Source organism: Cupressus sempervirens, chromosome 10 (genome assembly GCF_028749045.1).
Source record: "Cupressus sempervirens isolate cs-2001-9-10 chromosome 10, ASM2874904v1, whole genome shotgun sequence".
Lineage (NCBI taxonomy): Eukaryota > Viridiplantae > Streptophyta > Pinopsida > Cupressales > Cupressaceae > Cupressus > Cupressus sempervirens.
In genome coordinates, this window is record NC_143127.1 from 371,819,276 (window position 1) to 371,891,364 (window position 72,089).

General features: G+C 34.8%; 1 protein-coding gene across 1 annotated transcript; it reads right to left on the reverse strand.

The window, feature by feature from the left end:
• Positions 1–2,198: 2,198 nt before the first annotated feature.
• Positions 2,199–41,666, reverse strand: LOC149534211 (uncharacterized). Its single transcript, XM_089807520.1, has 4 exons — positions 41,435–41,666; positions 25,808–25,911; positions 2,779–2,932; positions 2,199–2,570 (listed from the first exon to the last, which is right to left on the reverse strand). Exons 1-4 carry the CDS (start codon positions 41,451–41,453, stop codon positions 2,533–2,535), a joined length of 315 nt encoding a protein of 104 aa, XP_089663646.1. The 5' UTR covers positions 41,454–41,666; the 3' UTR covers positions 2,199–2,532.
• Between the last annotated feature and the right edge of the window lie 30,423 nt (positions 41,667–72,089).

Below are 72,089 nucleotides of genomic sequence, written 5' to 3' on the forward strand. Positions count from 1 at the left end.
GGTGCTCGGGATTGTCCAGTGAGAGCGACTATTGGGAGGAGAGAAAACGACAAAGAAAACATGGAAGAAATCTTTCTCTTCACACTCTTCACCAATTTCCAGCTTTCGAAGGCTATATTAAACAACTAGGAATATTTGAAGACTGATATGAAGCTAAGGACTAACCTTGACATTTCATCTCTATTCTTGGCATGGGTACTACAACTTGGTAGCTTTGAGGAGGCTTTGAAGGCAATGAGGTTTTATGTGAAGGCGAAGTGAGCTGGAGGTCTGGTTCCAATAATTGGCGTTGACTTTTGCATATATATATATATACGCCACAATTTATCAGAGTGAAGCTACAAAACATCAACAATTGGGAGAGCAGAGCTCAGGGTGGGCTTACCAACAAGGAGGGCCCATAGAGAATGGTGGACGGTAAATGGAGGAAGCATGGGAAAGTTAGCATGGTCTGTTATTGTATATGCAAGAAGTGGAAGATGAGCTCAAGCACATGGAGACAGAGAGGAAGAACAAGAAGAAAGAAATGAAGCACAAATTCGGCAGCCCCGCTGGAATGTTCATTCGTAATAAATTCAGGGAGGAAACGCTGAAGAAATGGGTAGATTGAGACGTCCCTGCAGCTGAATATTTTTGTTTGTCAGAAATGCTGAAGAAATGAGTAGGTTGAGATGTCCCTGTAGCTGAATTTTTGGTTTGTCGGCTAGCTAATGATGTATAAGCCCGATTTTGTTTATGAAATGGGTTGTAATGTTGGTCTAGACATAGCAGATAGCAACTGTAGCCAGTCCACAGTTTGGTTTGTAACGATCGGACAGATAATCTTAGTTGAAAATGTAGGTGCTGCAAGTTACATATGTATAGATGGTACTAGGAAGTACCAGTCAAGTGGCAATTTATGTGTCAAGTGGCAATTTATGTAAATTTTCTCACTATTAGTAAACAATATATATATATAATTCAGCGATAAAAAAAACCAGTGGGCATGCCTCCGTTGAAGTGATCCATCTTCCCAACCAAGCTAGATTATTTGCGCTCTTAATAAAACCAAATTGATAGGAGAGGAGTAAAAAGAGAGGATTTAATTATCAAGACTTAGAAGTCCAAGTAACAGATCATTTTGTACGGTGTAAAAAACCATACAGAGAGAGTTGAAAGTCCGGCCTGCTTCCAATTTCCCCTACATAGATTCAACTGTTTCATAGATTAAAATTTCTGTCTTTATTTCAGTTGATAACATTCCTCGAGTCCAAACAATGCATACAGCGTACCCCTATTAACCGGTTTACATTTGCTAGCAAATGAAAAATAAGAAACAACTTGGCAGCATTTCGATTTAAATCAATTTTAACAGAGTTACAATTATTAGTCTCAAACAACAATTTAATCGTTCATGACCCATTATAGCCTCCAAATGATTAAAAATCTCGCAGTGTTTTAAATTTTCCCTACACATGCTCTACCCTAACATGACCAAATTCCATTGATTTTCATACATGCTATGGCGCCTGTTAGTTCCACATTCCTGATCTCGAAACATGTATACAACATGTCTGTTAGGGTATTAACCAAACAATATTAGCTAGTGGAACCATCACAAGGATCTTAGTTTGCATGTCCACTCAAACAAATTTCAACAAAATCTAGTAAAGATTCCATTTTTTTACCCAACAAATGATCTTAATCAGTTATAATAGCAGTCTAATATAGGTGCTGCCCTGATAAAGATGCAAGAACACCAGATGCCATCACTATTCATGCGCACTTATAAGAATTTTCATTCTCCAGTGTTTTTACGTAACAGTTCTTAAGCTTTTATAATATTTACTGGACTCCAAGTCAACATTTAGTTCACAAATTTCACAGGAATCTTCTTGTTCTTATTTTAAATCAATTTCAACAAACATCTACAAATATCCCATCTTTCAAATCTAAAACACTGATTTTAATCAGTCATGAACCATGATAGCATCCACAATAATAAATCCTGTGGTGATTCCAATTTTTCTTATAGAGGCTCTATCATCACATCGGTGTAAATTCCATTTCATTCTGTGAATACCAGTTCCAACATACCTTAAGTCCAATTAATGTATACAGTGCAAGCCTCTTATCCAATCATTATTTACAAGTTTATGAGAATTAACCAGAAGCATAAGCATCAGAAAGATCTTATTGTTCACTTCCACTCAAACCGATTTCACCAAATATCTTAAAATATTCCACCTCTTAAAACCAATGATATAATTCGTTATAATAGCAGGCTCAATTAGGTGCTATCCTGGTAAAGATGCAAGAACAGTAACACCAGATGACATCAATATTTCATGCCCAATCTTGGATAGAATTTCATTTTCCAGTGTCTACTTCTAGCAGTTTTTAAGCTTCTATAATATTTACTCACTCGCATTTAAGTTGAGAAATTATCACTGCTTAACAAGCATTACATGGTTTATGTCTTTAAATCACCATACAATAGAATCTCTTTATAGTACTAGAAGAGTTGTCAATCCTGTTACTCAATCCTAACACTTAACCTCCGCAGCAGGAGCCACATGCAGGAACAGAATCTGTTGAAAACATAATTTACACTATTAGATGCCAAAACAACATAAAAATAACAGAATAAAACATTAAGATGTCTAAATTTTCAATAGACGAAAATCAGGAAATATAATATATTCATGGTAGACATATATAATATATATTTTCCTCCTCCGAAGAAAAGCATCCTCTTGCACAGAACTCAAAACAAATGTACTAATTCAAAAAACTCACTGTGATCGATTCCTCGCACATTATCCAAACCACGTGGTGGTCTGCGAGGTCCATTTCCATAGGGACCACCACCTGAACCACCACCACCAGGACCACCATCCCAGCCACCCCCACGCGATCCGGATTTTTTCTTATATTGTTGTGTTGCATCCATCTGGACAAGAAATAGATGTATATAATCAAAAATATTAAATGACAGAAGTAGGAAAATTCATTAGCAAGTATCGTTCTAAGATAATATGAGGTACATTATGATACAAATCTGTGTAGGCAAGTTAAGTTGAATAGGCATGCATAAAGTAAGACCATATTCATCTAGTGGAATGGAAGAATGTGACTTTATTTTAACCATATTTTTCCCCCACAGATACGTAAAATAGTAATACTATAGTTAAATGAACAGTTTTGTGTAGAACTGAATATCTTTAGACTACAAGTATTTCAAATTTGTAATAATTTTTTTACTTGCTTTTGTTGAAGTAACTAAGATCGTTTCTGCAAATAGATTGTTTCCGCAAATGTATAATCATGACCATTGTTATTGATGATTTTCAAATGCAGATTTATATGAGAGGAGACGTCCCTAAGTTAATCATCATTTAGTTAATAAATAACTATATGTGTAACTCACCTTTAGGCATATATATAATATTAATATATTAACCATATATGTAATATATTATTATATTATTACTATATAATAATATATAATGCATATTACATATAATATATATTATATTACATATATAATATATATTATATTAATATATATAAGATATTTATCTTAAAGATAATTTACCATCATCAAGGTATCTCATGATAAAATCAATCCGACAGAAACTAAAACAAAGTCATGTCCCTACTTGATCACCATCAGTGTATAAGAAAATACAATTAGTTTGTTTCTCAATCAACAATTGTGTGGTGGTAAAACAATTACATTCAGGAGCTTCATAACATAATAGTCTCTTCTGATTATAAGAGCCCAATTAGTTAAGTCATATATATGTATATATATATATATATTCTTACCAATAAAATGAGACATAAAACAATGTGCATATAAATCATGAGTACAAATACTCAATGTAATGATATATCACTTCGACTAATGCGATACTTCAACAGCTTTGCATTTATTATCCAGGAAGTGAAATTTCTGTAACTATGTAAATAATAAATATCATTAAATCCTATACCATCCATGATATAGCAGTCACTAAACAGTAAACTTGTTTTGGGATTTTTTCATCCAATACCATCCATGATATAGCAGTCACTAAACTGTAAGCTTGTTTTGGGATTTTTTCCCTGAAATGAAAACAAAAATCATTTAAATGCAAATTAACCTTTCAAATTATAAGGGAGATACAAATATTATTTATTGACGCTTTGGATACAAGGGAGATGAAATATAGAATGTAATTACCTAAAAGAATAAAAGAGAGGTAAAACAAAAATAAAAATAAAACATTTTATTAACCTGCAGAAAATGTTTCAGAAGTCACACAGATTGTCGAGCGAAAATATTAAATAACAAGTGAGTACTCTCGAGAACTAAACAAGAATTGATTTACATTGTTTTAAAAAGGCTATAAACATTGGAGGCCATCCCTTAAAGTATTATATAATATTATAAATAACTTAAAATTTATGTAAGGCCTAGAAATGACATGGAGATCACAATTTAATATTTACATTGTTTATACCGTATACCCACAATTGTACTGATCAAGACTTTGTACTGAGCGATTGCTCTATTGAACATCTTAAACATGATATATTCTGAATAGAATTTTTCCTCCTGCAGTGTGCCATGGCTAAGAGGGTCTAGACCCCACTAAGATCTTTCTGGGTGTAATGACCCTACTCATATCTGATCCCAAAATGCTGATAAAGGTTCAAGAAAACACTTTGCATACAAGGGTCATATGACTGATATAAAATTTCAGTTTTCTTTTAGAGCTCTTTCCTTCACTTAGCATCAATAAAAATGCTTGCAAGAAAACTCTGAATTGACTAAACAATGACCTAACATGAATGTGCAACTTATTTTGACAATATTCAATGCATATATGTGACTGAAACTATTTGCAATATGCAGCTACAGCAACTAGTAATTTTGACAAACACTTGGTATGCAGAATTATACATTATTTATGCCAAAAAAGAGAACCTACAACCAATTGACATTTTGTCGAACAATTGGCATGCAAACTAATAAGCTGATCATGAATGATAAATACATATTCAGTTACAACTATATCAGACTAGCAACTTATGTTTCCTTTATTGCACATAAAATGTTGACTACAATGCTAGTATGAAATGGCCAAGACTCTTGGCTTACATCCGCAAGAATAATGCTTAAATCTGTTACAACTTTCACCTATATCCTTACCTTCTAATATGCATCTAAATGATCAGAGCAATGTATGTAATATCCAAAGGAACCTGATTGTAGATGGCTGTAATAATTTTCTCCAATGCTGCCTTTTTGCTTTGCTTTTTCTGATCTGCTTTTTCACTTGCTTTTTTTGGATCTGTTTTTTTGGACTACTTTTTCGAATCTGCTTTTTCAGACTGTTTTTTCGGATCTGCTTTCAAAAAACTCAAACTCTCAAGTAGTCTGAGTATACAAATTAAGCTCAACTTCAAATGGCTAATTACCACTTCCAAAGTGCAACCCTTTAGAAGATCTTTCACTTCCTCAGTTATGCGATCTACTGGGAGATATCGTTCCCAAAGACCAATAGACTATCTGAAACCCTTGGCTTCACAATAGACCATGTGATTGTATTCACAATCTGATGTCAAGAGAAATGATAAAAACTGGATGATGATAATGAAGCCCAGGATGCCTATTTATTCTTTTTCTCCACTTTCTTCAGAAACTTCTAGAACATAATTTTTATTTTATTTATTAAGCGACTTTATAAGATATTTTTCAAGCCACTTTATTAAATTAATTAAATATGAAGTTACCTTTTTAATATTTATTTATTTGATAACTTTATAAATAATTAACTTAATACCACTTATTTATTTAATTAAAATAATTAATTAGTCATCCTCATAAAATATTCATTATTTTGGACAACTTAATTAATTAAATTAATTAAATCAAATTACCGCCAAAACGGGGACATTATAGTCCGCCCCTCTTGAAATTGCTTGACCTCAAGCAATTCACCACTTGGATCCCACAAGAAGAACTACATAATGTCCCTGTCATCGCCAAACAACTCCTACAACATTTGCTCAATCCATTTGTCATTCTGTTGTACCAACTCAATACCACCAACGCATTCCACTGGCCTAAGCGAAATGTACAACCCAACTCTACAACAATGGTGAACATTCTCGAATAAAATTGTACCCAGTATGGAGAAACCACATACTATACAACTCTTGTAGTCAACACAACTCTACAGATCACCGGCCACTGTCTCATAACCATAACTCCCATGCATCACTGAGGGCGAATAGTCATCACATGATAGATAGCAAGAACTAGAACCCAAACCAAATCTAACGGCCATCAAGTCTTCAACACTTGGATCCAATGCAAACTAATGAACATACCCTGCAGTGTAATGCTGATTAAAAGAACCAGCCTCAGTCAACAGCTCGCCATACATAGGTGATGCAACCCACTACAACTGATCACTAACCAAGCCGGAACTAACTACTACTTCCGAAGATATTGCCAAGCGAGTAGTGTCACTAGCAGGAACCATGCCAACTGCCGGCTCAACAACATCACACATGATCTCTAATACAACATCACTAGTCTCCTTGCCATTCGTAGTAGAGACCACCACCAAGTCAAACATACCTCCATGCTCAGCTGCAGCGCCCAACTCAACTGAACCTGCCTCCAGTGGAAACAAACCAAACATGCCAATACTGGTATCGAGGACAGATATATCCTCATCTCCACTGCCTCTATCAACCTTGACCATGGACATCCTCGGATCACTAGACACACCGGTCTATGACTGTACAAAATCTGGTAAAGACTGAAGTCGCTCTAACTTCATGGTCACCTCAGCCAAATGAAATTGTGACTCCTCGAAAGCCAACTATGTACTCTCTAGGAACTCAAAAGTCACCTCGCGCTACTGAGTAGGCTCACTCACCTCATCTTCCTTGACCAATAATGCGTCATATGTTGTATTGCCCCACTCCGTAAGATAATCTCTGTCGGCTACCAACTGCATATAATTCTGTCTCAGAATCCGAATAGCCTCCCATAAAGAGTGGATCTCTATCAAGGAAAGATAACTGCCTCCCTGCTCATCACTAGTAGGAGAACCCCATCCGTAAACTGCTAACAACTGACGAGTAGCATCGAAATGCTCGCAAGCGATAGCAGTGTCTCGCTCACTAACTCTCAGCTAACTAGACACGTGATTGTGCTGGCTAGTCGAACTCCTATACTCTACCCTTGGTACATTGTCCAAAGGAGTAACCTCAGAATAGCTATCATCTATAATACTGCCATCCAAATTCTATAGACCAACTACTGAACTCGTATCATCAAACGGAGTGACTGAAGCATCAACATAAACCTCTGTATCAAAGGAACTCGCTGAAGAGGCTAAGTCCTCAACACTGTTAACAACATCCTCCTTGGTGTCATCTGTAATAATCAAATCCTGGAACTCTTCTGTAAACTCTGTCATATCTGAGGGATCATCAACCCATTCCAACAAGAATGGTCGACTAGATATATGAACAATGCCCAGCACAGGTGTGTAAAAACTAATTCCAGCGTCAGACAAGCTGCTGGCATGGATGAGAACTACACCTGGTAAACTACTAATCAAGTCCATGATAGTGCAACAAATACTACTACCAAATAATGATAGATATCTCCGGTCAAAACAATCCCAAGTACTGAGATAAGGATTCCAACATCTAATCCACAAATGGAAATCAACTGGCAACTCAAGTAAACTCCTCACCTGAGTAATGTGAACAATACCGACTTCATGCACTTGTCTACTGTACCCACTACAATCTCTGAATCCGGAGTGTGAATGCTAGACATACTCATATCATCATCAACATGTGACCCGACTGTAAAAGAAAACTGAGTCCTTGCCATCTGCGCTAACTCCTGAACTGAACTCACCTCGAGATGAAGCTCGTCCACATCTCTCAGAATCCTGGAGAGCCAACTGAGCATACATCAAGGAATTTCGGGTATCCTCTGGCTCATGAGAAAATCAGTCGACCTCCTCTTCCTTCTTCTTCAATGCATCTGAATAGATCCCCACAAGATTAAGGAGATGATCGTGATCTAAAAGTAGGTGTATGTAACTTACCTTCATTGCTTTCATGCCTTGATCTGCGGTAAGTCGTCACAAGAACCTGCCGTGACTCCTTTCTGTCTCTCCTGCAGTTGAATCATCCAAATGTGATTCTCAATTAGTCTGCACATCCTGTCATGATGAGATAAAGCCGCGACAATATCATTTTTCTTCGTCTTCAACTGGCTTGCCAAAACACGTGAAGAACTACTAGCCTATATCTCATGCGAAGAAGCATCCAACTGTGCCTTATACTCATTTTCTGCAAAGTCCTGAATGCTCACTTTTTGATCAACCGTACTATCCTCAATCATGACAATATCCTCAACTGTTGTAACTTCATCCAACCCAACTGTACTGGAATCACTATCTGTGTCAATCACGCAATCCGGTGTGCCTGTGATATCACCTTCTGATGCAACTGACTCAACCTACACAACATCTGTAACCACTTCTACCTGTGAAGATGATGCAGATAAACCATTACCTGAAGATGTGCTAATGTCTCCCTGTATCGAATCAGCATGTCTGTTAAACTCATACAAGTTTCTACCTATCATAAGAAAAGTACTTTGATCCTTAGGCCTATCAATCAGGCTCTTTAACCACGTACATGCCACATTCCTCTTTTTTGTCCAAACCCACCATAAATCTTCTGCCAAAAGTTTAGAAATTTCATTCTCCTCCTCAAACAAGATTGTGAACATGATGGAGTGCATCGATGCCAATAACCTCCTAGGATGAAACTCGTCCATAATATTCCAAAATGTATTAAACATCCTGCGCATGTCACCAATACAAACTATTGACAGCATAATGTTTTCAAATCTACACCTTGCAAATACTTCAAGTAATCTTGCCCTTTTTGTGAAATAAGGGTCTTGGATGTTGTCCAACTTTTCGAAGCTTTTTAACATGGCGTGAAGTATCTCTCTCATAATCTGATCGTCATACGAATCAAGGCTAGCTATTATCCTCATGATTTCACTAATGCAAGAGAGAGCTGCAAGTCTTATCACCTCATCATGATGTCTCAATAAGTGGGGCTTAACCAACGAACCAAATGCTAGATCTAAAGCTGTTTGCATAGCATCGGATTTTGACTGATCAATCTTGCCTAAATAATTTTCCAACTCCTCCAAAGTTTTTAGAAGGTCCTCTGATCGCTGAAATGGGCAATCTAATTTCTTCTTTGCATTGTGCATTCTTTCTTCAAAATCTTTGTCTCTCGTTAACACCATACTAATAATTGAATTCATTCTGAAATAACCCAATCATGCTAGCAGGAAACCACTCTGATACCATTGTAATGACCTTGCTCAAATCTAATCCCAAAATGTTGATAAAGGTTCAAGAAAACACTTTGCATACAAGGGTCATATGACTGATATAAAATTTCAGTTTGCTTTTAGGGCTCTTCCTTTCACTTAGCATCAATAAGAATGCTTGCAAGAAAACTCTGAATTGATTAAACAATGACCTTAAATGAATGTGCAACTTATTTTGACAATATTCAATGCACATATGTGACTGAAACTATTTGCAATATGCAGCTACAGCAACTAGTAATTTTGACAAACACTTGGTATGCAGAATTATACATTATTTATGCCAAAAAAAAAAACCTACAGCCAATTGACATTTTGTCAAACAATTGGCATGCAAACTAATAAGCTGATCATAAATGATAAACACATTCAGTTACAACTATATCAGACCAACGACTTATGTTGCCTTTATTGCACATAAAATGTTAACTACAATGCTAGTATGAAATGGCCAAGACTCTTGGCTTACATCCGCAAGAATAAAGCTTAAATCTGTTACAACTTTCACTTACAGCCTTACCTTCTAATATGCATCTAAATGATCAGAGCAATGCATGTAATATCCAAAGGAACCTGATTGTAGATGGCTATAATAATTTTCTCCAATGCTGCCTTTCTGCTTTGCTTTTTCTGATCGGCTTTTTCACTTGCTTTTTTTGGACTTACTTTTTCGCTTTGCTTGTTCGAACTGTTTTTTTGAATCTTCTTTTTCGGACTGCTTTTTCGGATCTGCTTTTTCGGACTGCTTTTTTGGATCTGCTTTCAAAAAACTCAAACCCTCAAGTAGTCTGAGTATACAAATTAAGCGCAACTTGAAATGGCTGAATACCACTTCCAAAGTGCAACCCTTCAGAAGATCTTTCACTTCCTCAGTTATGCGATCTACTGGGAGGTATCGTTCCCAAAGACCAATAGACTATCGGAAACCCTTGGCTTCAAAATAGACCATGTGATTGTATTCACAATCTGATGTCAAGAGAAATGATAAAAACTGGATGATGAAAATGATACCCAAAATGCCTATTTATTCTTTTTCTCCACTTTCTCCAAAAACTTCTAGAACATTATTTTTATTTTATTTATTAAGTGACTGTATAAGATATTTTTTAAGTCACTTTATTAAATTAATTAAATATAAAGTTACCTTTTTAATATTTATTTATTTGATAACTTTATAAATAATTAACTTAATACCACTTATTTATTTAATTAAAATAATGAATTAGTCATCCTCATTAAAATATTCATTATTTTGGACAAATTAATTAATTTAATTAATTAAATCAAATTACCGCCAAAACGGGGACATTACACTCGGGTAAGAGTGATCGTTTCTAGAGTTGTCTCGCGCAAGTATTTATTTAATATTTGATTTGAAATTGAAGTTTTCAAAGTTGACGACAATAACTTCAGTTGTTATTTTTACTATTGAAATTCATTATTTCACATTAAACAGTAATATATTTTAAGTGTATTCCTGAAAATATTATATCAGGCTGGATATATTACTCAATTTTAACCTCAAAAAATAGTGCATTATACAACCACTCTCTCAAGAAAGAAATCTAGAAATGACTTCCTACAAAAAGGCCTGCATTGTACTTAAAAGGTTAAATATATAACAAATTAATACGCAATGGAAACCGACCTGATGTAAACACATTTAATGGCCAGTGAACAGTGACTAACTAACAACCACCAGGCTGTTCTTTCTAACATAAATTACTCAAAGGTGACTTTGATGTTAAATTTTTTGTACATGCTATATTTTCTTCCATATGGAAGGCCTGGACACAGATCAGGGCTTTACTGTCTCAAAGGGAGGCTATAGGATACTCCATCTATTTGGTGCAGGATAGATCAATTTGGTGGCAAGTGGGGATTAATAATAAGCCGCTTGATCTGACCCAACATTGTCTGCGAAGGCATGGTTATCCTTTGGGTATATCTCCATCAGTGATCTTCTGGCGAATAATTGGCTTGGTTCTCAGGACGAGCTATGTTCAAAATATGATATCCCTCTCTCACAAGAAGACTTATGCTCTAATTTGCAAGGCTGTTGGGTCTTTTTTCCCTGGGAAAATGTTCGCCACTAAGCAGTTCTTGGAGCAGTTAAAATGAAAGGATGGAACCCCTTTAAATAAGTGTGAAACAATTCTATCATATGCTCAGAGATGAATCTAAGATACTGACGTGGATTAATGAGTCCTGGGAAATCAATTGGCCAGAGTCTAAATGGATATTTGCCCCGAGTCATGTGAACCTAAAAAGTTGTCTTTGTTGATTGATCCTGCTTAAGAAAATTGCAGTTGGAAATGTCTTGTCTTCGTTGGATCTTGACCCCATCCCTTGTTCTCTTCGTTCTGTCACCGAGTCTGTGAGCCAATTTAAATGTTGCTTTGCTAAGAAGGTTTAGTCAATGTTTCTTGGCTACCCAGTTGAGTGGAATTTTTCTTCAGGCCTGTCATGGATTGAGAAGCTTCCTGGTTATGTGGAGTGTCTTGATGATCAAATTAACTCTTTTTGGTCTGTTCTATTTGGTGAAGTCCTTTGGTTTTTGTGGTCTAAGAGGAACAAAGAAGTTTTCCAAGGTAAAAGGAGAAGGCTTACTGAGTTTTAACTGTAAAATCACATATTCTCGTATTATGATGCAGGTTTCTGCTGTGTCAAAATTCCCAAAAAGAAGGTTTATGATCTTGGCATAACAGGGGGTGCTGCTAATTTGTAAGTCAGATATAAGGTCTGCCCATTTCTTTAACACATACAAAGACATGTTGGATCAGGAGGACCTTAATGAACTAAAACAGATTTTGCAGGATAACAATATCTCTGAGAAAGACATCAAGGAAAAAAACAGGCAACCAAAACAGATGGATGCACCAAAGTGGGATAATGTAGCAGAGTCGGATATTGACCACCCAGGGGACATCTGATACAGATCGGGCAGAAGGAAGCAATAATATTATGGGGTCATGGGATGCATGATAACCTGAGATCTCTCTTTGGTTTTTTGATGGTGTTTATTTTATAATGTTTATAATGTTGGTATTGAAACCAATGCCATCGTAGAGGCTCTTTTTGATGATACAGTCAGTTGATTAGCTTTGATAGTTTTTTGACGGTCTCTGATACTCTGATCATACGCTGTTGTTTGTAAACTACATCTAATAGAAACAATTCTGCTTAAGTTCTCAAAATTCAAATTAAATCGAACTGTGGTATATTGATGTTCATAAATAGGCTGATCCCATCACTGTGCTGCATATATTTGGTAAATACAACATTCTACCAGCATACACGTAACAGCAAAGGAATTAATAGTGACTGTATGATACAAGTCTTATAAAATCTGTGTGACGTATATTCAAAACTAAGATGGAGTTGTGACTCCAAAAATCACTCCTGCCTGAGACAAAAAGTTCCAATCTAGTTTCATGAGGGAGATTGTGCAAATAGCTCCCTCAGAGGACAGAAGAGATCCATAATGCAGGTTACAAGTCATGACAGTGCAGTTTTCATATTATAGCTATAAGCCACTAACCTTTCTGACTTGGTTGCCATGGAGGTGAGCATTTTTAATTTTGAAAAAAAAAACAAAAATAAATCTATTCAAAAGTTAAAACCAACACATTTGATGTTTTATAATCAAGCATTTGGTAAAACATCATAACAGAAATCCATCCATTGATTTAGTTCCCATGCTTCCATGATGAAAATAGCTATGCTCCAGCTAAGTGAGAAGAGAAACATCCCAATAAATAAATATGCTTGTGACTTATCTGATCTAGCATAGGAAGGCTTTGAAGAGAAGACAATCTATAGGAGAAACTTAGAAAGCATGTTGGACATCCTGAGGCATCAAGATTTGATAGCGGAGACGAAACAGCAAGGCAATCCAAGTAATCCATTAATGCCCAATTGTTCCAGCAACTCTTCTTGTCTCCTGGCAAAAAAAACGACTTTCCTTGCATCTCTCAAAACTTTAAAGCTTGTGGCATACATACCTTATCAATTCACTCTAGCCACTTTCCTTGCATCTTGCAGTGCTTTTATTACACATTCTTTATCAATTGACAGTCTATCTCCAGCAACATGGCATTAATCTTTCTATTTGTTATACTGAAATGACAAGTTTGGCAGCCAGAATACACTAATAGTTCAAAGTCAAAAATGCTTCACAAGACATATTTGCATTCCACTGGATCATCAACTATGTTTTACAGCAACATCAACTTGCCTAGAGGCTAAGCTTGTAATTGTTGAAGGTTGTAGCTGCGATAGAGATCTTTATCTCTGATTTTGCTATATATTAAAATTGAGATAACACCTCTGCATTGTGTTTACAGCTGGTTAGAATATTTATGATAATATTTGAGATAGTATCATATGAAAAGACACTTGTCTTGGAAATTAAAAGACCCTCGGTTGTGATATGGAGTCTCTCAATTATATATATATATATATTATTGTCTTGTGTAATACAAATGGCATCAAGTGGAAAGCATTATACTTGAACATTTAATATATTAATAAAAGAGATTTTTTTGGTGTGGCTGGGCTTTCTACTTTAAGGGTTTTCCCAGAATATAATTATAAATGTCTTGTGTCTTTTGTACCTATTTTTTTCTATTTTTTATCTTATTGTTGTTAATCATTATTTCTAGGCAAAACATTAACAATAATGGACTTCCAGAATCCTATATTAAAAGAAACATTTGCCAAAGCTATCCCTAATCAATTTTGACCAATAAAGCTCTTATGCTATTATTGAAAGGTCGGTGGTGGACTAATGTGTAGATATGTGCTTGGGATGTATTGTCATTTGTGTGTCTGAGACAATGTTGCAGTTATGTTCAGGGAGTTTGTTGGCCCAACGTTTCTAGTATGTTGATGATCAATGATTGCAGACATGCGGATCGTGTTGGTGGATTGTCTATAGCTGATTCAATTCAACTTTCAGAGGTTCACATAAAGATTTGAGTGAGTTATGGGTTTCTGTGTTGAGAATACTTTTTCCGTTGTTCAGTGTTGCCAATGTGACAATATTTTGATCCGCATTGCAATATTTTTCTGTGGGTCTAGTGGGCTTGTTTGATACATTGATGTGTATTCAACTCAATTGGTTCATGATTTGGAGGCCTACAAGTTATTTTTCACGGTTGACAATCATTACTATTAGTATTCCTGAAGTTCAGTATAATGATGCTAATGATTTCTGAATTTGGCATGATGTGAATCTGTTGCTCTAGTAATTCATGATTCTTGTGGATGTTTCCAGATTGTGTTCTACTTGTGTTGCTGGTTTGCATTGATTTTGTGCTCACATTTGACGGTTTTAGATTGGTATATTGGTGTTTCTCATGTTTTTGGACAACCTGATGGTATAGCGCGTACAAATGATCAAAGCATAATTCTTGGATGTATTTCATGTTTGAAACATGTGATTTTGATCAAAGCAATGTCATTCTTGCCTCAAATTTAATATAGCAATAAGTATGGTTGTGTTTTGAATTAGGTAGTGAGAGTTAAGCCAACCTCGTTGGTTCTTCCAAGGTTGATGAATTGTATAAATAAGTGTAATGATTTTGTATTCATGTGTAGATGAGTGGTTGAGCAATAGATGTACGAATAAAAAGTTGTAATTGTACTTCAATGGAACAGATCCAGGCATGTTGAGGATGTTATCCAGTGTTACCTAGGGACGCGTCCCCAGTGTATTTTCAGCCATCCCCATCCCGGAAACATCTCGAAGACTTGGGGACACCTAGGGAACTTTGACTTTGACATCTAGAATAAATTAGACTTTGACTCTCAAAGTAACATAAATTTGGCATATGAATTCTGCTGATTCTTATATTTTTAGGATCTATTATGCATAAGTATATACTTTATCCCTGTTTTCATATAAATATTCTAAATTTCTCTATATATTTTAATTTTCCCTATTGTTATATAGCCATCCCCATTTGCCATCCCCCCTCCATCCCCAAAATCAGCAAAAAAAAATGCCGTCCTAGAAACCCGCTGCGCTGTCTCCTGCCGTCCCCGTCACAGAAACTCGGGGCACATAGATGTTATCATATAGTTCATGATTTGTGGATGTAGTCCAAATTTCTGTAAGCCAGTGAGTCTTCCCTCAGTTGTAAGCCTTGTTTTACTTTTAAGTAGTGAGCTCTAGGCAATGTGCCTGAATTGTAATTCTCCTAACAAGCTATAATACATTTTAAAAAGTATATCTTGTGGGTTCATCCCCACCATGGGTTTTCCCCTAACAAGATTTCCGTGATATGTGTTTTTAATGTGGTAGACATGTTTGAATGTTTAATTATCAGATCTGTGGTTTAAGGTTTACGTTGGAAAGTTTTTGGTAAAACTGATTCACCCTCATCTGTTTCCCTGTTTCTATCAGTTGTTAAAGGCTAAAATAAGACAAGAAACTCAAATGGTGCTTTGCAACATTATCAAGACTCAACAGAAAATGGTTGTTGTTACAGAAGCACTCATGTTCTTAATATGTGGTGGTCTAAGGTTTACGTTGGAAAGTTGCTGGGACAACCGATTCAGCCTCATTTGTATCCCTGTTTCTATCAGTTGGTAGAGGGTAAAATAAGACAAGAAACTCAAATAGCGCTTTGCAACATTATCAAGACTCAGCAGCAAATGATTGTTGTTACAGAAGCACTCATGTGTTCTTAATATGTGGTGGACCTATGTTTAAATGTTTAATTATCAGATATGTGGTTTACGGGTTAAGTTGGAAAGTTTTTGGTACAACTGATTCACCCGCATCTGTTGCCCTATTTCTATCAGTTGGTAGAGGTTGAAATAAGACAAGAAACTCAAATGGGCTTTTAGATCATAGACATAGAGCTTTGCAACATTATCAAGACTCAGCAGCAAATGATTGTTGTAACTTGTTACAGAATCGCACTCACTGAAACCAATAGCTTAGTTTAACAAAAGGTCCATAGATCACAAGTCCCCTATTTCACCCATGGCTATAATCTTTAAAAACAGATGCCATTCAGACTTTCATCCTAATTTTAAAGCCATTTAAAAGAATCTCCTGTTGCTTTATAGAGTCCTATGCTTGCACATTAGTTAGCCCTGTCTTGCTTGTCTTGGCCTAAGGGCTAGATTTTATTTCAAGTGTTATTGTATGTGTCCATATGCATGTTTCCATTTGATAAAAGGCACTATCCCCTGAATCATATAACATGCATTGAGTTATGAGTGGTCGGCTTGTAGTTACTGTTGACACGAAAGCTTGCACCCTTTCTCGAGGTATGACCCTCAAACGACCTCGTGTAACATGGAAACAACCTCCAAGGTAAAAACAAAAATATTTCATTAATGGAAGGCAATATTGCAGAGCATAACGCTACTGCAAAATACAAACAGGGAAGAACCCCTAAAAAGTATTTACAACTACCTTTTATAGAGTTCAGGCATAACTCTGATATTACATTGAAAATCATGATTGGATGCACATTCCCATACTGGAAGATTTGATCTTTTACGTGCAAATCTAGTTCTGAATGACAAAAATGGCGGCATTTTGCTTGTCCGAGCTAGAAAATGACATCGGGTCTTTGACCAATGAAATTGCAATAACGGTACAATGCGGGAGTTCAATGCAGTTGACTCAATGACATATGCTCTGCAATAATGCCTTCCATTTATGAAATATTTCTGTTCTTACCTCTTCTTGCCATTCATTAATTTGTGCATGTTATTGCCTTGTTTTCAATGTTTCTTTTCATCTTCTCAGATCTATGTGTTGTGTCAAGTCTACTAGCAGTTGTTGTATAGTGAAATCCCTTTCCTTTCAGCACTTCAACTAGTTCTAAACCTACATATGGTTTCTTAGAAGGTCGAATAGAGTTAAGATTAGTGCAGTTGGGTGTTTCATTGATGTGTAGTGCATCTACGTGCAGAGTTGCAACCATTCAATTTAGGTGCATCACCCCTTTTAGATTAGGTTAGGTAGTTTGCTTTCTTGCATCTCCTTCTCCCTTTTCCTTTCAAGAGTAGTTAGGTGCATCCTAATTGTAAGAAGCTGGCCTTCTCCAGAGATTAGACCTTAAAGCGCAAGTTCCACGCTTGGAGGTCGTTTCCATGTTACACGAGGTTGCTTGAGGGTCATACCTCGAGCAAGGGTGCAAACTTTCATGTCAACAGTTACCTTAACCCTTAAGTCATACGATCATTATTATATTCCTATTAGATAAGCAAGTTACCTTAAGTATTAAATTTAGTTACCTAAGTCAGCCTATGTGACAACCAAGGCATAACAAAGAACCAAATGGATTAAGAAATCTTGTCAACAAGAACGGAAAAGAACCTTTGCTAAGTGATATCAAGAGAATATTTTAAGAAATATTTTCTAGCCAAGGTTGAAGAGATTCCAAATATATAGAGCCATACAACAACAATCGGGAAGAAAATAATGCTTCTAAAAGCCAAGATGCTTGTGTGTTTGACTCAATTCTCAAGATGAATCATCACTCAAATTTCTCTCCTTAGGGGCACTTCACACCACATACAATATACAAAATTTTAAAGGCAAAAAAATCCTACTGATTGGCTTTGGCAAATGGAGCAATTCTTTGATCTTTATCATGTTCCTTGCAAACAAAAGGTTGCAATAAAATTCTTATACCTAGAATTGCTCACTGGCCATATGAAGAGAAGAAAAGGAATAGATGGTCACATGGGTCTACTTTCTAGAAACAATTCAGTAAAGATTATGGTTGCAATCTTCTGAATAGCTAATTCAAACAATTTTCCACGATAAAGCAAACACATAAAATCTAGTATTATGTTCATCAATCCCAAACCTTTTTCGAGGGCCAGAAACTGTTAAAAGATAAATTTGAAAATAATATACCTATGCATAAAGGACCCCATCATATATGACGTATGCACGTTTTGTCCATGTTCTGTGTCATAAGCATTAATTATGGCAAGGTATATTGAAGAATATTATGTGGCCAGTAGAAGGCAAGAATGGGTTAAAAAATGATAAAGAAAACTTTCCTACACAATTACTTCTTCAGCCGACTATGTTGAATCCTTAACAAATTAAAGAGAATCCCAATAGGCTAACTCAGTAACAGATTTATGAAAAGAGAACAAAAGTTAGAGAACAAAAGTTTACTTTAACTTGTTAATGTTTTGAACCAGAATATGAACACAATAAGCATACCAATCATACGAACAAATGACACCATTATTTACTCTAGGAAAAGCCTCATACTCAAGGGAAAAACCTAGCCACACCTAAAAAATAGATCCTTCATCTAGTTCTAAAAAATGATACAATAATCTCCTGCTTATGAAGAAAACTATAACCAGTCATAAGCATTATGATCAATTCAGAATAAGAAAAAAACCATGCATGTATCTCACAGAAACATCTACCACTTAAAACTTCAAAAATTTTCTTGTATATTTCAATGATCTCATATATAATAACAAAAGATAGCTATTTTAATATAAAGGCCTGCAACTTTCAAACATTCAAAACTGAGACCTCAACCACTAGACATCACACATCCCATTAACAACAGTCATCTCTGATCAGTTCTATATATTCAATAACCTCCAGTCGTGCTATTTTAAACTCACACATAATTAATTCTAAACCAGTTTTGATTGCTTGTGAATACCAAAAGAGCCGACATGGAAGTTGTAAAGGCCTACGTGGAATACCAAACAGCCACCGTTACAAGCACTGACCAAATTATAAGTCCATGACGATGATGTAACAGTAAAACTCATGTATACAAACCATGTGCAGACAATGCCAAGTATGCAGGCAAATAATGTTGCCAACACATACATTTGTGATGCCAAGTCACCATATTGGCAGTAGTGGAGAGGAATATAAAGCACAAATGATGAGGAGAGAACATGAACACAACTAATAGCTCTATCAATAAAAGACAAGTCAAAAAATGACTCTGCTGCAACTAACATAACATTAACGCTCCCTAGGAATATAAAGCACAAATGATGAGGAGAGAACCTGAACACAAGTAATAGCTCTATCAATAAAAGACAAGTCACAAGATGACTCTGCTGCAACTACCATAACATTAACGCTCCCTCTTAGCAAAGCATATATTATTCATATGTCTTGTCATCTCTCAACATGACAAACATAAGAAGTTATAACATAAGTGTCAGTAACAAAATCTCGTCACAAATTTTCTCAACATAAAATTGTCATCTCAGCATGACATTCACGTGACTACTCTCAAAGGGTGAAAAAAACAGAAATCTAAGTCATGGATTCTCTCAAATAACATCCACCATGGCTACTCCCAAAGAGTGGATCCGCCATACCTACTTGTAGAAGGTGTCACAAGGGCGTTCACCTCAAATTTCTCTCATAGAGACGAATGCATTAACAAGGGATTGCACCTCAAACTTCTCCATCTCAGAGAAGAACTCATTAACAAGGAATTGCAGCTCGAACTTCTCCCTCTCAAAGAAGGATTCATTAACTAGGAATTACAGCTCATACTTCTCCCTCGTAGAGACGAACTCATTAACAAGGGATTGCATCTTGAACTTCTCCCACGCAGAAAAGAACGCATTAACGATAGATTGCACCTTGAACTTCTCCCTCATAGAGAGAAGTACTCATTAAAGCACACATAAAATATCATCTGAATTTTGAGACCCCCTCTCAACAAAATTAGCATTCTCATAGCTTTGATTATCACAATACCAAGAAAATGGCTCCAATGTTTGTCCTACAATGAACTTTTGCAGCGACACTGCTATACTAGCTTGTTGATACTCCACAATGGACTTAGCATTCTACATCTGCATTCAAGCTCTATCTAAATCTGATTTCTGCAGCTGAATAGTCACCCTCTGAATGTCATTTATTCCTCTCCAAAGAAACTAATTTCAATGACAATCTATTTTCACCAATTCAGTCACATGGCTGCAAGCAACATTCCCATGTTCATTTCTATAGTTTGTATGACTTTGCATGTAACCAAACCTCTCATCATCCTATTGCTTCTCGATCCGTTCTGCAACCAAGGATTAATAATAATTCATAGAATCAACCTATCATGAAGATAGATATATAGATTAATGCTAAAAGCATACACTATTCCCAGTGTTATAACAAAAAGTCATGATCAATATTTAAAGATATAATAATAGAATACTTATCTTCCTCAAGAAGGATCTCAGCACACACATAGGTATGGGTCAATACACAGCTTTCTCTTATAACAATATTGAAAAATTATCACAGACCAGCATTCATACGATGATCATAGTGCTGCATGCATACTATCTGGCACAATGAATGTCAACGAACATATCCATGAATAGAATATCTCAAGGCTTAAGAGTTTCAGTTCTAAATCTTTTCTTTAACCCTGCTTTGATACCATGTTAATCTTCTCAACCAGAATCATATGAATACAATAAGCAAAAAACCAGAAAATCATACAAACAAATGACACCATTATTTACACTAGGAAAATCGTCCTACTCAAGGGAAAAACCAAGCCACATCCGAAAAATAGATTCTTTATAATAGTTCTCAAAAATGATACAATAATCTCCTGCTTATGAAGAAGATTCTAACCAGTCAGACGATAAGCTTTATGATCAATTCAAAATAAGACAAAAAACCATGCATATATCTCACAGATATATCTACCACTTTAAACTTACGAAATTCTCTTGTAAGTATTGTACAATACTACAATGATCTCATATTATAACAAAATGAAAATATCACTATTGTAATACAAAGGCCTGCAACTTAATTTTTCTCTAATATTTGAAACTAAGAGCTCAATTACCAGGCACTGCATGTCCCATTAATACCAGCCATCTCTGATCAGTTCTATTTATTTAATAATCTCCAGTTGCATTATTTTGACCTCATGCAGAATTAACTCTAAACCGGTTTTTGATTTCTCGTGAATACAAAAAAAAAGCCCATATGGAAGCTGTGGAGGCTTGCATGGAATAACAAACATCCACCATTACAAGCATCAACCAAGTTATGAGTCCATGAAAATGATGCAAGAAAAAAAACTCATGAATACAAACCATGAACAAACGATGCCAAGTACGCAAGGAAATAATGTTGCCAACACATACATCTGCAAGGCCAAGTCACCATACTGCTAGTAGTGCAGAGTAATATAAGGCATAAATAATAAGAAGAGAATATAAACACAACTAATGGGTCAAAGAGAACATAAATAACATGGTATCAAAGCAGGGTTAAAATTGATAAGTAGGAGATAATTTCCACAGCAAGTCAAATTGTGATATTGCTATCAAGATTTAACTGTGTGAATTTGAGTCAAACTCATTGACCCATGTTTCATGAGTGGTGATTCAACATGAATCCATCTCTCATGAGAATGAATGGAACACTTAGCACTCATTGGATATAGGTGATGCTCATAGGGGTGAAGCGTCAGGACTTCCCGGGAGGTCACCCATCCCAGTACTACTCCAGCCTGAGCATGCTTAACTACGGAATTTCAAAATTCACCCATGTGAGCATCACCTAGATCCAATGAGTGCTAAGTGTTCCATTTATTCTCATGAGAGATGGATACATGTTGAATCACTACTCATGAAACATGGGTCAATGAGTTTGACTCAAAATCACACAGTTAAATCCTGATAGCAATATCATAGGGTTAAAGTTATTTTCTCTCTAGCATCCTAATGATGGATCATGTAGTATGATCTGAAACGTTGATAATAAAAAACTTTACAGAATCAAATCCAGAAATTGAAAGTGCATTGGCATGGATTGTGGAAATCTAACAGATCTCACAACTAATGGGTCCATCAATAAAAGACAAGTTGCATGATGACTATGTTGGAATCCACGATGAGAGCGGGAAGCTGAAACACTTACAGGTACAGAAAGTATCTCCTGCAGCTACCATGACATTAACATAACTGCAACAAAAAAATAATCAAGGCCATAAATATACTGAAAAGAATGTGTTCCCTATTGAGGGGCCAAGTGAAGGAATAACCAATAGTAAAAGGTGAGTGATAGCGAGTCGGATGAGGAATTGGACGATACTCAACCTATCATTGTTTATCATACACTTTTTGGAGTAAGTGCCCCACAAACTCTCAAGTTGGCAGACTCCTAGAAGAAAGAATTTCAAAGGCCCTCACAACTTCATTAATGGAAGCTAGCTACTAGTCTAAATTGTTTTATATTTCCCATTCCACACTTTCAAGTCTAAATTGTGAACGGGAATATTAATTAGAGACTTCAAATTTCCACAATCCATTGGAATCACAATGACCAGCCTCTGGTTTAGATTGTGTTTGTATTCTTTAGCATCAACATTCTGGATCATACTTTGTGATCCATTATCAGAATGAAAGAGAGCAAAAGATGCTAAAAATGTGAGTTGCAGATAGGCACCAACTCAAGAGATAAAGGAAGCATAATGAATAGCTTCTGGTTTAGATTGTGTTTGTATTTTTTAGCATAAATGTTTTGGATCATACTTTGTGATCCACCATCAAGATGTAAGAGAGCAAGAGATGCAAAAAATGTGAGTTGCAGATAGGGACCAACTCGAGATAAAGGGAAAGGGGGAAGGGGGAAGCACACAAAACGAAAAAATACAATACAATAACCAAAGTCAAAATAGGAATAAAAATAAAAAGAACAAATAAGAAAAAGTAAAAAGGACAAAAAAGCTAGATAAATATAAAACACAAGACAACTGAGCAGCAACACTAAAAAACTAACTAGAAAAACACAATGAATAAAAATGAAAATTTTATATATATATATATATATATATATATATATATATAAAGATTACATATATATACTAACATACATATGAATAAAAACACATATACCAAAAAAAAGGGAGAATAAAAATGAGAGCATGAAAAACAGAACCAATAGACTTACACAGATACCTAAATAGTATGTATGTATGTAAGCAAATAAATGAATAAAACAAAGAGCACATATATGAATATGTGAGAGGGTTAATATATGAATAGGGGTTTTGTCAATCATTTAAAAAATGTTGTTCATTACAATTGACCATGGAAGAGTATCAATTTGATTGCTTAGTGTTTGCTAATCTCTTGGGTGAAACAATTATAGTGTTAAAAGTAGAGTGGCTTAGTACAATAGAAGTGTTGAGATGAACTTCCAACAATTATTAAAGGGGTTTCACTCAAAAGGCAAGATAGTTTAACTAATAGCTTTGTGTACAAAGTCCCCTTATATGATAAGCTCTCATCAAGTACAAAGAGTGCTTGACAAATGGGTTGGTGGATTAGCCTCCCAATCATTTTCATATCAATCTATCACTCAAAAGCTCCTACCCAACTAGATTTACAAACAATTATCAATGCTCACTTAGTAAGTATGAAGATATACCTAAGGGAACACGTCCTAAAACAGAGCAAGATCATGCCATTTAGCCAATATTGGGGGAACAACCACCCAACATCAATTCCTATAACAAGCTATAGGTACCAGTATATACAAAATAAGTTTGAAAATTGGTTTAAGAGATGCTAATGGCAAGTATCATCAGACATAGCCCTAGTGCTTGGACCTTATCTCGTGGTGATAGTGCATAGGAAGGATGACACTTGGCGCATGTCCAAAATATAGAGCCCTCAACAAATACACTATAAAATATAAGTTCCCAAATCCAATCACAAATAATTAACTAAACGAATCAAATGAAGCTATAATGCTTATATTAGGTTATCAACTTATCACCAAATTAGAATCAAGAAAGAATCATCTTTGATTCTCCAAACAAGTACATCAAAGTTGAGGACAAAGACAATCATTACGCAGGTTAAAGATTCCACAAGGATAGAAAAAAGAAAAAAAACAATGGCACAAAAGAGGAGGAGACAGAAAAAAAGTGAGAGAACAAGATGAAGAATAAAAACAAGAATAAAAAGATGAAGATTTAAAGAAAAAGAATCCATAGTTAATCAACATTGAGGACAATTTATTTATTTTTTCAAAAGCGAGGGCCATGTTATGCAATTAAACCTACAATGTGTGTAAAGTTACGAGTGGCCAGTTTGTGACTACATGATCATTATTATATTCTTACTCAGATAATTAAGTAGTCTAATGTGTTATATTTAGGTATCTAAGTTGGCCTCAGTGGCATCAAAGGCACAATAAGTAGGGTACACATAGGAAGTAAAGGTTATTCACTATCATTGAAATGAGTATTATGTTCCTATAGATGCACCCCTCAAAGTGGCATATACTTGTCAAGTATTTGTAGTGTTTACTATCATATTCTTCCATCATGCAAGTTGTTATATTCCAAAAGGGCTGGACCATACAAAACTAAACTTATCTTTATAAATGCACATAAACCAATTTGATAACCTGCAAGCAAACACCTTCCCACCAATACAGTTTTACCATAGGCCAAAGAACTTCAATGAGAAAAAGAATTATCTGAAGGGAGCCCCAAGTATTGTTACAATCTTGCAGCTTACACTGTTAAATATGCAATGACGTGAATTCAATGTTTGCATTGATTGTACACTTGAAATTTACATCACAATAAACTCAAATTTTATTTGGTCCATTATAACATCAAAATGCACACAAATCAATCAAACAAGGGATACATATATTTGAAGTGCACAAAATGCATGTAGCCTGCATTATCCTTTACAGCTTTGCATGACAAATCAGTCTAGTTCAACTAGGCAGTTGAAAAGCACACTTGGAACTGTAAGCAACAATAATAGATTACTTTTTTAATCTTTTTTTTTACGGGAGCAAACTATTTATCAACTTTTAGTTTTCACAGCTTAATATGGGATTAAAAAAATGAGGCAGCAAACTTGTTGACCATGGAAATATATAACTAGGAAAAATTAAGATCATTTCATGAAGCCTCACATTGATTACATGAACAAATGTCTTCATATTTAATATCAGCAAACCCTTGTAATAAAGTTCCTGCCGTTAATTTTCTATTGATTTCAGGAACAACTCATTTATTCTTTTCCCTAACCATGTTCCACTGCTCAGAAAATGCAGAATGAGGTTAACGTCTAGATTCAGAAACCAATTCTAGTTTCTCATTCAACAAGATTTAGAATCTCAAAGGATTCAATGCATCTAGTTTCTTCAACTTTCTAGTCTATTTTTTTCAATTTCAACACCGTTTGTCACTTAAAGTAGAAATACCTAGAGTCATGCAAAGGTTTAGATTGTGATCTACTATCCTCATTCCTTTTCATTGGCTACATTTATAATGTTGTACATTGCTCATAGGAAAGCAAAGAGACATGTAATATTAAGAAGATAAAGAAAATAAATTTCTGGACACATACTGAGAACATTGTTGTAATGAAATTCCCGATGAGATTAAGTATTGACCAAAAGAGCCTAATTAAGTAACTCAACCTCCATACAGGACGCTTTTCTTTCACCATCCCTGAGAACAATCAAACATACAGCATTAGTTCAATCATCAATGCACTGAAAAATATATTACAAGAAAAACTGCTGGAATTTGAAATGTACTCATAACTCATAACTATGTAAGTTTGTCAGAAAAGGTATACAGTAGAACAGTAACAAAGAGAACACAGCTCAGAATCATGCACATCTCTGAGCTTCCTTAAGTTCAAATGAAATCAATCTATTATAATCAAATGCTAAACCAAAATCCCTCATCTCAATAAGCACATAAAAAGACAGAATCATTTTAGAGATTGCTGTCACGGGACTTAGATTGCATAAGAGTGATATTTGAGTTGGACCTGGACAACGCTTCAATAGGAACTAATAAAGAGTTGATTAGAAAAAAATAACTTCAACAAGGTAGGAAATTTGAAACTTCAATGACACATTCTATTGGATCAACAGAGTCGACTACAAACAAAAAACTAAAGACTTATTACCAAAGAAACTCGGAACACATCCTCTGCCCTTTTTAACACGTCCCCATTTCTAAGAGGGGACAGTTGAAAATTTGTTGGAAATTGTAGTATCCCTTTCCAGATTTTTACTGAAAGCCCTTAATATAGAACTTACAAATTTAAATCAGAACAGAAAACCAATATTTGATATAATTTCCAGAACTTTAATCGATTTGTGAACAGCAGATATGCATACAAGAAAACTCAGATAAGTTTATTTGATTCCTCCTCAATATTCAAAAGTACATATATAAACCAGCAGTTAACACAAATAGCCACCAAATACGTTACTGTATTATAGAACAACAATACAATAAAACGCGACAATCCAGAAAATCCAATCTTATAAAAAACAATAACAGTCAGATTGGCAAATGTAGATAAAACCTATAAGAAGGCTAGGTTTGCGTCCAACCTCCAAATGTTTCTTCAAGGGTTTGCGTCCTCAAAGAAATAACCAATCACTATTTCCAGCGCCCAGATTAATATTTGTTTTAAATATTATAATCTTCATGCCTCCCCATGTGGAGCCTATTGTACCTTTATCACTTTTCCCAATGTGATGCACGCCCTTTTAGGTAATGTGGGATAAAGCACCTTTTTTGTCCTTTAGTCACTTAAGTGAACATAGTACCTTTTTAAATAAAATGACAAGTTAAATGAACTTTAAAAGTCCCTTAGTCAGTAAACGTTATAATCATCAGGCATCAAAATAACTGACCAAATGAACTCGGATAAGCACGTGCAGTAGCTCGTTGGAAAGCTCTCGATGAGACGCTTCCAAACCAACACTAGGATACCAAGAATTCTGAGCTCTATTTACTTACTAAAAATAGTAAGCATCCGGACAACCTTCCAAAACTACTCTAATGGGTTTGAAACTAGAAATGTCTAGGCCAAATCTTGAACTAAACCCCATAAAGAACCTTTTTGCCCCCGAAACCTAGGCAAAGTGAGCCGGCAACACAAAATTATAATGTCCCAGAAAAAGGGGACATTACAAAGCCTCCCCTCTCAAAGATTGCTTGCCCTCAAGCAATCTGCTCATAGCTACAGAAACCAAATGCCAGGATCCCATACTCGCCTCAAGAAAGAGGTTCTACTCCTCAGCCAATGTACCCTGGCATGCATCTTCCCAAACTCAGAATGATGAAACAAAAAAAAAGAGATCAATGTGCCAAATAACTAAATGTTAGGATCCCAAGTCTCACCATAAAGGGACACCAATTGCCATGTGTTGCTGCCCTGTGTGTCAATTCCCTCAGACAGAATGAATGCCTCACTCCATGAGTGACCCTGCAAGTCTCTACTGTCAAGTGAAGATGGGAGCTCAACAATATACCAATATCCACCCCAAGATGATAGCAACCAAACTCTCCACCTAGCTCCCTAGAAAAAGGCAATATATAGGGATGCTCCACTTGGATCCCAAATAAGAAGTCATATGTTGTCTAAGATACCACTGACCAACTCCTATAATACCTATACCACTATACCACTGTACCATTCCTGTGATATCTGTATTGATGACAATGACAGATCCAGCCAATCTGACTCCACCACCATATCACCCTGGTGAAAAAGGAGTAATCCTAATCTCTGAAACTCTGATGTGTCAAAAAGCTGAAACACACAAATCATAATCCTATGACTGTGTAACAACATAGCATAATCCACTAGATGTAAGATACTATTAACACTTGAATCATCGATCACCCAACCAACATGATCCTGGGTAAAGGAAAGAATGGTTGGTGAATCACCAACATCATGAATGCTAACACTATCTTCAATATACTGCTGAATAAAAAATATAGACACCTCATGTGTAATGTATGTTCTCCCCACTCATCTGCAAATAACTCCTTGACCCTTGAAGGCCAAATAGAATTAGCGAATATACTACTAGCATTCATAGGCAAATCACTGATAGCTAAAAGATACCAACAAATAAAATCACCAATCAAGCAGGCCGTGTCCATCTCATAAGAGTTGAGTGATAAATCTCTGAGTAAGCTGAAAATTCCCTCAAAGTATGCAAAGGATAAATTTGAACTTCCTACTCCACCATAAGTACCATCGCTTGTGTCAAAGTCTTCATAAAAGGAAGGTTCACCATTAATTGGAATCTCTGAATTATCCTCACTTGTTGTATCATTAACCATGTGCTCATGTGAAAATTTACAGCTGCTGTCATAAAAATCAAAATTTCCAGACTCGTCAACTTGCTGGTCCATAGAGTTTTTCTCATCATAGAAAGTCTCAAACAGGGAACACGCGATTGAATTACATTGTTTGCCTTCACATCTACCCACTTTATGAATTCTTTCAATGATTTGTGTGATTTCTTGTGCCTTTGAACCACGGTTATCTTCTTCATGCATGGCTGCTCCACTCGTTTGATTTTCAGCTTTGTGGATGGAGTGATGTGTTAAGCTCAATTGAAGGCATAGCTCATCTACCTCACTCTCCTTGTCCTTTCCAAATTTTATTGCTAGATCTCTATCCATTAATAGTTGCAAGTAATCATATTTTATCATTTTCAAAATTTCAAAAATAATATGCAAAAGAGGACTTGTGACACCACATACATTCCCATGTCTCTCTTCTATCACAATCTTCTGCATGAGATCTTCAATCAATTTGGAAGAATCATCCATCCTTGCCAACACTTGGACAAGTGTGTCCTCTTTGACCAAAAGCATATCCAATAAGTCAAGGAGTGATAATGGTTTTTGACCATCTCCTTCGAACACAAGTGGGCTATTCTCCATAGAATTTTCTAATTTTTCATCACTTAGGGGGACAACATTTTCATATATGTCCTCTAACTCAACATGTACTAGGTCATCTATCCTGCCAACATTGCAGTTCATTTGCTCCTCCTCAATATTTGACATAATAGTATCACCATAAAATTCATCCAAGTTAATTTCCATATCACCAAATAAGATGCTGGTGTTCTCAATGTCTAAATAAGATGGGGAGTTGCCAACGTTGCCAGTTTGGTCAACTCTTCTACATGGGCCATCAACATGCTCCTCGGAAGGACTAGTGTGAACAACTCCATAAGATACTTCTATCTCCCAATTACCTATTAGCATACTTGTGCCATTATTAGTATTTTGCATATTATCCTGCAAAGGTTGCTCTTCCTTTTTAGTACTACTATCAAGTTAATTAATGTCTTCCTTATGCAAATTTGTGTACTTGTCCTCTGCAAGGAGATCTCAAGCCAAATCATAGCATTTGTTTCTTATCATATCCGTCTTGTTTTGCAGCTCTAGTTGAACGTCCACATAATCAATGAAAGGGAATTCTTTTTGAAGCTTTGACGGAAATTTGTTATAATCATCGTACAATCTCCTTACTTCAGTTTTACATTCATAAGGATCTTTGATTTGCCCATCACGAGTGTACCCTGAATTCTTATTTTTCAGAGGTCTGTTGTGGCCATGTTTTGTGTCTTCAACAACTTCCTGTCTTTCTATACTTGTACTGAAAAACTGATCAAGATCTGCTTTCTCAGCTATTTCTATCATTAGGCTCAATTTTGCATCGTTAGTTGGAGATCCACTTGAAAGATTCTCTATAATCTGTTGGTTCACACTAACTCTCTGAGTTACACCATTGCATATGCATTCTGCCAACACAATGATTATGCACTGTTGTGTATTAAATAGCTACTGAACTAGCACCTGCGAATAACTTGCATTGAGATATGACCCATGAAATCTCAGTACCTTCAGTAGGTACGCAAACTGTGATGTTGTGGGTAAGCTGGGGCGAGTTTTACCATTGATAAAACCTTCAAATCATCATCAGTCCCTGTACTCCGACCACCTACTGCCTTGCTACGTCCTTCTATTGCTGTTCCGGCTGAATGAGGAAGCCTTCTCGACCCGTGAAGTGAAATAAGACCACTGCCCTGTTTACTGCATATGCAGTGGAGACCATGCACCTTCCTTTGCAAGTGATACGATGAGAGAGAAATGAAGATTTGTTGTTTGCTGCAAGCTAAAAGCCATCTACTCACGTGACCAAGGTTTTTGTACTGTAATGTTCTCTACTTGAAATAATCAAAATATATATATTATGACTGGCAGAAATTTTGACAAACAATTGTCACACAACCACCCCTTTTCAAATGTTTAATACTGTATTCATACAATAATGCCCCAATGAATGATGTGACTATATCAACCCAAGACATCGTACATTTCCAGGAAAATGTCTCAACATATAATATCAAATAATATTTGTGAAATAATCACTTGAAATCCCCTACTAATATTTGTGGCGGATACATAAAACAATTAAATGTGTGGTCACGGACCAGGCACTTCCACCTTGTTCACGTTTGTTTCCTTCATCAAATCAAGGACAGATTCTTCCAATTTTTTTGTCTAATCCATGAATCATTGAGCCCATGTTTGTAGCATCATCCAACCGTTTCCTTAAACTTTTTCGCAGATCCTCAAACTCAGATTTCAGCTGCTCTACTTCCAAGTTTAGAGTATTCTTCAAATCCCCAAGCTCCTCTCTGCAAGTCTTCACTTGAGTGTCAAGTTTACCACGCCATTCTTGCAAATCCTTTTTCAAGTTGTGAATTCGACCAAGCAAATCTCCCTTGAATCACAAAGATTCTACAACTCCAAAAATGCGTAGGAAAGGAGTAATTACAAACCCATATTGATGGTGTGCCTTTAAGAATTCGACTTGCAGAAGAATTACCTTACTTCACTCCTCCAGATGGCTTACACAGTCAGCCGGCTCTCATTCTAATCTACTCTTCCCTTACGTGACGTTGGAGAATACTGGCCCACACTAGAAATAAGACTCCTCTCACTGTGGTGGCCTAGAACTGATGTCGTGGGTGCCTACTTCATTTGTCGACCATATGCATAACCATACCCTGTGGACAATTGTGATGCCCATGAACTAATTGTGACTATCCACGTTGTTGCCTTCCTCAACGTTACTAATGCAACTAACCACTAGCAGTGATTTTGGAGTGCACACTACCTGTATGAGAATTTTCTCCTGCCACGAATGTCTAATACTTATAACGTATTGCCACAGTTTAAGAAAACAACTCGTTACCAAATGCCAAAGTCTAGAAAGAAGGATAGACTTACCGAATCGTATTTTGCCTTACTGAGTTTATTATCTCAGCTATTGTTTTACTATTTCATGGCATCTGAAGTGCTACACCCATTTTCTGAATAGTTTCCTAACCCTATTCGTATGCCAATCTGATAAATCTTCAATCACCTATTTGAGTTTCCAATTGGAACATAAAAATCATATGACTGGGGCTACATCTAGCTACAGATCTTCTCAAGGGTTTTTGTCCCTGAGTTTACTTAGTCACATTCAAGCAACCGGAGTTTCTAAATATTTGAGTTCATAGAATCTTGTGTCAATTCCTTCTGCAATTTAATTGATGATATAATTTCACAAGCTGGCAGGATGCATGCTCTGATACCACTGTAGTATCCCTTTCCAAATTTTTACTAAAAACCCTTAATATAAAACTTACAAATTTAAATCAGAACAGAAAACCAATATTTGATATAATTTCCAGAACTTTAATCGATTTGTAACTAGCAAATATGCATACAAGAAAGCTCAGATAAGTTTATTTGATTCCTCCTCAATATTCAAAAGTGCATATATAAACTAGCAGTTAACACAAATAGCTATCAAATACGTTACTGTATTATACAACAGCAATAATAGTCAGATTTGCAAATGTAGATAAAACCTATAAGAAGGCTAGGTTTGCGTCCAACCTCCAAATGTTTCTTCAAGGCTTTGCGTCTTCAAAGAGATAACTAGTCACTGTTTCCAACTCCCAGATTAATATTTGTTTTAAATATTATAATCTTCATGCCTCCCCATGTGGAGCCTGTTGTACCTTTATCACTTTTCTCCATGTGATGCATGCCCTTTTAGGCAATGTGAGATAAAGCACCTTTTTTGTCCTTTAGTCACTTAAGTGAACATAGTACCTTTTTAAATAAAGTGACAAGTTAAATGAACTTTAAAAGTCCCTTAGTCAGTAAACCATATAATCATCAGGCATCAAAATAACTGACCAAATGAACTCGGATAAGCACGTGCAATAGCTCATTGGAAAGCTCTCAGTGAGATGCTTCCAAACCAACACTGAGATACCAAGAATTCTGAGCTCTGTTTACTTACTAAAAAAAGTAAGCATTCGGACAACTTGCCAAAACTGCTCTAATGGGTCTAAAACTAGAAATGTCTAGGCCAAATCTCGAACTGAACCCCATAAAAAAACTTTTTCACCCCTGAAACCTAGGCGAAGTGAGCCGACAACACAAAATTATAATGTCCCAAAAAAAGGGGGCATTACAGAAACACCCTAGAAACTTGGGAACAGCAGCGATATTCAAAGGAGATGTCCCCCAATCCTAGGAATGGTTAGGAACATTTGTGATATCCCCTTGTTGGAGATTGTAGCTGTGATAGAGATCTTTATCTTTGGGTGTTATTACCGTTATGTCACCTTCAGCTGAAGAGAACATTTATGATAATAATTGTAGTATTGATTATAGAGACATGTTTCATACGTCATGCATATAGGCATGCATTTGGAATATGAAGTCATGTTTTGGGAAATTGAAGGGACCTTCAGTTGTAATGTGAAGAGTCTCTATATTTGTTATATATATCGCATCAACCGAAAAGCATTGTACACTTGAACATTTGATTATCAATAAAGTGAATTTTATTGTGTGGCTGGGTTTTTCTTTTCATTTTAGAAGGGTTTTCCCAAGGTAACTTATGGTATACTTTGTATCTGTTATGTTTTCTTTTATTGCTGTTTATCTCTGTTTTCTGGGTTAAATCCTAACATGGTATCAGAGCGAGGTTTGATAACATCAATAAGGAAATTGCTTAATACAAAATGTGATTGTTATGGTAGCTGTGAGAGAATATTTCATGTCTCTTTTGATAGTGTTTCTTTCCATGTTTGGAAACTGTCAAGGAAGGAGGTTTTTTTAATTTCTTTTATTGTGTATGCATGTGCGATCATTCTCTTGCAACGATCTTTAACAGAAAAAGGGTTTTATGATTTGTGGAACTGGTTTGAAAGCTGATATCCTTTAGAAAGGATCCTTGTAGGGACGTTGTACCATGGTCTCATGGTAACTGCTGCTCTTATTTACTGGGCTCTCAAATTACCTCATATCAGAGAAGTATGCATTTGTCAGCTCTGTTTTTTTTAATTTTTGCATAAAAATACTCAGTCATTGTCTATTTTTTAAAAGAGTTTTTTTGGATTCTGGTGCTGAATCGGTCTCATGCGTTATTGTTATTTTCCCCGGTTATATTTTTTGGATGGTTGTGGGATCATGTGATAATGAAGGTGTTACCATCTTGCCACTGCTTTAAAAAATTTAAGAAGGCTGCTGCTCTGGCAGTATTTATGAAGGAGGAGGACACACATCATTTGTTGTATTCTGCTTGTTATATGAGCATGAAGTATGTACCCGTTATTGTGAAGAATCTTTATGTTGAGAACCTTTTCATGCCTCGATGTTCATGGTGATTGTTTTCCTCCACAGTGGGCGTTTCTTTTATTTACAGCTCCTGCAAAGTTTCGTTTGTTCATTGGAGCACTCATGTTCAATGGAGCACCCATGTTCAATGTAACATGCAATGAATTTGTATAGGGAGTTGGGGAGCATTCTTCAGTCAAAATATTCAACTGCATAATTCTCATATGAGCAAACTGTGATATTCAGCGCCATCATATCTCACACGGAGGTGAAGAATGAAACTCAATTTGCTGGCATCATAAGGCATCTGCAGTTATTATCTGTGGAACGCGATGAGTTATTATCTGTTAGACAAGTGAAGGCATCGATTCATATTAAAGATTGCCGTGTGAAGCATCATTTTTCTATTGCTGCTATATGTGTCATGGCTGATGAGTCAGCCTCATCAAATATTGTATCTCCTCCTTTTTTGTAATGGTAGTCATATGAAACGACACTTATTGGTCACCGTCGATATCCATGAGCAGGGTGTAAGATGGTTCATCTTGTTGTTGTGATCATTTTCTGAGATTACTGGTTTTTCTACTCCTTGTAGCTGTTGAGACGGTGAAGACTACGTGACCCCATCATTGTAACTGTTCTCTCTTTGTAGCGTTGGCATGTGTAGAGTCTATACGGGGAAAGAAAGCGAATGAAGAAGAGGGAAGAAGGAATTTTCTATTGCAGTGATTTGCTGGAGACAATCGTTTTCTTTTGGAGCTTGAGGAATGTCTACCCTTCCTGCCAACAGTCTCAACACCAAAAGTTTTGGCCTTGGGACTTCCCTGTTTGTGTTAGAAGCAATCAAAGTTGTTGAAGTTGTTGCAGTGGACACGACCCAACAGGTCATGTGCTAGAATCAACGTCACTGGGAGGCCATGCTTAACATGATGCTGGTGCTGAAAAGATGTACACAGGCATAATGAGTCGGACTTCTTATGGTTGACCGTAGATATTGCAGACTGCTGCCGTTCTATCTGGGCATTACCGCAGGCTAGTCTGAGTTATTTAATGCATAGCAGCATTGTTTTATTCTCCTACAGCACCATTACTGGAGGTTATTGATGAGCCATGACTATACTAGAACCCATGAAGGCTAGAGTTCCTTCACAACATTGAAGGGAAAACCAAGTGAGGAGTCTTCCCCATGAGTAAGCTGGAGAATAGGCCGAGGATTAACTGCTGCACATCCTTGCCACAGTTACAGGAATCAATGATAGTAACAGGCTCACAGTATCGAGTAAGTTGTGAGGAAGTCAATCATTTCCAGGACCATTACCAGCTACAGTAGATTCTAAATAAAGGAATCATCTCTTGTTGGGCTCAGCTCACAAAAGAGAAGTATTTTATTTTGAATAGTATATGGTTATTGATCTCTATTATTGATCTCTAGTATGTTGCTGTTATATATTTAGAGGGAGATGTTCAGCATCAGAGGGAGGATACTATCACGATCATTTTACGGTCATCAAATTCGCTCCTGCTGAGAGGGAATTTTTATGGAATCCTCACCTTTCTTATATATGCTGCTAATGTTTTGATTTTGAGAATCTTGTTGGAAACAGTTGGAAACAAGTTTCAGCTATGATTTCCTTTATTATAGATTTTGAGACACTTGTTGTAAGAGTTTCATGCTGTGATTTCATGAGTTCTTATTCATGTGAAATGTTGTAAGGTCAACCTGATAACTCTTTCACTTATGAGAGATTCATAGTGAGCATCATGTAGAGAGAGTCCATGATGTCATCACGTTGAGAGATTCCGTGAGGGGAGTTGGAAGTCATGTTGAGAGAGTCCATGACTATAGCACATTGAGATAATCTGAGATAAAATGCTAGTTGAAAACCATACTAACTTTTCACATTGAGTGATTCCGTGATTGGAGTTGTTTGTCATGTTAAAAGAGTCCATGACAACATCATGTTGAGAGAGTCCTTGATGTATGAACATTGAGCGAGTCTGTGATGAAAGTTGATTGTGATTCTTGCAGATTTATCATATTGAGAGATTCCATGACAGCATCACATTGTGGGAGTCTGCAATGAAAGTTGAATGTGATTTTTGCAGGTTTTTCATGTTGAGTGATTCCATAACTATTAGTTATGAATAAATATTTTCATCTATCATGTTGAGTGATTCCATGATAATGAGTATTTCTTAAAGGTCTATCATGATGAGTGATTCCATGATTATTAACAATGAGAAAATTGTTCTCTTATTGTCGTTCCATGACAGCATCACATTGAAAGAGTGTGATGAAAGATGGTTGTGCTTCTTGCAAGGTTTTCATGTTGAGTGATTCTATGAATTTTATAGGATTATGTGATTACATTAGATTTTATCATTGACATTTTGGTTGCAGAGTTATCACTGTTCAGCTAAAGATCTCTCTCTCACTAAGAGAGAATGTTGGAGACTATAGTTGCGATAGAGATCTTTATCTCTGGGCATTAATACCGTTATGGTCACCTTCTGCTGAAGAGGACATTTATGATAATAATTGTAATATTAATTATAAAGACATGTGTCACACGTCATGCCTAGAGGCATGCATTTGGAATGTGAAGTCATGTTCTGGGAAATTGAAGGGAACTTCAGTTGTTAATGAGAAGAGTCTCTATATATGTTATATATATCGCATCAAAGGAAAAGTATTATACACTTGAACATTTTAAAATTTATTATCAATAAAGTGATATATTGTTGTGTGGCTGGGTTCTTCCCTTCATTTTAGAAGGGTTTTCCCACGGTAACTAATGGTGTATTTTGTATCTGTTATGTTTACCTTTATTTCTGTTTATCTCTGTTTTCTGGGCTAAATCCCGACACCCCTACTCATCCTGGGGAAGGCCAGCCATCTCCCTTTCCCAACACATCTTTAAAAAAAACCCAAATGATCCAAATAAAAGATTATTTCTTCTGGACCGTTTTGATCTCAGAAATAGTGCATAAGATGTTTGATAAATTTTATACATGTTAAACTAGATATGTTGGTTGTTACTAAAACAAGTCTTCTGGAAAACCTGGGGTAGGTGCTGCACCAGATCTAAGCAGCAAGCACACCTTAATCTCACAAACACCCAGAACTTGGTAATGCATATGAAGGAGATTATATGTCTGCAACGCTGGATTTTTAACTGATAAGAGGGACAAACATGTCTGAATCACTTCCAAAAGCACTTAGACATCTGAAAGAATCAACTACAACTTGCTAATAAATTACACAAACACTCAGAACTTGGAAGTGTTTAAAAATTTGGTTGCAGATCTGCAACATTTGACTTTTCACTGAAATGTAGGGTAAATGGGTCTGAATCATAGACAAAAGCACTCAGAAGTATGAACAGCTTGGCAATTTGAAGCAAACAGAAGTGACTCTCACAATACAAACTGTTATTTATTTGCAAACACACTTGAACATAAAATGCAATTCAGAAATGCTTCAAACAACATCAAAACTTTGCAAAGAATAATGGAAATTTCCGCACAACAATCCACTTTCAAATGATATGACATCAAAGCATAACCGAAATTACTTTGATCTGGCAGCCATACAAGCTGATGAAAAACATTACAAATCTGTTATATAACCATAGTCACCAAGAGACTGGGAGGGTTGTACTTGGAGACTAGTACCAATATTGGTACAGCTAGTTTTCAAAAAAGTAGACAAAGGTGCTTGGAGATGCCATTGTTTTAAATATATATTTCCAGAAAACATAATGACATGGATCTTCGTAAATGAGAATAATAAGTTGGTCGTAAAAGATCAGTATATGGTAAAGGCAATTTCTCTTTAGACCATTAAAATGACAGGAAATCAATTATACAGCTGTTTATGGAACTCTTGAAAATTCTACACTATCAATAGATCCAACCAGTATAACTTTGCATGGAATTTTGTATGGTCCAAAATATTGAATATCAACACAAAACATTATTTGAACCTTGTGATATTACTATTAGGATTCAACTATGTAGTTTTTTGAGTCAAACTCATTGACCCATGTTTCACAAGTAAAGGTTCACATGAACCTATCTCTCATAAGGATGAATTAACACTTAGCACTTATTGCATCTAGGTGAGCTCGTGAAAGTGAAGCACCAGGACTTCTCGGGAGTTCACCCATCCCAGTAATGAATGGAAGATCTGACCAATATAACTTTGCATGGAATTTTGTATGATCCAAAATATCAAATATCAACACAAAGCATTATTTGAACCTTGTAATGTTGCTATCAGGATTTAACTATGTAGTTTTTTTAGTCAAACGCATTCACCCATGTTTCACTTGTAGTGGTTCACATGAACCCGCCTCTCACGTGTATGAATGGAACACTTAGCAGCCATTGCATTAGGTGATGCTCACAAAGGTGAAGTTCCGGGACTTTCCAAGAGGTCACCCATCCCAATAAAGACAAACCTATATTTGGACCTATTTTATTTATTTAACTTTCCTCTCTTTTTTGCATTTTAACACATTTTCCCTTTTTTGACAAAAGACGTTGATTTCTCGCTGTGTGATGCCAACCAAAAGAGTAGCATGTTGGGAAGTTTCCAAAGATGTCTCTAAAACTGGAGATATGTGTTTGTCTCCAAGACACATCTTAGGGATGTTGAAGACAGCTCTCCAAGCAACCATTTGTAAAACTGATCTACAACAACCTTACATAAACCTCAAGCAGGAATGCAAACTGTGAGTGTGCAACTCTGAGCCTATGGGCTTCACTAAAACACCTGCAGTTCTGAATATAATGACAAAAAACAACATGCACTAGAAAGCTGAAACAGGCACCTTCTTTCCTCCATTCTACACCTTCAAATCTGGAAACTCCCTCCTCTGGAAATATGAAAGAACCCACATATTAATACCACACCCAACCTGATCTCCCTCTATATTCCCACATTTGAATTAGCATAAAACATTCTATTTATGCTATTACAAGTCCTCTTACCATTTGCCAAAAAATCAATTGCCCATTTGTGTCACAAACATTGCCCTGAAACCTTGGGTGCCTGACTTGACATAAATGCTATCATATATTACAGCTCCCAGAATTTATCATTTTGGCTTAATTGGTTCCACATGAAGAGCAAGTGGGCCCTACAAAATTCAATGCCCAAGTTGCCCAGTTTAAAGATTTTGGACATTTTATATGCCAACAAATGCATCCAAATTTGGAAAGAGTTTTAACAAGAGGTGCTGAGCAAAAATATTTATTTAAGTATTTGGCCTTTATTACAAAAATATTCAATCTACATCATTTATTCACCTTAAATACTGAAATTAGAAATAAAACCGATTTTTGGTTTATGGGTATAGCTTGTATACCATGGATGCTCCTGCATCATAATCAATTTCAAAAACACTCAAAACCTAGTAGCGCATAAAGAAGCGGGTGGAGGTCATGACAGTAATAGAATACTATCAAGATATCTTCCAATCAGAAAGAATTGATAAACTAGTTGCAAACAAGTATTGGAATCATCTATGTCAAGTCTGGAAACCACTGTGCAAAGCTCAAACTTTGCAGGTCTGATATTCAACTGTTTGCAGGTCAAACCATTTATAAAATTTATCAAACACCATTCCAAATAATCAAGGACTACCTACCAACATTACCCAGCAAAAACATACACCACAAGCACCACCAAACAGCAACAAAAGGGACTAAAAATGCAGGGAATCATACCCAGCAGATCACGCCAGGTCTACAAGAGGTACTACTTGTATTGGGCTGCACTTTTCAGGCTGGAAACCACTCATACTCCTCAAACTCACATGCTTGGCCTCGAAATGAATATCAATGGGAGCAGCTAGCATAGACTAATCAAAACAATCAATATTGGTGGTCAAACTAGGGCATCAACTTAACATAAATGTTATGCTAAGGTTCTATCGTATATGTGTACATGCTTTATCCATGTTTTCAACTTTTCAAATGAATGTCACATATATGTGCATGCTTTATCAATGGTTTCATATAAATTTTTACATCTTCCCTAGATATTTTAAATAGACATCCCCTATGATGTCGCCAAGTCCTCCCCAACATTGGCATAGTCAACTCTTTGCCGTCCTAGAAAACTCCAAGGCCCAGGCTTACACGATGCATGTGGTTTGTAGACTATTGCAGGCATCCCCATGGAATTAGTCTCGCCTCAGCTCCCCCTGCCCAAACCCCAACTTGGCAGGAAGTAAGACCAAGGTATGGCACGTTGGACACTGGGCTGGAACACAGGGATACCCCAGCGCAACAAAAAACAGTTTGTGGGATTTGGATCAAACTCCTTAATAGTACCATCTAATGTCCTTGAATCTCATCATATCACATCATATGTTTTGAGATATACGTGGTGTATATCTGGTAACATAGCCAATTCTTTATTTTCAGGCAATCACAATTCAACACTAATGACATACAAAAGTATTAAACATTCCAGGTCATTTGATCGTTTTTAGAGGTGTCTAAGACGGCATATATCAATTGCAATCAATTTCCCTGCCATCCCCTCTACAGAAACCTGGTGTAACATAGAAATTTACCACCAAAAAAATAGATGAAATAGGAAGAAAACATCTTGATGAGTTTGGTCCTCGCCACACCCATTCCTAACCATATTAAAGGCAGCCCATAGCCTCACCCACCACTCCCTACGGAAAACGAAAAACGTGACTAACACCTGGAATGCAATAAAAAATAGTCGAAAAAAACGACTCATACCATGCAGATATGAAAAGACATAAAATATTGCGAGTATGTGACAAGGGTTTGTCTCAGCATCCAGAGTAGAAAGACAATCAGCAATTATGATAGAGCCCAAGAAATCCTTCAACTTCCCAAACCCAAAAAAATAGATGAAATAGGAAGAAAACATCTTGATGAGTTTGATCCTCGCCACACCAATTCCTGACCATATTAAAGGCAGCCCATAGCCTCACCCACTACTCCCCAGGGAAAACGAAAAACGTGACTAACAACTGGAATGCAATAAAAAATAGTCGAAAAAAACGACTCATACCATGCAGATATGAAAAGACATAAAATATTGCGAGTATGTGACAAGGGTTTGTCTCAGTATCCAGAGTAGAAAGAGAATCAGCAATTATGATAGAGCCCAAGAAATCCTTCAACTTCCCAAACCCCTCAGTTTAAAACAAACAATAAAAAACAGAGATAAGAATGTTAGATCTCTAATCTCATCTGCGAAAGAATCACCAAGCAAATCGTACTAACATATCAAAAAATTCGCAAACCCAATTATAGCCTGTGTCAAACCAAAAACTCTACAAAACAGAATTGCTTTGGAAAAAGATAATCGATTGAATTTCACAATCTCTAGATCAATTTTACCATCCCATTCGAAGGATTTGACACATACAAATAAATTCAGACTTAATAAATCACTGAATCTATTTGCAAAAAAAATGCAGAGAATTATGACAAACATCCTGTGAATTACCATTTTCAACGTAGGCCATGGTTCGCAGATTGTAATCGCGAGAATTTTCTCACAGACACGGAAATGTCAAATTAAACGGACAAAGCCAGTTTATGGGGACGTTTGCGTTCAACGAAAATTCAACAACATTTAGATTCCACCTTTGTCATTTCACTGGAAAATTACACAATTGACTTTATTGACAACTTCTCTCAACACGGCATTTTCACAGCAAGTTGCAATAGGTACACATAGAGCATAGAAACTTTTTAAATCTATATTAATAAAAATATTTTACTTTCTATTGATTTATTTAAGAATTATTTTATATATATTTGAAAAAAAATAATGCCTATTGTTATAGCTAATTTTTTATTTCTAAAATTTAAATCTTATATTAGATTTTAGCATTTTTTCATTTATTGTTTATGTATGCTATTAGCTATTTAAACAATATTTGTTTGGTTAAACAATATTTTATTGGCTCTTGGATTAGTAAAATTGATTAAGAGGCAAAAGGTCAAAAATGTCTATTTCAAAATGTTGCTCAATACATGACCCCTTTTGTAGTGTTAGTCATTTGTTTAAACAACCAAAAAGTTTGTAAAATTGATCCAACACTTTTAGCACAAATGCACCAGTAGTGGTCCACTATTAGTACTAATAAAAATTATCTAATTGCTTTTTTTTTGCTATAAAATGGGTGGCAATTGGGTCATAGATGATTTTACTGTGGGCTTTTAGTTTGTGAACTGTATTGTACAACTATGGGAATGTGCTCAACAATTGGTGGTCCTCCCCTACATATTTTAAACATACTAATTTTCTTGTGAGAGAGAATGTGAGAAAAATAGTGTGTGTGACCCCTACTATCTTATGAAGGCAAGTGTGGTGAAGAGGGCTCATGGTCAAGTGTAGGTGTCTTTACCCAATCAAGTAATGATGATTGAATGATATGATTTGGGTTTTTTTTGTTCAATTAATATATCAAATATACAAGGGTAATAGTTGGGGGAATCCTAATTTGGGAATTGAAGACAAATATGGTCAGGTTTATAAAAGGTTAGCGAGTAGCAAGGGTGGTGTAGTTGAGGGGTTTCATAAGAACATTGTTTTGTTGTTTGTTTTTTATGTTAAGTTATTGAATGTTGAATGTATATGTAATATGGATAGGATGCAAAACTATTTTTTTATATACTACTAGGGTGTAGTGCCATATAGCTGCAATTTATGGATCTCGGTGATGCTTACAAAAGTGAAACACTACTCATGAAATATGGGTCAATGAGTCAAGAACTGCACAACTAAATCCTTATAGCAATATCACATTTCACTTGCTATAGAAAATATCACCTACTTATTTAATTAAATGGAAAACTATTTTTTTATATACTACTAGGGTGTAGTGCCATATAGCTGCAATTTATTGGATCTCGGTGATGCTTACAAAAGTGAAACACTACTCATGAAATATGGATCAATGAGTCAAGAACTGCACAACTAAATCCTTATAGCAATATCACATTTCACTTGCTATAGAAAATATCACCTACTTATTTAATTAAATACTAATTATATCATCTTTTATCATCATTTCTAGTCAATTTAACCCTTGTTGCTCTTTGTAATTGGTCCAATTAATTAATTACACCAATTATTTAATGTGTTTCATTAGTTCATCGTAGGAGAACAATTAACTAATTATTGTCTCACCTCTTATCCAAACATGTCCCCTTCAAATAAATAAATCACATTAGTTTATTCATTTTTTTCTTTTGGCGCAACTAAATATATTTGCTAATTTTGAGGGACATTAATATAAATATTTGATTTTCCTCTCCTTTTTCAAATTCCACTTGCCCTGTTTTATTTTTGAGTTTTCTCCTCCCTTACATTACCATTTGGTTCTCACTTGACTTTTCCTTTCCTTTGACATTGTCCATTTGTTAAATTTTGATTCTCGTGACATTGAATTTCTATAAAATGAGCTCTTAATTCTTATTTTGGCTAACAACAATCTTTCTAATATCCTTATTGTCATTCTATCAAATTATCCTTAGCTTTTTATCTTATTTGTGTTAGAAAGTAAAGTTCGCTAAGACAACTAAAAGGGGGGAGGAGGGGGGATGAATTAGTTAGATGCTTAAAACAACTCTCAATTTCTTTATTAATTATTAAACATGTAAATAGTAGATGCAACAATCATAGAAAGATAAACATGCACATTAACACCAAATATGTTAACTAGGAAACCCTTGATCAAAGGCAAAACCTCAATGGGGATGATGCCCACAAGATGATGTACTAATATAAAGGTTCCTTATGAAAGGATAGACCATGTTAGGAGTCAATGAAATACAATCAATACATATAAGTCCCTGTTAGGAGACTAGAATATTCCATCCCTATTAGGAGCTATGTCAACCCTGTTAGGAGTTAAAAGGAGGACAATTGAACCCATTGTCCAAATAGCCTCAAAAGCACTCTTCACTAGAAAATCTTTCAGATAAGCATATCCAAGATCTATGAACTGACTAACCAAAACTCCTTTGTCAATACATTTCTTTTGAAACTCATAGTACATCAATCCACATCAATCTTTGCTTCGAGTTTTCATACACAATAATCATCCACAGTGGGTACTCATCCACAAGGAAATAAAATTTCCTTTATACCAAGTCCTAAAAAAAGTATTGACTCAACCTTGAGGCTTTCTTGATTTACAATGATAATATAGGTCATCCTTAAGATATTAAATGTACACGTTACATTATAATTATACTCCTTTTACAATGATTTTTACAATAGTCACAAGACATAATACTGTGAATAGTCTTCAATATGTTGGCTCAAACTACATCTCTGATTTTTCCATCTCAACCATAGCATCTTCAACATGTCTCTAACCTTCCTCCAATCTCACTTAACCAGACTACATCTCTGTCAAAAGATATAATCAGTTTACCAGTAATTGCTTTCCAAAAAGTCACTCTAAAATAAACCTTTAGAAAAAATATCATAACTTAGTCATAACTACATATCCCTTTTTGCAAACTAGAAATAACATCAGGATAGGCTCCTGAATCTACCTTCAAGTGCGCATAACATATCTCATTGACTATTGACCGTGCCAAATAATTCTACCTCTATAACTCTAGAAATCTTCACAAAATAAGGTGTATGTTGATATCAATGACAAACATTGTCATGAATGCAACACATAAGCTCTGAATCATGTGTATAGTATTGCTATGATACTCCCCCATAGAAATACCATCAAAATTAATGTTAACAATCTCCCCTTTTGGCATTGATGACAATATAGATGAAAAACATCTAAGTGTCATGAATATCAAATATATTTCTTCCTCATCTTCCTTTACTCCCACAATCATGTTTCCCATGAATGTAAACATAAATATTAGTCTCATACAAGTTGTACAAAGTTTTTCATGTTCAAATCACAATCATACAGTAATCATCATGCACAAGGAATGTGTTAATCTCCATCATACATAATATTATCTCCCTATTGACATCGATCAATATTTTTAAATGTATTACTCCTCCCACATCTCTCTCAATTATGTTTTTTATGTATATTCTACTCTCCCCCATTGACATCAATGATAGAGGTATCATTATGTCAATTCTCTAAATTCAATCATTTCCCAAAAAGTTTGTTCAAGCTCAAGTGTCCAAGGACACTATAAAATACCACTACCAAGAGTCCTCAATGACACAACTCAAAGACACATACTCCTCCATAAGAGAAGCATCAAGCATCCAGTCCAGGTAAAGAAATAGTGCTATGTTACTAGCTAGACTGATGCAATCTCCGCATCAACTAATTTCAAGTAGGTTCGGGCATAACCCCAAGTATACCTCTCAAGTACTCAAATGTTCCCTTAGCCAAAGGCTTTGTAAAAATGTCTGTTATTTTCTCCTTTGTGCTAACATATTCCAATATGATTTCCTTTCCTACAACTTTCTCTCTCAAAAAGTGTAACTTAGTATATATGCTTTGCCTTTGAATGTAAAACTAGATTCTTTGACATAATCATTGTACTTGTATTACCACAATGTATGATAGTAGGCTCAGTAAACTCAATTACAATTTTTTTCAGCATCTATTTCATCTGAATAATCTGATTACAATTTTTTTTGCTGCTACATATTTTGCTTTTGATGTACTGTGTGAAATGCAATCATGTTCCTTAGCTAAGAAACCAATCTTCCTCCCAAGAAGATTGGTCCACTACTCGAGCTCTTTATGTCATCTACACTCCTTTCCCAATCAACATTAGTGTATGCATATAATGTGAAATCATGTGATATGTCATACCATAAACCATAATGAGTTGTGCCTTTCAAGTATCTAAAAATTCTATTTACTATTGCAAGGTGTATCTCTTTAGGATGTGCTTGGAATCTTGCCTTAATTCCAACTGCCTTTTCTATATCAAGTCTTGTATGTGTCAAATACTACAATACACCAATCATAGATTTGTACTTTATTTTTTCTACACTAGGGGATTAATATTTTCTAGACAACTTACAACAATTACCATAGGTGTTCTAGCAGGTTTACAATTCTCTAATCTAAATCTCTTCAATAAGGCTCTGAGATACTTAGCTTGTGATATGAAAATTTCATCTTTATTTTGTACAATGTGTAATCCCAAGAAATATTTCATCTCTCCAATCATACTCATCTCAAATTCTTTCTTCATTTCTTCTAAAAATGTCTTACTAGCTTCATCATTACCTTCAAAAATAATGTTACAACAACAATAAATAGACATTCATCATTCTTTCTCATGTATATATTACTATCAGCATTACCTTTCACAAATCCCAAATTTGTCAAGTATTTGTCCAATCTTGCATACTAGGCTCTAGGTGCTCATTTTAGTCCATATAGTGCCTTTTTGAATTTGCAAACCATATCCTCTTTATCTATCAAAGGAAAACCATCTAGTTGTTCAATGCATACCTCTTCTTCAAGTTTTTCATTCAGAAAATTTGGTTTGACATCCATTTGATTAACTTTAAATTTCTTGTTAGTTGCATATGTCAAAAACATTCTTACTGCTTCTGATATAGAAACAGGTGCAAAAGTTTTGTCAAAAACAATTTCTTGTTGTTGTGAATACTATGTACAAACAACTCTTGTTTTGCTTCACACAACTTCACCTTGTTCATTCATCATGTTTCTAGATACCCATTTAGTTCCAATGATATTCCTATCTTTAGGTGTAGGAACCAATTCCCAAGTTTTTTCTTTTCAATCATCTCTAATTCTTCTCTCATAGCTTTAATCCAATAATTAACTTTACAAGCCTCATCATCATTGTTAGGCTCAACTTGAGAAATCAAACATAATTCATCACTAACTTTGTTTCTTGTCATAACTCCTTTGTTCACACTTCCAATGATTTGTTCAACAGGGGGATTCTTTGATACATCTATGTTAGGTGTCACTTGTTCAACTCCGATTTCTATTCTAGATTTAGATCTAGGTTCTTCTCTATGAACTTCTCCTTGTAACTCAGACTACAAATCAATATTAGTTTCATAAAACAATTCTTGCTCAACAACATTCTGAATTTTAGTCCTTGGATTAGTCTCTTAATCTAAATTATAATCAAGTGTCCTTTCTTAAATCATAAACTTTTCATCAACTCTCACATTGTCACTTTCAACAATAGTCTTCAATCTTTGATTAAAACATCTATATGCTTTGATTTTGAACAAATAACCAAGAAACATTCCTTCATCAATTCTATAATCAATCTTTCCAATATCATTATCTCTCTTAATATAGCATTTACTTTCAAAGATTCTAAAAAAAAAATCAGAGAAGGTGTATGTCCAAACCAAAGTTCATAGGGTGTCTTACCAGTACCTTGTCTAATCTATTCTTGGTTCATGATGTATATTACTATGTTCACTTCTTCTCTCCAAAAAATATTTGCCACATTATTCTCAAACCTCATTTACAATAACATTCATTTGTGATGTGTTGAAGATCGAGAGAGAAACATCTCTAAAAAATAGATGATGAGAGGACTTACATGTGTAACTCTCAAGTCTATGAATGCCACCATTGATAATAGACGTGTACAAAGTGTCAACATCCTCTTAAAGAGGATAAATTATTTTCCTTAGAAAAGGAATTATATAATATGATATGTCCTTGCAATTACACAAGAGGACAAACAAGTTGTAGGGATCCTTGGAATATCCCTTTATATAATACATCCTTGGAATTTTTTTTATTTTTTTTTCTAATACCCCTCTTAATGTTTACTTGGGGAGTTTACATAAATGGGTGGAAACAATAAAATCTCATAGTACAATATATGCAATTTGGTCTTCATCTTTACAATTCAAATGAGAAATTTAAATGGCATTGACTAGAGCTAAATCCAAGTGTGCACTTGTTGTCTTGTTTTATCAGAGGCTTGTTTGGGTACATAGGGAGAAGGTGTACAAAAGTGTATGAAAGAACCAAGAGAATGGAATTGTCCCTTTTTAATGTTTCATGATATGATACTTGAATCAATGAGGAGAGAAGTAAAATCTACAAGTAGATTGCCCATTATTGGGATCTACCCTAGATACAAATCAACATAACCTTTGGAAATAAACTCATAATTTGTATCATAAATACTTCAACTTTAAGGAATATTTGCAACTTGAAAATAATATTGATGAGAGTGAGAAGCAAAAAAAACATAAAATTTAGGTCCCTTAACGATTATCCATACTCTCGTCACAAAATAAATATACTAATTCACAAATGACCATAAAAAAGGTCAACTAATGAAATCTACATCAACATTGCATCGATCATGTAGATATAAACAATACACTAATTAGTCATCTTATTGTAAGGAAATGAGTTACAAGTCCATAACTTGCATGACACATAATCTAAGCAATAAAGAAAGTGTTGGAAGTATTCAAGATATAATAGGTTATTGAGAGGGGAGGGGTGAATCAGTAACAATAAAAATTTTAAGTCAATTTAGAATAACCATATACAACATTCACTCATCTAGCCTGCTGCATAAAAGAACTATTAAACATTTAAACCATATATGCACAGAGATTTGGTGACCCAGAAACCTTTCAAAATAGAAAGTAAAACTGGGGTGGGGATGATACCCACAAAGCTTCGTTACTGCAGTATGAAGTTGGCCTGTTAAGGCTTACAATGATCACTTCTGGTGATCTGCCCTGTTAGGAGCACAGAGGATTGCTAGATCCACCTTGTTAGAGGATTTACAAACATACTTTACAAGTATGCACTCTATTAGGAGATTTGAATAAAGACGGTTAAGTCTACCCTGTTAAAGGATTTACAAGAATGATTCACCTGTTAGGATGAACCAATAGATCAACTTACAACTTGACTGCATTCTTTATTGTAGATCACCTTCTGTGATTGATGAAATCATTTCTGCTTCTTGTAGACCTTGCTGAGTATTCTTTATTGCTGATGAATTCGCATATCATATCTTATGTCCCTCTTTTTTTGCAATATTCTATATCTTGTATATCTTTCTTGTATCTATGTATTGAATGATATAATACATTGCATATATATACCATTCCAATAATTATTCATGCAAGGTCGGCCAAACACAAGTAAACAAAATATAACTGAGTCGGCCAAATAGTAAAATAAACTTGGGTTCTTCAGACAGACTTGATGACCTTCTGATACGCGGCATCCACTACGTTACTCGGCATCGTCATGCACTCGGTAGAGGTAGGGGCTCGGTTCATACTAGTCATACAACGTTGCCTAGAACTCGGTAACCATTGGTGACTCGGTAGATCTAGTGTCACTCGGTAAAAACTAACTTCTTCGTTAACCTCCTGAGCTCGGTTATCACTAAGTCCTTCCTCACTCAGTCATCACTGAGTGCTTCCTCACTCGGTTAATGCTAAGTGCATCTTCACTCGGTTAACACTAAGTGCATCTTCACTCGGTTAACACTAAGTGCATCTTCACTCGGTTAACACTAAGTGCATCTTCACTCGGTTAACACTAAGTGCTTCTTCACTCAGTTTGGAAAATATCTTTAACGCTTGGTTTGAACTATGTCTTCAGTGCTCGGTTTGAACTATGTCTTCAATGCTCGGTTTGAACTATGTCTTCAGTGCTCGATTTGAACTATGTCTTCAATGCTCGGTTAGAACTGTGAGATGAGTGTTGTCACTAATGGAAAATAACTTTATCCCAACAATCTCCCCCTTTGGCATTAGTGACAAAAACAATTATGGTTCAAAGTTTATGTGCAAAAATTGACATATAGTTTTGAATTTTCAAAATTGATCTTTGCAAGTCTTATTACACATATCTTTCTTACATGTATCTCCCCCATACAATATGCACAATATTTACAAGTCATTACACATATTTCTTGCACAATTATCTCTTGGAGTGTGCTATCTCCCCCTTTTTGACAATAATGCCAAATTAAACAATATATATTTACACAAAGATTCCAAAATGAGAGATAAACTCAAAATGTAACTTGAGAATAAGAGCCAATGTCTTATCCCAATTTTCTTGCAAAAGTTTGCTGGTGGAGAGTGCTATTTGAACTTCTGCAGAGAGTTCAATCATATGATCTGCAATTGAGAAGTTTTTGTCATGAATCAATGTTTTGGAATGGGCAATATGCTTCTGCATTGTGTCCATGATAGGAAGGATCATATTTTGGATGTCAATCAGAGTACTCCTGATCCTTGCTTCCTCTCTCAACAATTCTGCCTGTTTTTCTAACAAAAATCTTATTCTGAGATGATGGGATGAACTTGAACTGTGGTCAAGCTGCAACATTTGGGCACTGACCTTCATATCCTCATCAATTTTATTCAACTTTTCTTTGATTTCCTTAGTATACTCGGTAACATCACAAAGTTTGCCAAAAAGTGAAGTTACATTGTTAAAAGAATGTTCAAAATCACTCAAAATTGTAGACAATTCTACTTGTTCCAATGCAATATGCTAAGCAATGTGCTCAAGCACCTTACTGTCAAATTTCTTCTCTGCCTTTTCAATTAATTTTTCTTGGCCGAAGGTATCCTCATTGAATTTATATATAGCCTCTTCTAACTGAATCAAAATGTGTTGAGTAGAATCTACTTCAACACCTATAGCCTCTGTTAGAATATTCTTAGCACTTTCAATAATACTATATTCTTGGTCTCTTTCATGCCTCAATTGCTTTTGCCTTACCTTCCGATCTAATAGTTGACTGATCAATCTCATTTCATCGACTGATGCATTATCCAGATCTATCTTAGGAATGACAATGTCCTTATCCAAGTCTATTTCCTCATCCACTGCCTTGCTGGAAAACATGTATCTCTGGTTTCATCAATAGTGACCTCATAAGGAAGAGGTTTCACCCATGCAACTCGGGGCCTGATTGCCTGTATGTATACTTTGTCACAATCTACCATAAAGCATACATCTTCTTTGTATTCCTCAACCAGTTTAGGTGGAATCCGGAACCTATTGTTCATTCTTTCCTTAAAATCTTCAAAGTAATTATCCAAAACACTGTCAAAATTTTCACCTAACTCTGCAATGAACTCATTTATTTGATAAAGAACGGGAATATCTTTTCTCCATACTACTGATCCTTTTGATGGAAAAGACTTTTGAACATAGAAAAATAAATAGATCAAAAGTGAACCGAATTTGCAGGAGTTGTTCTTTGAAGTCCTTATGCTTTCCATATTTTTATTAAATTGAGACAAAAGCAATTCAGACAGATCAAACTCAACATTCTTCTTTACTACCTTATATGCTAAATCTATTGCTTCACAAGGTACACAGTTTGGACGGCTCGAATTGTAAATTTTATGAGCAATGACGTGAATGCCAAATCTTAATTTAGCGTCAGCTACTATACTGAGCTTAAGTCCTCTACCATCCCATTCTGCTTGGGTTAGCCTTTGCAGTTCTTCCCGACCTAGGGTTTTGGTAGACTTGGCTTTGCTCAACATGGGAAGGCCAGTAATCTTGTTAATCATTTTCTTTGTGATAAGCACTGGTTTTTCTAACCACAATTGCCTGTTGTAAACCCGACTGAGTACATACCTAACCCATTTAACTTGAAAATTCCTTGGCAAATGTGAAATGTGGGTTAACCCTTTTGTTTCAAGATGGTTATGCTCAGGTTTCAAATTTCCATCTACGCTCATTTCTCCTAGGGCATTATCAATTTCTAGGTTTCCAAGTTCTTGAATGGAACATTTGAAATGAGAGCGAATGTCATTTATAGGGAGTACCTTTGGAGGAATTTGAGACTGAGCACCGTTAGGGTCAAGTGATTCTGCAATTGCTGGTGCCAATTTGAAGTTCGGCGCCTTCCATTCCACACCTTTAACCAGCATTTCTGAGCCTCTCTTTGCCTTGGAGCTGCTACTTCCGGATGCCATTGTTGCTCGGTAAGTGAAGAGAAATTCTGAACAGATTCTTCGCCCTTTTAAAATTTGCTCGAAATTGCTTTAAGATTTCTCTAGAATCGCAGAAGATAACTTAGCTCTAAGTTCGCAGTGAAGAATGAGATCAAATTTTTCCCTTTTTGACGAAAAATTCATCATAAATGCTTGGTATGACGGTAGATGAAATGACAGGTTGTCATCCACTTGCTCGGTAGATACTATCAACTCGGTGATCAAAAGAAAACATTGATGTACCGACCTAACTCGGTACGGTCACGAACCGACCTTGCTCGGTTGATATAACTCGGTAAGTGAAACTTTATTGCACCCGATCGAACTCGGTTAAGTCTAGGATCAAAGTGTATCTGAATACTATTATGATCATCTTTCTTCTTGTGGAACTATTTAGGATAATTCTTGGAGGATGCAGTTCCATACTTTCTTTTATGAATATTAATCGAAAATGGTGGAATCACTCATTTCTTGAGTGATATTGTCATTGCTTGACTTATCTTGTTTGGTAGATTTTGGAATCCACTGTTGCTTCATTTGCTTCCGAATGTTGTCTGCTTTGATTTTCTTCTCATCTTCAATTCTTTCTATATTCATGCAATTTCTAGCTATATGACCAAGTTCTGTAGATGTATAGCACCTTACAATAGTGTCCTTCTTCCTTAGATGATGTCTTGCACAATTTATGCCAGTATGTCCATATTCTCCACAATAGTGACATCTACACTAGGTGTTGTAGTCCCATCCAAATATGGCTTTGACAAGTTGTTCAACTGGATTGAATGATTTGGATCTACATTGGAATGCCTTGTGACCATGTTTTTTGCATTTGTAACAGTTGCCTTCAAATTTTGGTTTTTCTTTGCACTCATTTTCTTTGTGACCATGTTGATTGCAATTGAAGCATTTACCATTGAATTTTGCTTTTCCATTGCTCCAGCATTTTTTTAATGTATGACCTAACTTGCCACAATGATTACAAGTGGGTTTTTGACTCCTTTGTTCACCTTGTTTGGAGGATTCACCTTCTTCCTTGTATCCAAGACCAGCTTTACCTTTATGTCTATAAAGATTTTCCTCATTTTGTTGATTTAATTGATTCATATCTGCTTGGGATTTCATCATTCTTTCATTGACTTGCCTTTCAAAGATTAGATCATTTTCCAAGCTTTCATTGATTTGTCTCTCAGTTCTCAAATCATTCTGTAGACTTTCATTTTGTATTCTGGGAATCCTGATTTCTTCATTTGCATCAGGGAGTTGGTCTATAAGGTCTTCATGCTGATGGGATTGATTATCTTCCAATTCTTCTTGTGCTTTTCTTCTTTGTTCCAAAACTTCACATAGCCTAATTGACTATATTTCTTGCTCTCTTTTAAGCTTTCTTACCTCTTCTTGCAGAGATCCATTCTTTTCTAGAAGTTCTTTGATTGCCTTATCAGCTTCTTCTGAACTACTTGATGGTAACAAATCTTCAATCTTTTCTTCAACATAGTGATGGTCATTCATTTGTCTTGCAAGTTTCTTTCTTCTTTTTAGGGATTGAGAAAGATGCTCCTTTGCTTCTTTGAGTTGAACCATGGCCATTTCTAGATCTAACTTTTCATTTTCAATAACTTTCTCCAGTCTGAATATCTCCATAACTTAGATCTTTGCTCAAGCTGTCAAACTTTGTCCTGAGAACCAAAAAGCTCTGATACCAATTGTTGGAAATATTCAAGATATAATAGGTTACTGAGAGGGGAGGGGTGAATCAGTAACAATAAAACTTTTAAGTCAATTCAGAATAACCATATACAACATTCACTCATCTAGCTTGCTGCATAAAAGAACTATTAAACATTTAAACCATATATGCACAGAGATTTGGTGACCCAAAAACCTTTCAAAATAGAAAGTAAAACTGGGGTGGGGATGATACCCACAAAGCTTCATTACTGCAGTATGAAGTTGGCTGGTTAAGGCTTACAATGATCACTTCTGGTGATCTGCCCTGTTAGGAGCATAGAGGATTGCTAGATCCACCTTGTTAGAGGATTTACAAACATACTTTACAAGTATGCACTCTGTTAGGAGATTTGAATAAAGACGGTTAAGTCTACCCTGTTAAAGGATTTACAAGAATGATTCATCTGTTAGGATGAACCAATAGATCAACTTACAACTTGATTGGATTCTTAATTGTAGATCACCTTCTGTGATTGATGAAATCATTTTTGCTTCTTGTAGACCTTGCTGAGTATTCTTTACTGCTGATGAATTCGCATATCATATCTTATGTCCCTCTTTTTTTGCAATATTCTATATCTTGTATATCTTTCTTATATCTATGTATTGAATGATATAATACATTACATATATATACCATTCCAATAATTATTCATGCAATGTCAGCCAAACACAAGTAAACAAAATATAACTGAGTCGGCCAAATAGTAAAATAAACTCGGGTTCTTCATACAGACTTGATGACCTTCTGATACGCAGCATCCACTATGTTACTCGACATCATCATGCACTCGGTAGAGGTAGGGGATCAGTTCATACTAGTCATACAACGTTGCCTGGAACTCGGTAACCATTGGTGACTCGGTAGATATAGTGTCACTCAGTAGAAACTAACTTCTTCATTAACCTCCTGAGCTCGGTTATCACTGAGTCCTTCCTCACTCGGTCATCACTGAGTGCTTCCTCACTCGGTTAATGCTAAGTGCATCTTCACTTGGTTAACACTAAGTGCATCTTCACTCGGTTAACACTAAGTGCATCTTCTCTCGGTTAACACTAAGTGCTTCTTCACTCGGTTTGGACTGTATCTTCGATGCTCGGTTTGAACTGTGTCTTCAGTGCTCGGTTTAAACTGTGTCTTCAGTGCTTGGTTTGAACTGTGTCTTCAGTGCTCGGTTTGAACTGTGTCTTCAATGCTCGCATTGAACTGTGTCTTCAATGCTTGGTTAGAACTGTGAGATGAGTGTTGTCACTAATGGCAAATAACTTTATGCCAACAGAAAGTCAAGTCATCATCACATTAGTAACTTACAAAGAGATATGAGAGATAATATTCCATAATTTAGTAAATATATAACAACTTTAGATGGACAATCATGTCTAAACTCCCGAATCATAATCAAGAGACAGTTTTCAACACCAAGGATACCACAATAGAATGGAGTAACAAAAAGAAAAAATGGATTAGTTGTTGATTGTGAAAAAACACTATTGATTGAAAAAGGAGTTGGACAAAGGTTTTGGAGAGAAGCCTTTAGCAATAAATACTAAAAATATTTGGAAAAAGGTTTTGGAGAGAAGCTTTTAGAATGTGCAATAATAATATTAGTATCAATAATAATGTTTATTTTTTAGTTTTTAATTTTTTTTTGTCTAATATTAAATTAGTTTTTACTTTTTAACCAAGTTTTTGTCATAAAATAATTAAAATGTAGTATAGAAAAATGAAATTTTAACATAACTTAGAATTTGGTGAGTTTTATTTTTAATTTCTAAATATTTATCTTTGGAATAATAGAGCTCTATAAAGATAGTTCATGAATATTTATGCATTTTTATTATTATCATAGTCTATTTAATTAAAAAGTATTTCATATTTGATAACATATAACATTATTTATTGGTCAATGATAATAATTTTAAAAATGTACAATATATTTATTTTAAATAATAAATTAGCTTTTGCTATTTTTAACATTTAACAAGCTTAAATCCAAGAGAATTTTAATTTTATTTCAAATTTAATTATAAATTTATGTGTTTTAAAAAGATATAGGTATCATTTATTAGTCAATGATAATTACTTCAAAATAATGTACAATATATTTATTTTCAAAAATAAATTGGTTTCTATTATTTTTAAAATTTAACAAGCTTAAACCTAAAATAATTTAAGTTTTGCTTCAAAATTAAATATAAATTTATGTATTTTTAAAATATATTAGTATCAATAATAATTCTTATGTTATCATGTTGTAAGTATGACATGTTTTGTTTATTGTAACACATTTTATTCATTATGACACATTTTGTTAGTATATGGTATGAAAAATAATTTAATTAAACATAGGAATGTTAATTTAAATATGTTTGAATGTAAAATTAATGGAAAAATAAAGGAGATCATTACAAATTGACAAAGAATTTAATATCAAGTGCACACCAATAAATTTCAAATATAAGCAAACTCCTATATTTTACACAATTGAACTCATATATTTAAAATAAGTGGACATATATATATATATATATATATATTATGAAGGAAATAAATAGAAGTGAACTCATTTTTTTAAATATTTACAATATGTTTTGATTGAAATATTAAATTGGATGAACACATTTCTTCAAATGAGGTCCTGCAAAAATAAAATAAAATAAATGTTGAAATGTTAACATAATTTACAAGACCTATGTGTATAATGTAAATATGTTTAATGTACACTCGCTATGTGTATTGCACAAGATGCTGGTGTTGGATCCACCTAAAAAATTTAGTTTACTATTGAGACCTAAATAAGAGCCATATAAACTTTAATTTACTATTGGCAATACATACATACATTAAAATTATATAAGTACACTCATAAAAAAAGAACACAATAAAGAAAAAAACTTACGTGTGTGTATTTTGTAGTCAACCTACTGTACCATCTGCACCCTCTCTCTTTTGCAATGCATCTATGATTGCCTCATGCTCTTCCATTGAAATTGTCCTTAGTACCTTATTGGCAGGTCTCCCTTTGTATCTTTATAATTTGACATTCATTGCTACAACCAAATGAGAATAGTGTAAAATCTTTTTTCTAATTGGTAATCTTCAAATGCTGGTAAACCATTTCTTATTGTTAGGTATGCACGTAGCCAGGTGCTAGCTACAATGACTGTCGAATTAGATACTCAAAACCATCATCATCTACTTGATGACATCAATTTTTTCTTAGGTTCCACATATCTAGCTAGCCAGTACCCAGTCTGTTCATGATTATCATTAGGTAGAATAACAACATAAACATGTCCTACAAGATAAGATAAAGTACACATGCATGTACTTGAATTATATTAATGACATGCACATAAATAAATAATATAAATTGAAGCACAATCACAACACATTTAATTAAATTATACATACCAGGTTGTATAAGGTTTGAAATATGTCCATAGTCTTCTTATGCAAATGTAACATTTGGGCCTTCATTTATGATATCATCTTCAATGTGTGTGTCAATAGGTGTTAATAATTTTTGTTTGTAATCTTCAACCCATTCTGTATTCTCGCATTCTTCCCATTCACCTACAAGACAAATTGACAAAACAAGCAAGCTTCCTAGTCCATATAGTCCAAGTGTTAGAATCTGAACTCCTAAATGAATGGCATTTAGTTGACCCACTATCATAGTCATATCTTGAAAGGATATTCTTCTCTTTAACTAGGTAGAAGAAACATCTAATTGTAGAGTATTGACTTGATCCACAACGTCATGTGCATTTTTTTAATTTTGTTTTTTCCTAAAATTTTAATTGCTCTATGCAAATAACTCTCTTCACGCATGCACTAGCACCATCATGTTTTCCTTTGCCATGTCCATCCTTAGAAAAATTCCACATATGTTGGATATTAGTTTGCTTATGTGTCCTACTCAACCAATAGAACATTCTATCATTCTTGAATTGTTGTGTACAATTATATGACTATATTAGATGTTTTGTCATTTGAATTTCTCTCTCTCTTAAATGATCATAAAAGACCTTAAAGCAATATTGGAAAAACTTGGATGAATGAAGTTCATTATCACTCATATAGAAATGGTACTCTCTCAATATTTTTCATTCCTCTTCTGTACTAGCAGGTGCATGCCTATAAAATCTATGAATTAAAATTACTACTTGCATTGAATTGTAATATTGTGATTGTACCTCATCTTGAGATGCAAGTGTTTAGTTCTCTACAAAGTCAACGATTGAAAGTATAGTACCAATTGGAAACTTATTCTAACATATCCAAAATTTTCCATCAAGCCATCTAGCATACTGAGAGTGTTTAACATATTTTGGTATGATCACACTCTTAAACTGATCCATAAATGTATGACAACTAAATTTTTTTGTAACTACATCACACCTTCTTCCAACCTTCTCATCCTTCAATGGATATTCAATAGTTTTGAATCTTTTCACATCAACTAATTGTTGTCCAAAAGTAGTCAAAGAATATTCATGCAAACATTTATCTAACAAAAAAAGATTGCCACACATACCAAATGTACCAGAAAGACATGCATTGAAAGGGAAATATTGCTCATTAGGAGGCCTGCAAAACAAACTTGATATAAAATCCTTTATAGTTTGAGGTGTAATTTTTATACCACATTCTTGCAACATTTCTCTACTATGCATGGTACTACATATAGATCAAAATACATCATAATGCTAATGGAATTGAACATGAGTTTTACAACATGTGACTTTTTCCTTGGTAATCCTTACTTACTGTGCTTTACACTTTTCAAAAGATATTTGACTAATGATAATAATTAACACCTTATCATCTAATTTTTTTTGAACAATTCAATTTGTGCCATGTCCAAAAGATGTTTGTGGATCATGTATTATTGAGTTAAATCTCAATTTAAGAACAACTCTTGAATTAGGTGATACTCTTGTATTATCATGCCAAAAAATTTCAACCAAATCTTTGAATCCACTAGTAATTTTCATATCAAATCTCAGGAGCCTACCACTAGAAGTCCACAAAATATTTGATAGATCACATTCAAAGTTAACCCTTCTCTTTACAACTCTTTCTAAAGTTTTATGACTCACATGAAGATATCCACTTATGTTACTAATCAATCTTTTGTCAGAAGTTGATTTGTTAACTAAATTTATTATTATTGCTCATCGTTCTATATTCTTATCTTTAGAGTGGCTTTTATTTTCAATAACATTAAAGGCAGCAAAATCAGTGGACACAACTTGTTTTAAAGACTCATTTTATTCTTGGGTTTTTCATGCATTCCTAACCTTTTCATCACTTTTCACATTTTAGACATTTTAATTAGTTGCAACATTAATTGACATTAAAACCCAAATTTCTTATTTTTTTAAAAATGTCTATATAATCTATTGGCATGTATCCTAATCTATCTCGATGAAACCACTCAATGAAGATTATCTAGCACATCACTAGAAAATTGGAAATGTTCATGCACTTCACTATTATTCAAATATGTTTTTATTGGAATTCTTTGGGGAGGGGGGAGGTGTGGGTTGAATTAGTTATCTAAGGTCTAGATGTATAAATCAAACTTTTCAATGCTAATCACATCCATATCCATAAAACCTCAACATGTATGCATCCATTAGATCATACAATACTTAAACTTTATAGGTTACTATCCTAGGTCAAAACAACTTTGCAAAAATGTAAACATGAAACACCATAATAACATTCGCACAATTTGACACAAGGATTTTACATAGAAACCCAATTTGGGAAAAACCACCCATAACATGTTACTAATTTTCACTCTTCTAAAGTGATGCCCTGTGAAAGGCCAACCATGTTAAAGGTTACAATACACACTATTAAATGTGACCTAGTTAAAGGATTTATGTCATCCTATTAGGAGTGAGCCTTGTTAGAGGACTTTAGACCATTTCATTAGAATGTCACCCAGTTAAAGGATTTATAAATGACTGTTAGTTCAACCTTAATCAAAAGGATGTTATCCACATTAGTACAATTATTATAAAGTAATAGTAGGACTTGATTTGATAAAAAATTACAACTCAATTACATATTATAGATCTCTATTTTAGTCCTCCATTCTGCTTGGAATTCATACTCTTCAACTTTGACAACTTGTTCACCCTAGAAGCATTCATCACCTCAAGCCTTCTTGCCTTATATGCCAACTATAGTCTATTTTGTTTGGCCATTGAATGAAGCAATACCCTAGACTCCTTGTCTTCCTTAGGTTCTCACACATGACAACTTTTGTTTTTTACCAAATATCTCTATAAATAGAGAATTTAGATCTTTTTTGGCTTAACCACAATAGTCCATTTTAGGGTCAGGTAGGATTAAATGAATCTACCCACTTTTCCTCTAGAAACTTCCTCTTCAATCTACTTTGAATTTGCCTCAAAATGGTTTACCTTGAATTCTGTGTCACCAACTCATCATACTTATCTTCCACATGCTTCACATAATTCAAGACATCAAATTAGTTGGCTTAGATTCATCAAATCTTCAATTTAACATTGTTTGTTGTCACTTGACATCTATATTATTCTACCACTCGACCAACTTAGTTCACTTGGAAAACACTAAAGTTTACTAAAGCTTGACACTAGCTAAAATTTACTCGACATATACTAACATTCACTCATCTTGCACTGTTTTTCATCTTTGTTCGATACCTCTTGATTTTCAATCGACTTCTATTGATTTCTACTCAGCTTGCACTGACTTCTCGACAAGGCTTGGCAAACACTTTTCTTAGTTTATCTTCTTCCAGTCTTAACTTGAGTAATCTTTCATTTCAGACTTTAAGTAGATAAATAATGCACTATAGTATCAATGTCTTACTTGGACTTAGTGCTTTTTTAAAATACCAAATTACTCAACCTTTCTCTAGGTGCTCTTGTTATCTCATCTTTTTAAATCCTCTTCATCAATCAACTAAATGATAGCTTTCATACCAAAAGGTAATTGTCTCACTAGTAGGTAGCAGGTTTGACATCATTGACAAAATAATGATTGTTCCATTACTGGTTCTTCACTTCAAAATAATCTTATATCAACAATCTCTCCAAACCAATACAAAAATACCAAAAATAAAATAACATCTTTCAAATTTCTCCCTCTATCAGTATATGTCCTTGGACTCTGTATAGGATAACGTAAGCTTTGTCAATCTCCTTTAATGTATCTCTCTTATATATCCCTTATCAAATACTTATCTCCCTCTTTGACAATAATGCCAAAGACTTTTCATCTCTGTATGCAGATATAATCAATTCAATTTCTCCCTCTATCACCGTACATGTGACTGTAAGTCTTCTAATTCAACTCTTTCATTACTTTAGGTAGCTCCTAAAGTAAGATCCACTGCATCAAATTGTAATATACAACATTTAGCTTAGTTGATGCACGACACTACTTATGCTTCTTAACTAGCTTTGGATAGGGGTATCACCCCTAGTCTATCTCTAAGATATTCATGTGCATCCTTAGGTAAAGCTTTTGTGAATATATAAACTATTTGTTATTTTGTATTCACATATTCCACCCTCACTTATTTGTCTTGAACCAACTCCCTCAAGTAATGATACTTAATTGCAATGTGATTAGTTTTTGTGTGTATCACAAGGTTCTTTGATATGTTTATAGCACTTGTATTATCACAATAAAGTACCACATGTTTAGTGATTTCCTCCTTCATACCTTTGAGTAGTTGTTTGATCTAACCACATTTGTACAATTTATTGCAACAACCACATATTCAACTTCAACAATAGATTAATATATGCAATTTTGTTTCTTATTGGTCCAAGTGACCAATCTCTTTCCTAAGAAAAATGCTCCATGACTTGTGCTCTTTCTGTCATCAATTGTTCCAACCCAATCAACATCTGCATAGGCTCTTAACTCAAATTTCTCATTTTTCTTGTAGTATAGACCATAGTCTTCCGTTCCTTTCAGATATCTCATAATTCTCTTAACAACCATCAATTTATTGTCTTTAGGATTTGTAGAAAATCTTGCAACAATCCCAACAAGTAATGCAATGCTAGATCTACTATGCACTACATATTGCAACTTTCCAATCATAGACCTATACTATGTTTGATTCACGTCAATAGAATCATCATTATTTGATAGTTTATGTCTTGTCACCATAGGTGTTTTAATTGGTTTTGAATCCTCTAAACCAAAGGTTTTCAATATTTCTTCACATACTTTGATTGAGTGATGCATATACCATATTTCATTTGATATACTTGCAAACCAACAAAGAAATTGATCTCTTCAAACATAGACATCTCAAATTCTTTCTTCATTTCATTTGCAAATGACTTACATAATATATTTTGACCTCCAAATATGATATCATTAACAAAAAATTTAGCTAGTAAAATACCTTTAACTCCTTTTGTCTTCAAGTACAAATTGTCATCACCAGTCTTCTCAAAACCAATCTTCACAAGATAATTGTGAAGCCTTTCATACCATGCTCTTTGGGCTTGCTTCAAACCATATAAAGCTTTGTGTAGTCTACATACCATGTTCTTATTTTTTGGATCAACAAATCCTTCAAGTTGTTCTATATATACCTCTTCTTCTAATATACCATTCTCAAATGTTGACTTCACATCCATTTGATAAACTTTGAAACCTTTGTATGCAGAGTAAGCAAGCAAAGTTCTTGCTCCTTCCAATCTTGCAATTGGGGAGAATATTTCTTCATAGTCCATTCCTTCTTCTTGTGCATACCCCTTACTAATCTTGTCTTATTCCTTGTGACTTCACCATTCTCATCTAACTTGTTTTTGTACACCCACTTGGTTCCAATCACATTCTTATCCTCTGGTCTAGGTACTAGAGTCTGTTAGAAATATTTAAGACTAGCTAGGTTACTTTATGTGATAGATGTAACTTTGTCGCTCCTGATATGGCCTTGCAATACACTTTATTTTGCTGTTGATTCACATTCGCATGCTTACATTTCATTCACATTATCTCATATTATTACACTACTCTCATGGATATGATACAATACATTACATATATACCCATCCATTTCACATAATTGCAAAGTCGACCAATACACAAGTTAACACCAATATTACAAAGTCGGCCCAAAAGTAGATAGTCAGGTTTTGAAACTAACTTGGTGAATTTTTGATACACGGTGTCCACTGTCATTACTCAGCATTGTCATGCACTCGGTAGAAGTAGAGGCTCATTCCATACTGATCACTTCAAGGTAGTTTTGAACTCAATATACACTGGTGACTTGGTAGATACAGTGTCACTCGGTAGAAATTGAATTCCACATTTGCTATGCTTGCACTCGGTAAACCCTAATCATCTCATCACTCAGTTGACACTAACTTCGCTTCATAAGAAATGATGACTCAGTAGACACTATGAAGCTTGGTAACCATTGAACTACTCAGTAAGAACTATTGGACTTCACATTGCCTAAATTTACTTGGTAACCACTGGAATGCTCAGTAGGAACTGTGAAGCTTGTGTGAGGCCTCGCCCCGACCCTTCGTAGCCTTAGTTGGTACATTTTTATTTTTGATACTCACGACTCGAGATGTCGAGACATTAGTAGATACTTGAACATATTACATTATTTCTTGTTGTGTGATGTTACTTTTAGATATTTGAGTTCATCATTTTATGCTTTATGAACATGTATGTTGACACGATAAGTAAATGCAGGATTAACACTTTGATTTAGAGATTTTAAATGATTAAGAATATGAGTAGGATGAGAGAAACCCTGATTAATTTGGGAGATGTATGTTTTAACTTATGTGACTTCCTGATATGTACATACATATGTGCATGAGATTTTATGGGACTACTGATGTGTGCAATGAGTGTGGAGGATATTTTAGCCAAGAAACCCGACGGAGGAATGGAACTGATCCCCATGTTCGAATTGTGGAAACCTTGTTGTTCGTAACTTAATTATTTTGTGAGATGTATGAATGTATCTTTCCGTGATCAGTAAATGTTAATGTTTGTAACTATGTTCTTTTAGTGTCGCTCGACACTAATGAATTGTTTATGTTCTTCAGCATGCTAGTTAGGGTTAGCTGTGTAACCATTGGACCTAAGTCAGTTTTAGTTCATGTCTTTTTAATTTGGTTCTTAATCAAGTTTACTCACCCTTAATCCAGATTAGTGCTTAATCTGTATTTTAGAGTTGTTCGTTGGTCCTAATTATTTCCTAGCTTCTGTTTGGCTCTAAACCTATTCCTAAGGCTTTAAAACATGAAATATTTATACCCAAGGGGTATGGGTATGGGTTGGGTGTCTTTTCCAACCCCTAAGCCCCTTTTATTGACTTTTGAGATCACTCAAAAAGTCTCTTTTTGCCTTTGTGCGAAAATTGACTATGGCTACCATGAGTTGCATCACCTCAACTCCACTTAGTGGTTAACCATAGTATGGGTTGAGTTAGGAACTTCTAGATTTGTAGGTGGGTGAGAGAAGTTATTGCTCATTTTGGTGGTTGAGTTGGAGGCTTATTTAGAGGCCCTTCTTGGAGTAGTTTAGGTTGTTACCCGATCTCTACTTTTAGAGAGGAGTCTTGGAAGGTTGAAGCAAGGAAGGAAAGAGATCTTCTCAATTTGATCATTTACCATAACTCTTTGGTGAAGGTAGGGATTCTTCACTCCTTTGTATTGTTCTTCATGTTGTCTATGCTTGAATCATGTGTAAGTTGATGTGTTGTTTTTTGTTTGTGCTTTCTTGTGTGTTGGGATGGGTTTGGAGGGATTCTTGTTTGTTTCTTGATGCATTCTTATGCTTGTCTTGATGTTTTGTGTTTTGAGAGAATTTTATGGGGATTGTTTTGGCATCACTCACCCTTGGATAGGGAAGAAGTGGCCATGTATGGGGGTAGGGCCTTAGTTGGACCTCAATGGTGAAGAGTCTCCTTTCATGGTGAGAGGAGGAAAAAAGGGTAGGGTGTATGGGCCCCTACTGGTCATCACATACCTTGTTGATATTGTGAAATCTTGAATATGGAAAGGTATGAACATCCTTGTGATAGTAGCCTCTAAAGGGCCTTGTAAAAGAATGGAAATTCTTGAAGTTTTAGCGCCGAAAGGGTTATGGTATGGTATGGCGATTGACATCTCCCATTTAGAAAATCCACCTCCCCCCTAGTCAGGTCCTATGTTTGGATCTATTGTGTAAAATCGGGTTAGGGTGTATGCTTGAATTGTTCTTGATGTTGTGATGATTCACCTGGGTTCAGCTCTTGTTCTCATTGTATTCCTTGAAGTTTTGAAGTATCGGAAGAAAGCACTTGTGAAAGATTTTGAAAAGATTTCAATTGATTTGAAAAAATTATGTAAAATGTAATTGAATTTTGATGTATTGGCAGGCAAAGACATCAGGTTTTCTTACTGGTTCTTTCCCGATGGAGCCTTGAACCAGGATGAATAATAGAGAAAAGAAAAGATTATGGGAATCTCCTTGCATTGTTCTCATGTGAAAAATTTGCATATGTAGGTGAGAACATAGAATAATAGATAATGCCCTTGAATTCTGAGTTTCCAAGTTTCAATTATGTAATGAAAAGCAATTGGATATGTTAAAGTTTTCAATTTGATGTTATAGGTATTAAGAGGAAATGGAAATACTACATTGTGAGCACAAAGTTAATTCTCTCATTGTTAAGTTTCATAGTTGACACAATCGAATTTGATTAAGAAAATCTACACCACTTTGTATTCTAATAATAAGGAATATACACTTTTGTTATATGATGATTGTAAAAACATAAATTATAGAAAGAAATAAGAATAACCATATGCACATTCTGGTATGAGCATGTTGTCCCTAGGAAGAGAAGTTGATAAATCTATGTAACACATGGTCTTCCCATATGTGAGTGATTATGTCTTTACACCAACCTAGTTTATGCTTGATATTGTGTTGAGAGTAATTTGAAGGAAGAACCGTGTACCTTGATACTCCTTTAAGAATGATCAAAACATTATCATCTTGATTTTTTTTTATCTTCTTAGTTTTCTTAAGAATAGGTTCAGTTACAATGTTGTCTAGTTATGTGTTCAATCGGTCATAATAGATAGTTAATGAATATGTAAATGGTTAAACTAGTAATATGGATATCATTGAAGTGCATTACTTTTGATGTTTCATGAAATTTGTTAACCAGGAATTCTTGTAAGATCCATGTAGACTTATGTTGAAATTTCAACAATGGTTTATATTAAGATTTCTTAATTAGAATGGGATTTCTATCGTTAATGCAATGTCAGAACATTAACAACTTGAAAATTAATTTGGTCACAGAGAGAGGAGGGGATAAGTAATGTAAGTTTTATCATATATATATATATATATATATATATATATATATATATATATATATATATATATATATATATATATATATATATATATATATATATATATATATATATATATATATATATATATATATATATATAGGAGAGACCTGTAGAAGTATATTTAACATTCTGGAAAATGTATGGGTTGTCAAAAAGGGGAAACTCAGTTTATTACAGACATATAAAATAATAGCCTATATAAAATATCATTACTTTGATGGCAAGTGGAAGATATTCATTTCAAAAACTCACCTTATTTAAATAACAAGTTAGACTTTAAGTCCCTCCATGATGCAACCCCATAGGTGGAATAGTTGCACAATAAATGTGATTAGAAATGCATAATATTCCTTCATGCATTTGCCTAGTCGAATCCCTCTCCAAGACCATCCAATCAACATTAATTTTGGGAAATGTGAATGTCAACAAAATTACATAGGCATAAATGCCTTGAGATATGTATGGAGACTTTGCTTTCTAAATCATGGGATGGATTTGACTTGTGTCAGGCTATTCAACAGCCTCTTTGCATGAGCAGACTGGAGCTCCAAATTTAGGTACTTTATTGAATTTTCTTACACCTCCTCATGGCCAACGAAGCTCCTTGTCCCATGATTTAAGGGGATAGGTGGAGAAAGATATCGACTTTATGGGATTGGGTGAGGAGGAGTATATAATGCAGTTTGTACTATTGTAGATCTGACTTGTGTAGGGGCACGTGAGTTGCCATTTTTCAAACAAAAATTTATCTTCCAAACCTCAACGTGAAGGAGAGAAAACACATGCTTTGGAGGAGCATAGGCCAAGGAAAATATTAAATTATTTAGTTAGCTTAGTTGTTTATGAAATATGTTTTCATTTAAATATAAGTTTGAAGTATAATTAGTTTTAGTTTAATTTTGTTATGGTTAGTTTTAATTTTAAGTTATTAATGTATGATCTAGTTTAAGAAATGGTTGAATTAGATGCTAAGAGATTTAGTTTGGTTAAGTTAGTTTATTAGTAAATTTAATAAAAGATGTAGTGTAGTAATTGTTATGTTAGATTATTATTATTATTTTTAATTGTTTTAAGTATTAGTATATTTTAACCTATTTTTAAATTTTTTTTAGTTAATTGGTATTTACTTGTTTAAATGTAAATATTTAGAATTTTTTTTTTAATAGATTATAATTTTTAAATATATTGTTATTAGAATGAAGTGCATTTAATTATATGTTAGACGTTATTTTAGTTAGTATCTTTTTTTAGTTAATACGTTGTCTAAGTTAAGTAGTTAGCATATTTGATCCGTCTTAAAATTACTTGAGATTTATTATAAGTGGTAATATTGTTCTTAAATCAAAAGTTCATATTATTTTACCTTGAAATGCTTTAGGTTTGTAAAGGTTGTAAAATTAAGTTAGATTATTAGATTAAATTTTAGTGTTGATTATACATCTAGAGAATTGTTTTGTATTGTGAGATTAGAAAATTTGATTTAATCATTCTATTTATAATAGATTACTTTAAAATTAAAATAATAACGAAGTTATTGTCGAAATCAAATTTGTAACGAGAGTTCATATTTAACGATTCAATTCCTCCTCAAGACTATAAACTTAAGACGTTATGTAGAGAACTTATACTTTAACCTTGCACATATATATATATCAAACTTATGGTATGTTTATTTATTATATTTAAAAAAAATAAAAATTGTGTGTGTTTTTGCCCTCGTAGTTTGGGCATGATAGCTTGGTAACCACTGAATTACATGGCAAACATTGGATACTGATCAAAGAGCTCGGTAACCATACAAAATTTGAATAAATATTGTCACTAATAACAAACTTGACTTAATGCCAACAATCTCCCCCTTTGGCATTAGTGACAAAAACACTTATCGGCCAAAACTTATGTACAACATAGTGTGATACTTAGCTTGGTATGGAAGGCTAATTTTTGAGATTTTTCAAAATTTGTCTTTGTAACTCTATTATATATACTTTTTGCATATATCTCCCCCATACAATATACATATTGTGTCATACTAAGTGTATCTCTTGGTATGGAATCTTTCTCTCATGATAGATACAAATATCTCTCCTCCTTAATTATATACATGTCTCTCCCCCTTTTTTATAGTAATGCCAACGATTTATACATAATCTACTTATATGGAGACACCAAAATGTGAGAGAAATTTAGAATGTACCTTTAGAATAAGAGTTAAGGTCTTGTCCTAGTTTTCTTGCAAAACTTTGTAGGTTTGAAGAGCAACTTGTACTTCTGCAAAGAGCTCAATCATGTGATCTGCAATTGAGAAATTATTGTCATGGATCAATGTTTTGGAATAAGCAGTGTGCTTCTACACTGTATCCATGATGAGAATGATCATATTCTAGATGTCTATGAGTGTAGACTGGATCCTTTCTTCCTCTCTCAATAACTCTACTTGCATATCTGTTAAGAATCTGATCTTCATATGATGTGCAGAGCTTGAACTGGGGTCAAGTTGCAACTGCTTTGCACTAGCCATCAGATCTTCATCAATTTTATTTAATTTGCTCTTTATTTCTTTAGTATGCTTGGTAACATCACATAACTTTACAAAAAGAGATGTCACATCTGTGTAAGAAGTTTCAAGATTTGTCAAAATTGAAGAAAGCTCTACCTACTGGATAGCTATTTGCTGAGTAATGTGCTCAAGCACTTTGTTATCAAACTTCTTTTTTGCTTTCTCAATTAACTTATCTTGGCCACTGGAATCTTCATTGAATCTGCTAACTACCTCTTTTAATTGCAACAAAATGTGTTGAGAAGAATCAACTTCAACACCTATAGCCTTAGTCAAAATATTCTTTGCATCCTTAATAATCCTATATTCTCTGTCTCTTTCTTCTCTTAATTGCTTCTGCTTGGCTTTCTTTTGGAGGAGATAACTAACTAATCTCATTTGATCTACAGTGGCATTGTCAAAATCCAATTTGAGAATTTCAATATCCTCATCTAGATCTATATCTATTTCCTTTCCACTAATCAAAAGTCTTGGTTGAGTCTTTAGCTCAACTGTCTTTGAAGATAATGCTTTAGGATTTAGAATAGAAACAATAGGGCTTGCAGTGAACATTTGTACAATGCCTGCTAGAGGAATACCGACTAGAGTACTTACAGAGTCCAAAACTAATGTATTTACCAAACTTCCCAAAGTTGAGGTATTCACAAGTGAGGTACTGACATAAGTATTTACAACTGAAGCACTTACTAGAGCATGTACAATTGAAGTAGTCAGAATTGAAGAATCCAAAACTGTACTTACTGCTAAAGGACTTAAAATTATGGAACACTTTGTATCCATTGCTGAGACTAGCTCAATAACTGAAGGATTCTTTAGCTTAGTGGATGAAGTGGTAGACACTTCTATCTATGATTTCTTGAGCTGAGAGGTAGCAGGGAGTGATTGAACATTTGATGTATTAAAGGTTGTCACAATCAAAGCTACTGAAGCTGTCTCCACGCTTGATGATGTTGCAATTTTTGCTGGAGATTGAGGAAGGGAGGTTATGATAGTCATAGCTATCTTGATTGGGTCAATCTCTTCTTCTTCTTGCTTGGCTTCCTCTTCAACTTCTTCCTCTTTTTCTTCTTCATAATCCTTCATCAACTCCTGATATTCTTTAGCATCAATTGTGACAAATGGAGTATTGTTTGCATCTTTTTCTTGGTAATTAAAATAGGTTGCTCTAACTAGAGTTGACCATTATGAACTTGAGTTAGGATATACCTAATCCATTTGATTTGAAAGTTTTGAGGCAGGTGAGGAATATGAGTTAAACCTTTCTCTTCCAAATGTTTATGCTTAGGTTTGAGAATTCCATCCACATAGAGTTCACTTAGGGCATTATCCATTTCAAGGGTTCTTATCTCCTAAACTGCACATTTAAAATGAGTTCAAATGTCATTTATGAGAAGTACCTTAGGTGGTATTTGCAATTGAGCTCCATTCAGGTCGAGGGTTTCGGTGATCGTTGACACTAATTTGAAGTTAAGGGCTTTCCATTCAACACCTTACACCAACATTTCAGATCCTTTTTTTTCCTTGTTGCTACTGTTGGATGCCATGATAACTCGATAAGCTGAGAAAATTCTTTGAAAAACTTTTGCTACAAATTCTACTCAAGATCACTAGGATGCTTTGCAAATTGCTTTGTTCTCAATATACTGAATTCATGATGAAAATAAAGTCAATTTCCTACCTTTTGATAAAAACTTACTATTAATGCTTGGTACGATGAGAGCCATAATGACATAGTGCATAACAGCCTATCATCCACAATTTGTACAAATGGCTTGGTGAAAGCTTGTAACTTGGCAACCAAACATAACCATGTTACTCCTGACTTCACTTGGTAGAGTCCATGACCCTAACCTTGCTCGGTAGAGAAGTCAATTTGTTGATAACTATTGCTAATGATTCTTCTGTATCTTGAATTCCAATATGAATCTTTACTTCCTTTTAATTGGAATTGTTTAAGATGTGACCTTGAAAACATAGTTCCAGTTCTTCCTTAAGAACTTAATTGGAAATGGTGGAGTCACCCACTTCTTGAGTGACATGACTATCATCGCTTGAACTAGCTTGCTTGGTAGATTTGGGAATCCACTACTTTCTCATCTACTTCTTGATGCTATCAACTTTTGCTTTCTTTTCATCTTCAATTCTACCTGTATTCATGCGATTCTTAGCTATATGACCAAGTTTAGTACATGTGTAACATCTTATGGTGGTGTCCTTTCTTCTCATGTGATGTCTAATACAATTTATGCCGATGTGTCCATATTCTCTACAGTAATGACATCTACACTAAGTGTTGTAGTCCCAACTGAATATTGCCTTCACAAATTGTTCAGCTAGATTGAATAATTTAGATCTACATTCAGATGCCTTGTGACCTTGTTTCTTGCATTTGTGACACTTTCCCTCAAACTTTGGTTTCTCTTTGCATTCATTAACTTTATGACCATGCTGACTGCAATTGTAATATATTGCATTGAATTTTGCCTTTCCATTACTCTGACATTTATTTGATGTATGACCTATCTTACCACAGTGATTGCAAGTAGGTCTTTGATTCCTTTGAGCACCTTGTTTGGAGGATTCACCTTCTTCTTTGTATCCAAGTCCAACGTTACCCTTTTGCCTATAAAGATTCTACTCATTTTGTTGATTCAATTGATCCATGTCTGCTTGGGATTTCATTATTCTTTCCTTGAGTTACTTTTTAGAACTTAAATCAACTTTCATCCTTTCATTGATTTGCCTTTCAGAGTTTAAGTCATTCCTTAACCTTTCATTTTTAGATCTCAGACTCATGATTTCCTCATTTGCATTAGAGAGCTGATTAATACGATTTTCTTGCTAAAGGGATTGATTTTGAATTTCATTGTTCCTTACCTCCAAGTCTTCTTTTGCCTTATTTCTCTATTCTGAGATTTCATACAATCTTATTGATTGAATTTCTTGTTCTCTTTTCAATTTTCTTACTTCTTCTTGCAGGGAGCCATTCTTTTCTAGGAGTTCTTTGATTGCATCATTTGCTTCATCTGAATTGCTTGAGGGAAAAAAATCTTCAATCTTCTCTTCAACATACTAGTGGTCATTCATTTGATTTGCAAGTTCGTTTCTTCTTTTTAGAGATTGGGAAAGATGCTCTTTTGCTTTCTTGAGTTGAGCTATGGCCATCTCCAGATCTAACTTTTCATTATCAATAGCTTTGTCAAGTCTGAATAATTCTCTTGTCCTTGATCTTTGCTCAAGTTGTCAAACTTTATCCTGAGAACCACAAAGCTTTGATACCAATTATTAGAAATATTTAAGACTAGGGTATAAGGACAAAGTTGGGTCGCAATTCTGTGGAAGTCAAATCCACAGAATTGGATCTCTTAGAAATGGGTACTTGATTTTCTTAGAATCGGGTACCCATTTCTAAAATCGCGTTTCAGGTATCTGAGCCATTATTCAAAATCGGGTACTCAATTTTTGAAAAGCAAATTGGGTGCC

What these genes read in the sequence shown, in the direction of transcription:
- LOC149534211 (XM_089807520.1), bottom strand. An exon ending in TCATTACAACAATGTTCTCA is followed by an intron (nt 2,933 to 25,807) that starts GTATGTGTCCAG and finishes TTTCTTGTCCAG; the next exon opens with ATGGATGCAACACAACAATA. An exon ending in TGTGCGAGGAATCGATCACA is followed by an intron (nt 2,571 to 2,778) that starts GTGAGTTTTTTG and finishes TGTTTTCAACAG; the next exon opens with ATTCTGTTCCTGCATGTGGC.